The 59,902-nt window shown below is 48.5% G+C and overlaps 1 protein-coding gene across 1 annotated transcript; it reads right to left on the bottom strand.

Annotated features, from left to right (window-relative positions):
- Positions 1-24,628: 24,628 nt before the first annotated feature.
- On the bottom strand, positions 24,629-58,289 carry LOC311526819 (transmembrane protein 47-like). The gene is made up of 3 exons (XM_084640266.1): positions 57,992-58,289; positions 27,181-27,321; positions 24,629-25,405 (listed from the first exon to the last, which is right to left on the bottom strand). The coding sequence occupies exons 1-3, from the start codon at positions 58,185-58,187 to the stop codon at positions 25,224-25,226; spliced, it is 519 nt and encodes a 172-aa protein (XP_084496392.1). The 5' UTR covers positions 58,188-58,289; the 3' UTR covers positions 24,629-25,223.
- Between the last annotated feature and the right edge of the window lie 1,613 nt (positions 58,290-59,902).

The following is a 59,902-nucleotide window of genomic DNA, read 5'->3' as shown; positions in this document are numbered from 1 at the left end:
CGGGGCAACCCCACCCCCCCAGCCCACCAGAGACAGCGCTGCCGGGGCAACCCCCCCCCCGCCCACCAGAGACAGCGCTGCCGGGGCAACCCCCACCCCTCGCCCACCAGAGACAGCGCTGCCGGGGCAACCCCCCCCCAGCCCACCAGAGACAGTGCTGCCGGGGCAACCCCCCCCAGCTAGGGTGATCATATGTCCCGTTTTTATGCAATCTACCTTGTACTTGCTTACAGCCGCATGAGATACAAGGAGCATATCAACATTACAGAAAAATAATTAGTGACTTCTGCCTGCTGCTGACAGGGAAAGCTTGTCCCAATTCTTGTGAACACAGGAGTTAGAGCTCCTGTTCAGATACCTGTTTTATAGCAACCTTCCCACCCCGTGGTCATCACCAGAGTTCAAACCCAAAACCTTCTGCACTAAAGCTTAGAACAGTACCACTTGAGCTAGAAGAGCAACTCCAGTAGCGGCTAGCAATGGTAGGTTATTGTCTTTTGGAGTAGCTACTGGAGAGCAGACATGGTTTAATTTATAAGCATGTTGCACAAGAGACTATGAAGAGACACATTCAGCATTTTCCTACTACTACCAGTGGAATAGTCGTGGTGGAGACTGCATGCTGTGGCCAGTCCACCTTTCCCCATGGCCGTGTATCTGCTGAGGGTCTAAGCAAGTGACAAGAATACTGGCTGGACAGTGACAGAGACAAGCTTGTGAACGTCACCATGCTTTGAGAAAATGAGACAGGGAACTCTGCACACAGCATCCAGCCTTAGAGCAGAACAGATGGAAGTGCCGAGAAGCTGAACCTAAATGTGCCTCAGCACGTCTCATGTGGCAATTTCTCTCTCATACAAAGGGGTTTTCCTCCCACAAGGATGCTGAAGGAGACAGTTTCTCATTTCGAAAGCTCCCTGGGTGCAGTAAGCCACCTGAAGGAGATCTGGCTAGTCAAGGCATTTATCTAACACCAATAATGGTAACCACCTGAGTCAGTAGGCACTGACCCTCATCATATGCCACTGGTGTAAAACCTCGTGGAGCTGGTATATCCTGTCCCAGTGGATAATGTTACAGCACCAGTCACTATAGTATCTAGGCATCAAGCCTTCCTCCCTTACTTCACTCCATACAAGTAGAGTATGTCTCCTCCCCATGACATTTTAAATATGACAATACAGGCTTTTCCCTGATCAGATTGTACAACTCACCCAGATAATCTGGTACCTGCCTCCATCAGGAGCCAATACCTGATGCTTCTTATGTAGGCCATTCTCGTGCAGATTCTCGTGCACCTGGCCAAGCATGCAGTGCAGTATATGGGGTGATGAGAGATTGCTTCCTGATCCCAGCAGGTAATTGCCCTGAAGCTTAGAATCATAGAATATCAGGGTTGGAAGGGATCTCAGGAGGTCATCTAGTCCAACCCCCTGCTCAAAAGCAGGAACCATCCCCAATTAAATCATCCCAGCCAGGGCTTTGTCAAGCCTGACCTTAAAAACTTCTAAGGAAGGAGATTCCACCACCTCCCTAGGCAACGCATTCCAGTGTTTCACCACCCTCCTAGTGAAAAAGTTTTTCCTAATATCCAACCTAAACCGCCCCCACTGCAACTTGAGACCATTACTCCTTGTCCTGTCCTCTTCCACCACTGAGAATAGTCTAGAACCATCCTCTCTGGAACCACCTCTCAGGTAGTTGAAAGCAGCTATCAAATCCCCCCTCATTCTTCTCTTCCGCAGACTAAACAATCCCAGTTCCCTCAGCCTCTCCTCATAAGTCATGTGTTCCAGACCCCTAATCATTTTTGTTGCCCTTCGCTGGACTCTTTCCAATTTATCCATATCCTTCTTGTAGTGTGGGGCCCAAAACTGGACACAGTACTCCAGATGAGGCCTCACCAATGTTGAATAGAGAGTGGATTCTCTCATTATATTAGCTCATGCATCGGTGACTGGTATTATGCATAATGCAAACTCAGTCAAGATCTCTAGTGTAGGTAGATCCATAGGTTGATCTCAGTCTGGCTTCTGTTGAGCAAATTTCCACACCACAATTGGCCCTCTTGTTAACCATCCCAACAGCCAAGCTAAGGACTGCATAGGCCATGGAGACTGACTGCCTCATCCCTAGAGGGGACTCCTCCAAGGTAGCCCTAAACCCAGCCCTAAATCACAGCCTATGTTGTTCTGTGCAATAAGGGTGCCAGTGTCCGGGGCTATCATTCTAGCACCTTCTATCAGCTAGAAACCAACACAGTAAAAAACCTGACCCATTGTAAATAGCCCCCCCTCCCTTTCCTTTTCCCTGTTAGCTTTAATGTAATTGGTGCATTCATTTTTTAGCATAGCTGGTGCGCTGGCCATTGGAAACCTTTAAACAATCTTTGGATGCCCACAGAAAACAAGTGGGCTGCAGTGAGCAACATGGGGGCTTGTTCTATTCACAGGGTCTGTGAGCTCAGCTTCACCCAGACAGTTTATGATGTAATCAGGGGCCTCCTATTCTATGGCTCTTCCATTGTGCTATTCTCCCTGCACTTCTAAGAGCAGGGCCGGGCCCACCATATGCGGCCTGCCAGCTACCTGAGCTCTGTTTCCTTTCAGCCAGGGGGTGGCTAACAGCCCCCACCTCAATGAAACCAGGATAGTCAGACTTAAGGTGGGGTGGGGGCGTGATTTGTGCTGCTGAGTCCCAACAGAGTAACACAATCGGTCTCTGGCCAGATGAGTGAACAATCCAGGGAGAGAAAGAGAGCAAAAGGATCAGCTGACCGTGCACAAAAGTCCAGGTTCAGACAGGCTGGGACAGGGAGCTGTGTTTTGCTTCTGATTGGTGGAGTGGTTGATGAGTCCTGAATACCAGTCCAAGACCCCAAATTGCATGCTTACCTCTGAGAAAGTGACAGCATCATGTCAGGAGCTCCTTGCAGAGCCTTGAGGGTTGAGGGGAAGTGGGAACCTCACCATGCATACCACTGGTCACAGCTACAGAGTGAGTTTTCCAGCAGAGGGGTCTCTCTTCATCAGGGCTGTACAGTGTCACCCAGCCCTCAGCTGTTTATATATGGCTTGGATTTATCTGGGACCTTTCATCCCGAAGGGGCCCAAAACACTTCACAAATGAGACAGCTCATCAAGATCTAATAGGTGGCCACCTTTTGGTTAAGACACTGGACTGGAAGTCAGAAGACTTCTGTTCAATTCCTGCCTCTGCCAGAGACTGTGTGTGACCTGGGGCAAGTCACTGTATCCATGTCTCCGCTCTCCATCTGTAAGATACCGCCTCACTTGTCATATCTCTTTAGATCAGGGGTCTCAGACTCAATTTACCTTAGGGCCAAAACCACTCCTCAAATCCTCCCAGAGGGCCAATAATGTCACTGAAGGTGGTGTTCAGAAAATAAAACATTTATATTGTATTTTTTATTTATAATTTCTTAGAAATAATAAAACTGTCATACAACTTGTATACAATTCTTCACCTGCCAGAGTTTTTAGTGTTTGCCAGACACCTGGCAACACTTCAGTTCTGTCAGTTTGTTGATGTTTGGCCTCAGTGACTGAGCAGTTGAAAACTTCAAGATTGCAGCAAGGTGTGCATCAGATAGTTGTGTTCGGTATTTTGACTTGTTTATATTCATTGTGGAAAAAAGTTTCTCACAAATGTAAGTACTGCCAAACAAGGACATGATTTTTCTGAAGGTTTTCAAAGATTTGGGAAAGATGGTGGTAGCTGTCTGAAGAACCCTGTGATATCCTCGGTTCCTCTGAATTTAGTCTTTAAAGATGTTTGCACTGCATATCAATGAGTTCCATTTGTAAATCTCATGGTGCTGTTTCCACACCAACAGAAAATGGATTAGCAAACATATCGAAGCTTTCTTTGTGCTTTCTGAAATCTGCAAACCGCTGATCAAATTCTTGCAAAAGCAAGTCAAGCTTAGTAGTGTATTCAGAACCAATTAACTGTATTTCAGAGCCGAGCTCTTCCACAAGTGACTTCCATGCTGGGAAATGAGTGAGATTCTCCTGAGAAATCTGATTTTTCCACAATTTTAATTTAGTTGTGAATGCTCTCACATTATTCTACACTGCTGTCACCAGCTGGCCTGGACCTTGCAGCTTCAAGTTTAGGATATTCAGCTCTTGTGTTACGTCAACAAGGAAAGCAAGATCTGTCATCCATTTGTGATCTTCAGATTGTGGTACAGGCATTTTAATTTCTCCCATGAATCTTTTCACCTCTGTTTTCAATTCAAAGAATCTCTTTAAAGTAGAACCCCTGTTTAGCCAGCGCATGTCAGTGAAGTAGAGTGAGTCACCATAATTAGATTCAGTTTTCTCCAAGAAAGCACGAAACTGTCTGTGCTGCAAGCCCCTTGAGTGAATGTAATTCACACATTTCACAACAACTGATGTGACATTGTCATATTTCAAAGATTTACTGGACAGTGCTTGTTGGTGAGTGATGCATTTTACCACTATTGATTGCTCAGCGTTTTGCTTGGCCATCTTTCTTTGTACTAGCGCTACCAATCTGTTTTTTTGACCAATCATTGGTGGGGCCCCGTCAGTGGTTAAGCCTGCTAACAAGTGCCATGGCAGTCCATGTTGTTCCAGTGCTTCCGTGAGGCAGTGAAAAATTTCACTGGCTGTTGTTCTACCACGTATTGTTGACCAGTTGAGCAGTTCTTCAGTTACTGCAAAGTTTTCATCAATGCCTCTCACAAATATGGCAAGCTGCGCATTGTCAACCAAATCGGTGCTCCCATCAATTGCGATTGAATATGCGTGGAAAGCTGTGCTTTTCTTGACCAGCTGCCCATCGATATCTTTAGAAAGCTCAAGAATATGCTCTGCGACTGTATTTGGAGATAGGCTGATATTGCTGAAAACATCTCTCCTATCGGAATATATGATCTCACTGGCTTTAATAAAGCGTTGTTTAATAAATGCACCATCCATAAATGGCTTCCCACACTTAGCAATCATTTTACTCATGACCTAACTTGCCAAAACTGCTGACTCTGACTCTTTTATCGCTTTCTGAAAAAGCTGCTGCTGCTTCGCTAATTCTTTTTTCAATTGTAAGACCATCTTCTCTCTCTCTCCTCCCTCATATTTATCATATTGCTGTGCATGTTTCGTTGTGTAATGTCATTTGATACTGTAGTCTTTTAAAACAGCAACTTTGTCTTTGCAGATCAAGCATGAGGCAGGCTGTTTGTACCCAATGACAAAATAATCAACAGTTCACTTATCTTGGAGTTGGCGGTGTTCGTCGTCAATTTTCCTTTTTTAGGTCGAGACGTCTCTCTGTAAGGCTGTTTACAAGCAACCCATGTGTGTGAGTGTGTGTGTGAGAGAGAGAGAGATGGGTTATTATCCCTGCACAATGGGTTATTATTATCCCTGTGTGACAGCTGGGGAACTGAGGCCTTGCACAAGGTCACACAGGACATCACTGGCAGAGGCAGCACCAAGAATAGAAACCTGGTCTCTCAGGGACCACCAAGCACCTTCACCAACACCATCCTACCACGAGGCAGTTCCTGCTCCACTTTCCCACACTCCACACTCTGCTGACGGCAGGACCTTGCTGGGCTGGGCCTCCCTGGGCGCAAAAGCGGCTGAGGAGGAGGCACAGTCATGGTCTGTCCACAGGGGGTGCAGGGGGTGAGGAGCATGGCTACTACCCTAAAGAGATGGGGCAGTGGGTGGTTCTAACCCTCCCTGTGTGTCTGGGATTATGCTCCCATCAGGTTCAGTGCCTCCTGGTGCTCCTGCTGGTGCTCGTCCTACACAATCTACCAACATTACATGGGACAATGGGTAAAAAACTAAATAAAGGGCCCCATTTCATTATACAGACCTGCAATGCCACCAGCTAGAAAGAACCTCTTTGCTTTTTTCTTATCTTATCTGCAGGCACCAGGCACATTGCCTTCATGCAGGCTCCATTCCCCAGACCTCCCATTGGTCATGGAGTCAGCGCTTGGGGAGGGGGCACGGAGGCAGCATGCCCCCTCACGCTGTCATTGGAGCCTCACGAGTCACGCCACCTCCCAGCCTGTTTCCCACCCTTTTCCCTCTCTCCCGTGGCCTCATGCCACCCCAGCTGACTCTGCCCGGTGACTAGTGACACTACCTCCATGTTTCAGAGTAGCAGCCATGTTAGTCTGTATTCGCGAAAAGAAAAGTACTTGTGGCACCTTAGAGACTATTAATCTGTCCCTGTTTGCTGTAGAGATTGTTGATCATGTGGTTCCGCAGTTTCTTTGACAGCGTGTGCCACAAGTACTCCTTTTCTTTTTGCGACTACCTCCATGGCGGACTCTGTCTGGCCACTAGTGATGGTATCTCTGTCCCTCTCCCACAGCCAATGGGAGCTGAGGAGGGTGGCGCCTGCAGCAGACAGAGATGACAGTGTGGCTGCATGGGTCTCTCCTCCGCAGCTCCACCAGCAACAGCAGGGACAGGAACCACTTGCAGGGAGCCGAGTTTACCCGAGGTGAATGTTCCCAGGCCACAGACCTCAAAAGTTTTATGAATGACACATTGCCGAGAGTCCCAGGAGCAGCAGGATGGAGCAACGTTGTGGGGAGGAGCATGTGAATATCTCTGCCTGCTCCACTCCGCCCCACTACTTGGCCGGGAGCCACGAGGGCCGAATGAAAGAACTTTTTAAACAATTTCCGTGGGCCACAGTGGGGAGGTTCTCGGGCCGCAGATGGCCCGTGGGCTGGGACTTTGAGACCCCTGACCTATATAGAGTAGAACAGAACCCCAAGCATTCAAAAATCATGATTGGTTTAAAAATAATAAATATGAGGTTCTTTTTATTGGTCTTTCGGTGTCATTGTGACGCACTCTATGTGACTTTGTGAAGGTATGCTGATGAGTGTGAATGTGATGTGGCTGGAATATGCTTCATGCAGGGGGTCTCTTCTGGGGTATCATTGTGGAGCTTGTAGTCTACTGAGCGTGGTCATCCTATTTGTGTGGATGTATCACACTTGTATCTGGGACTGGAGATATGGAGTGTGGCTCTGAGGGCTATTGTAATTATGCAAGGTGTGGGCCATTGGTGGTGGTTTGGAAACTTGATGGCTCCCATCGACCAGGACAAGTGACTGTGGATGGCTCTGTTTGCAGACAGGCCTTCCTGTGAGTCAGGCTGGGAGGAATGAAGGCTTGGGGTCTCACAGGACATGTGGTCATGTCGCCTGAACTGGACTCCATCTTTAACCTGGTGTTTTTCCATTGAGAAGGAGGGGTGGGAACCTAGAGGGACAAAGGATTCCCGTCTTGTGCAAAAGATATATAAGTGGGTGGAACGGACCAAGGGGGAGCCATCATGAGGAATCCCCTAGCTACCACCTGAGCTGGAACAAGGGCTGTACCAGGGGAAAGGATTGTGCCCAGACTAGGAAGGTGTCCAGTCTGGGAAAGAAACTTATTGAAACATCTCTAAGGGTGAGACTAAATCTGTATTCAGTTTTTATTACTGTACTAAACTTAGACTTGCGTGTTTTATTTTGTTTTGCTCGGTAATTCACTTTGTTCTGTCTGTTACTACTTGGAACCGCTTAAATCCTACTTTCTGTATTTAATAAAATCACTTTTTACTTATTAATTAACCCAGAGTATGTATTAATATGGGTGGGGGGCAAACAGCTATGCATATCTCTCTATCAGTGCTATAGAGGGCGAACAATTTATGAGTTTACCCTGTATAAGCTTTATACAGGGTAAAACAGATTTATTTAGGGTTTGGACCCCATTGGGAGTTGGGCATCTGAGTGTTAAAAACAGGCACGCTTCTGTAAGCTGCTTTCAGTTAAGCCTACAGCTGTTAGGGGACATGGTGCTGACCTGGGTCTGGGTTTGCAGCAGGCTAGCGGGTCTGGCTCAAACCAGGCAGGACACTGAAGTCCTAAGCTGACTGGGCAGGAGAGCAGGAGCAGAAGTAGTCTTGGCACATCACTTGGCAGCTCCCAGGGGTTTCTGTGATCCAACCCGTCACAGTCATATCCACTAGAGTTCACATCTTCAAGCTTTTCTCCACAATGATGAGGGCTAGGAACATTTTTAAGTGCAAGCTGAGATTCTCACATAATTACCTGAATCCAGGACCTGGGACTTTGAGCATCAAATATCACAAAACACACAGAAAAAATCACAAGAGTTGGCAGCAAGGCAAAGAGGTCCTGCCTTCAAGTATTTGTTTTGTATTTGCATCGACCAGTTGTATCTCTTCACTCTGCTTGTGTCTCTGGCGGAAGATTGGGAGTCAAAGGACAAAATTCTCAGATAGAGCTTACAGAGCCAAGGGAAAACCTTGAAATGAAGGGGAATTCATTTCCTTATCAAGCTGTTTTTATGGCTGCAAACTCCATAAATCATCATTTGTGCAGCCAGTAATTCACAGGGAACACACACTGGGAGAACACCAGGGTTTCATTGGACAAATGTAAACCTCAGTCTCCCAGGAGGGATAGTCTTCATCTTGATAAGAGTCTGCTAAAATGTATCTTAGAGACAAAAGCCTTGCCGTGCTTAAGGTTTTGAGATATGTGATGCTGTAGAATGCTTTGAAAACAGGATATCCAAAGACTATAGTATCAGCTTTATAAATGTGATATGTAGCTTTAGTGGCCCACTAGGGATTGTAGTCCTGCCACATTGGATGAGCTATAGGGTGTGACATTATCTGACTAAAATATGACCACATAGATCATTGTTACTACCACTGTTATATAATTGCAACAAATCTTGTACAAAATGAGGCATGTAAGATGTCTATGGAAAGGTTATGATTCACTGAATATGATTATGCTATTTGTATGCATGTATCATTTTTGTACTTCAAGTTATGAGTATTGGCTCTATATCTGGATTTCAAATGCTTGCTCATGGGGTAACACCCACAAAGTATTTCGCAAATTAAATGGCTCATCAAGGAACACTTAACTCACAATGGACCAAGGGAGATGCCTATCTACAGATAATGGATTTTCCTGCTATTCATGCATGGATATGTGATTTGCTCATGTGACTCCAAACTCCATCTCTCACCCATAATTTTCCTCTAGCTGTGCTGAGGGCTTTGTATGAAACAATAGGTTTCCCTCCACATGACAGAAGCTATAAAAGGACCTGGAAACATCTCCATTTTGCCTCTTTCTTGCTCAAGCCTCAGGACTATGGACTTATACTGGAATATATTGTATGTATTTCATAGAATCATATAATAGAATATCAGGGTTGGAAGGGACCTCAGGAAGTCATCTAGTCTAACTCCCTGCTCAAAGCAGAACCAATCCCCAACTAAATCATCCCAGCCAGGGCTTTGTCAAGCCTGACCTTAAAAACTTCTAAGGAAGGAGATTCCACCACCTCCCTAGGTAACCCGTTCCAGTGCTTCACCACCCTCCTAGTGAAATAGTTTTTCCTAATAGCCAACCTAGACCTCTCCCACTGCAACTGGAGACCATTGTTCCTTGTTCTGTCATCTGCCACCACTGAGAACAGCCTAGCTCCATTCTCTTTGGAACCCCCCTTCAGGTAGTTGAAGGCTGCTGTCTAATCCCCCCTCACTCTTCTCTTCTGCAGATTAAAAAAGCCCAGTTCCCTCAGCCTCTCCTCATAAGTCATGTGCCCCAGACCCCTGATCATTTTTGTTGCCCTCCACTGGACTGTCTCCATTTTGTCCACATCCTTTGGGGGGCCCAAAACTGGACACAGTACTCCAGATGAGGCCTCACCAGTGCCGAATAGAGGGGAATATTCACTTCCCTCGATCTGCTGGCAATGCTCCTAATAATTCAGCCCAATATGCCGTTAGCCTTCTTGGCAACAAGGGCACACTGCTGACTCATATCCAGCTTCTCGTCCACTGTAATCCCCAGGTCCTTTTCTACAGAACTGCTGCTTAGCCAGTCGGTCCCCAGCCTGTAGCAGTAAAATGGGATTCTTCTATCCTAAGTGCAGGACTCTGCACTTGTCCTTGTTGAACCTCATCAAATTTCTTTTGGCCCAACCCTCCAATTTGTCTAGTTCACTCTGGATCCTATCTCACCCCAGCTTAGTGTCATCTGCGAACTTGCTGAGGGTGCAATCCATCCCATCATCAAGATCATTAATGAAGATGTTGAATGAAACTGGCCCCAGGACTGACCCCTGGGGCACTCTGCTTGACACCAGCTGCCAACTAGACATTGAGCCGTTGATCACTACCCATTGAGCCTGACAAACTAGCCAGACTTGATAGTCCTTTCGTCCGATCCATATTTCTTTAACTTGCTTGCAAGAATACTGTGGGAGACCATATCAAAAGCTTTGCTAAAGTCAAGGAATATCACGTCCACTGCCTTCCACATATTCACAGAGCCAGTTATCTCATCATAGAGGGCAATCAGGTTGGTCAAGCATGACTTGCCCTTGGTGAATCCTGATCACCTTCCTCTCCTCCAAGTGCTTCAAGATGGATTCCTTGAGGACCTGCTCCATGATTTTTCCAAGGACAGTGGTGAGGCTGACCGGCCTGTAGTTCCCTGGGTTCTTCTTCTTCCCCTTTTTAAAGATGGGCACTATATTTACCTTTTTCCAATCGTCTGGGACCTCCCCTGATCTCCACAAGTTTTCAAAGATAATGGCCAATGGCTCTGCAGTCACATCAGCCAACTCCCTCAGCATCCTTGGATGCATTGCATCCAGACTCATGGACGTGTTCATGTCCAGTTTTTTTAAATAATCCTTCAGAAATAGCTGTTCTTTCACCACTGAGGGCTGCTCACCTCCTCCCCATACTGTGTTGTCCAGGACAGCAGTCTGGGAGCTGACCTTGTCTGTGAAGACTGAGGCAAAAAAACCATTGAGTACTTCAGCTTTTTCCACATCATCTGTCACTAGGTTGCCTCCCCCATTCATTAAGGGTCCCACACTTTCCCTGACCTTCTTCTTGTTGCTAACATACCTGTAATATACCTTTAGATTTTAGATACTAAAGGATTGGAAACAGTGTGATTATTGAGTAAGATCTGAGTTATATATTGACCTGGGTCTGTGGCTGATCTTTTGGGATCAGAAGAACTTTTCTTTTGATGAAATTGGTTGTAAAGAACCACTCATCTTAAAGTCTAGTGTTTTTGGTGGTGATACAAGGGCTGGAATACCTAAGGAAATTGCTATTGTGATTTCTTGTTAGCCAGTGTGGTGAAACAGATGTTTACTTTTGTTGCTGGTTTGGCATATCTTAAGGGCGAATAACCGCCAGTTTGGGGGTGTATCTGACCTATTTCTCAGCAGTTTGTCCTGAATTTGGTATTCTCAGTTGTGACCCACAAACGCACAGTGACATAGGGTTTCCTACATGAACTAACAACCCAAATCATCAAAGGGACTCAATGGAAGTTAGGTAGCTAAATACCTTTGAGGATCCAGGTCTAAAGTCACTGGGGGATAATTAAAGTATATCCCTACAGGTAACAAGTTCCACCCCCTGGAGAAATACCAGATCTTTGGTTTGATCTTTTTCAACACAGCTAAGAATACAAAGGATTTGAGACTGCATAAAGTAACCATCTTGTATAAGGACACTCACACTCAGTACATGATGAGACTGTGACCAAGAGGGACAGGTCCTGCACAAATGGACTGACGTACTTTAGTTCTTTCAGGGTCTCCACATGGAGGATGGGTGGCTGCCTGGTAAAATAAACCTGCCTAAAGGCTATTTATTATTTTATGGATGTAATTGTTTTTTCTCTGTAATACTTTTGTTCTAAATAAATAGTACACATCCGATGAAGTGAGCTGTAGCCCACGAAAGCTCATGCTCAAATAAATTGGTTAGTCTCTAAGGTGCCACAAGTACTCCTTTTCTTTTTACTTTACTTTAGGAAGTCTGGCTGGTCATTGGATAACCCTGTCGTTGTCCCTGGGAGAACAAGATGGCAGGTGCTCAACTGACCTGCTGAGAGTATCACAGTGGACTGCAAGAGGCTGCAGCCTCAATTCCTTGTCTGGAGGGAGAAGATTGAAGGAGGCAGTGACCATGAGTTGGTTGAGTTCAGGATCCTGACGCAGGGAAGAAAGGTAAGCAGCAGGATACGGACCCTGGACTTCAGGAAAGCAGACTTCGACTCCCTCAGGGAACGGATGGGTAGGATCCCCTGGGGGACTAACATGAAGGGGAAAGGAGTCCAGGAGAGCTGGCTGTATTTCAAGGAATCCCTGTTGAGGTTACAGGGACAAACCATCCCGATGTGTCGAAAGAATAGTAAACATGGCAGGCGACCAGCTTGGCTTAACGGTGAAATCCTAGCGGATCTTAAACATAAAAAAGAAGCTTACAAGAAGTGGAAGGTTGGACATATGACCAGGGAAGAGTATAAAAATATTGCTCGGGCATGTAGGAATGATATCAGGAGGGCCAAATCGCACCTGGAGCTGCAGCTAGCAAGAGATGTTAAGAGTAACAAGAAGGGTTTCTTCAGGTATGTTGGCAACAAGAAGAAAGCCAAGGAAAGTGTGGGCCCCTTACTGAATGAGGGAGGCAACCTAGTGACAGAGGATGTGGAAAAAGCTAATGTACTCGATGCTTTTTTTGCCTCTGTCTTCACGAACAAGGTCAGCTCCCAGACTGCTGCACTGGGCATCACAGCATGGGGAGTAGATGGCCAGCCCTCTGTGGAGAAAGAGGTGATTAAGGACTATTTAGAAAAGCTGGACGTGCACAAATCCATGGGGCCGGACGAGTTGCATCCGAGAGTGCTGAAGGAATTGGCGGCTGTGATTGCAGAGCCATTGGCCATTATCTTTGAAAACTCGTGGCGAACCGGGGAAGTCCCGGATGACTGGAAAAAGGCTAATGTAGTGCCAATCTTTAAAAAAGGGAAGAAGGAGGATCCTGGGAACTACAGGCCAGTCAGCCTCACTTCAGTCCCTGGAAAAATCATGGAGCAGGTCCTCAAAGAATCAATCCTGAAGCACTTGCATGAGAGGAAAGTGATCAGGAACAGTCAGCATGGATTCACCAAGGGAAGGTCATGCCTGACTAATCTAATCGCCTTTTATGATGAGATTACTGGTTCTGTGGATGAAGGGAAAGCAGTGGATGTATTGTTTCTTGACTTTAGCAAAGCTTTTGACACGGTCTCCCACAGTATTCTTGTCAGCAAGTTAAGGAAGTATGGGCTGGATGAATGCACTACAAGGTGGGTAGAAAGCTGGCTAGATTGTCGGGCTCAACAGGTAGTGATCAATGGCTCCATATCTAGTTGGCAGCCGGTATCAAGTGGAGTACCCCAAGGGTCGGTCCTGGGGCCAGTTTTGTTCAATATCTTCATAAATGATCTGGAGGATGGTGTGGATTGCACTCTCAGCAAATTTGCGGATGATACTAAACTGGGAGGAGTGGTAGATACGCTGGAGGGGAGGGATAGGATACAGAAAGACCTAGACAAATTGGAGGATTGGGCCAAAAGAAATCTGATGAGGTTCAATAAGGATAAGTGCAGGGTCCTGCACTTAGGACGGAAGAACCCAATGCACAGCTACAGACTAGGGACCGAATGGCTAGGCAGCAGTTCTGCAGAAAAGGACCTAGGGGTGACAGTGGACGAGAAGCTGGATATGAGTCAGCAGTGTGCCCTTGTTGCCAAGAAGGCCAATGGCATTTTGGGATGTATAAGTAGGGGCATAGCGAGCAGATCGAGGGACGTGATCTTTCCCCTCTATTCGACATTGGTGAGGCCTCATCTGGAGTACTGTGTCCAGTTTTGGGCCCCACACTACAAGAAGGATGTGGATAAATTGGAGAGAGTCCAGCGAAGGGCAACAAAAATGATTAGGGGACTGGAACACATGAGTTATGAGGAGAGGCTGAGGGAGCTGGGATTGTTTAGCCTGCAGAAGAGGAGAATGAGGGGGGATTTGATAGCTGCTTTCAACTACCTGAAAGGGGGTTCCAAAGAGGATGGCTCTAGACTGTTCTCAATGGTAGCAGATGACAGAACGAGGAGTAATGGTCTCAAGTTGCAGTGGGGGAGGTTTAGATTGGATATTAGGAAAAACTTTTTCACTAAGAGGGTGGTGAAACACTGGAATGCGTTACCTAGGGAGGTGGTAGAATCTCCTTCCTTAGAGGTTTTTAAGGTCAGGCTTGACAAAGCCCTGGCTGGGATGATTTAACTGGGAATTGGTCCTGCTTTGAGCAGGGGGTTGGACTAGATGACCTTCTGGGGTCCCTTCCAACCCTGATATTCTATGATTCTATGATTCTACTGGTTCTGTGGATGAAGGGAAAGCAGTGGATGTGTTGTTTCTTGACTTTAGCAAAGCTTTTGACACAGTCTCCCACAGTATTCTTGTCAGTAAGTTAAAGAAGTATGGGCTGGATGAATGCACTATAAGGTGGGTAGAAAGTTGGCTAGATTGTCGGGCTCAGTGGGTAGTGAGCAATGGCTCCATGTCTAGTTGGCAGCCGGTGTCAAGTGGAGTGCCCTAGGGGTTGGTCCTGGGGCTGGTTTTGTTCAATATCTTCATAAATGATCTGGAGGATGGTGTGGATTGCACCCTCAGCAAATTTGCAGATGATACTAAACTAGGAGGAGTGGTAGATACGCTGGAGGGCAGGGATAGGATACAGAGGGACCTAGACAAATTGGAGGATTGGGCCAAAAGAAATCTGATGAGGTTCAATAAGGATAAGTGCAGGGTCCTGCACTTAGGACGGAAGAACCCAATGCACTGCTACAGACTAGGGACCGAATGGCTAGGCAGCAGTTCTGCGGAAAAGGACCTAGGGGTGACAGTGGACGAGAAGCTGGATATGAGTCAGCAGTGTGCCCTTGTTGCCAAGAAGGCCAATGGCATTTTGGGATGTATAAGTAGGGGCATAGCGAGCAGATCGAGGGACGTGATCATCCCCCTCTATTCGACATTGGTGAGGCCTCATCTGGAGTACTGTGTCCAGTTTTGGGCCCCACACTACAAGAAGGATGTGGATAAATTGGAAAGAGTCCAGCGAATGGCAACAAAAATGATTAGGGGTCTAGAACACATGATTTATGAGGAGAGGCTGAGGGAACTGGGATTGTTTAGTCTGCGGAAGAGAAGAATGAGGGGGGATTTGATAGCTGCTTTCAACTACCTGAGAGGTGGTTCCAGAGAGGATGGTTCTAGACTATTCTCAGTGGTGGAAGAGGACAGGACAAGGAGTAATGGTCTCAAGTTGCAGTGGGGGAGGTTTAGGTTGGATATTAGGAAAAACTTTTTCACTAGGAGGGTGGTGAAACACTGGAATGCGTTGCCTAGGGAGGTGGTGGAATCTCCTTCCTTAGAAGTTTTTAAGGTCAGGCTTGACAAAGCCCTGGCTGGGATGATTTAATTGGGGATTGGTCCTGCTCTGAGGAGGGGGTTGGACTAGATGACTTCCTGAGGTCCCTTCCAACCCTGAGATTCTATGATTCTATGATTCTATGAAGGATCCCACTCCAAGAAAAGTGACAGTTGCAGGCCTGAGACCTAAGTGGAGTGCCTACAAGGAGGCCAGGAAGAGGTCAGAGCTACAGTTCTCAGCAGCTGTGACAAGTATTCCCCAAAGTCTACTTTTAAGCTCCCTCTCCTCCACAAAAACCTCCAAATTATTCAAGACAAATGGAGGAATGGGAATGGGCAACAGGGGATAGATCACTTGATGATTCCCTATTCTGTTCATTCCCTCTGGGGCACCTGGCTCTGGCCACTGTCAGAAGACAGGACACTGGGCTAGATGGACCTTTGGTCTGACCCAATGTGGCCGCTCTGATGTTCTTATGAGGAGAAATATTAATTTAGGGTAGATTAGACAACATGGTTGAGATTGTGGACTAAGACAAAATAAAAGTGTCATTCACTTTTGGAAAACTCTTTACCGTCACGGCCGAGGAATTTCACATTTGGTTCATTCAAAAGTCTTTTATGAGATCTGTTGCACAGGATTATTTTTGAGGAGTCAGGATGCTGACTTTTGGCATTAATTTCCTTAGGCATTGGAACTGATGTAAGCTTCATCAGCTGCTAGCAAGCTTTAAGGCACTCACAAGAACATGTGGCAGAATTTAGGAAATTCATTAAAGTGATCCAGGTGCAAAGGCTAAGCTTTACAATGGTGTCTCATTCCAGTCAGAATGCAGGGAAACTTCCATGTTCTATTGATTTTTCCAGCCCAGCTTCTGAGTTACGCACATGTTCTTGCTCTCTTTCCTTCCCCCTACCTTTTTTAGTGCACTTCTAAATGGCACTGGAATTATTTCACTGGTGAGAGTGGGCAAGCTAAACAGTCAGGCCTTGAAAAATTCTCCCTGCAGGTAGTTCACATGAGCCAATACATCCTAGAATCATGCCTTGGCACAGGTTACAAGATCTGCTAGCCCCAAAGTTTAGGTTTCTTAGATTTGTAGACCCAGATTTGGGGTGTGACTGGTGCAGAGTGTAGGTCCTGGGGTTGGTGGTGCAAAGGTGGCTTAAAGCTCACCTTTGCACTCTTCTAACTCTGCTACAGCATCTGTGCTGGCCACTCTTTCCTAGGTTCTTATGTGCCTACCCCCACTCAGTAATATCCAAGCAATAATGCAACCCTTAGGTTGCTCCAGCTTGCAGCAACTGTAAACAGTTCCAAGGGGCTAAAAAAACAACTGAGGACTGATGTGGAATACAGGGATCCTGGCCCTGCCACCTTACCTTCAACCACATTCCCTTTTCCCTGCCACACTGGCATCTGGGGCAGGAAAAAGTAGCTGGAGAACTCCCACTGTTGGCTGTACACTACAAAAGGAGCATCCCATACAGGTGATCCTCCTCGGGCCAAAGCAGGCCACCTGCCTAGCACAAATCAGCCATACAGTGGGGAACTTGGCTTATTAAATTCTCCAGCAGATCTGATACCCCTTCAAGCTCTGCTAGATCCACAGCTCCAGCTGGGAACATTCAGGTATTAGATAGAATCTTACAGAGTGTTGTATATAAGAATTAGAAACCACTTTGTTCACCTGGTGTTAAGGGCTAAGATTGTAAGTAACTTGAAGAGAAAATAAAATGTTCTCAATGTAGCTGTTGTTGTGAAGAGCCAGTTTCACTATTTTACAGTTTCTGAAACTTATGTTCCACTTGTCCCTCCCCCACGCTGTCAGGCCTTGTGCAGAGAGGGATTCAGGTGGTGAGCAGGTTGAATTAGAACTACCTCTTTTGTGATGAGCCACACAGATAGTCTCTGGCTCCTCCGTGCTGCATTTAAGCCAGCGTCTCCCTTAGTTTTTGTTTGGCAACTTCAGCTTTAAAGAGCAGAGCTTTGCAATTCACACCAGATTACATGTCACTTCCTTAGCACTAGTGAAATGCAGTTCCATTAGGCAAGATGTATGTTAATACTGTCCCAGTTAACAGCTATTACTACTCAGTCAGACTAACTCAATGAATGATCTGGAGTCATCCCAATAAAGCAGCTATTCCAGTTCACTGCGTCCCAGTAAAGCAAAGTACATTTGGATATTTTTCGTTAATTAGCACCTTTTATTCCACAGCATTTTACATGTTCTGTAAGTAAGTGTCAATACTGAGGGGAAAACAACTGCATTTTATTTATTTATTTTAAACATTAGAAAGACAGTTAAATGGGAAGCAGTAAGTGGGGAGATTATTTTACCTTGGTGAGACCACTACTTGAATACTGCATACAGTTTTGGTGTCCACATTTTAAGGAGTGTGTTGAAAAATCAGGGAGGATGCAAGAAAGAACCACAAAATTTAATTGAGGGCTGGAAAAAATGCCTTACAGTGAGACACGGAGGAACAAAATCTGTTAAATTTATCGAACAGATCAAGAGGTGACCTGATTACAGTGTCTAAGTACCTTCCTAGGGAGAAAATACACAGTATTATAGGGCTCGTTAATCTAGCTGAGAAAGGCATAATAAGAACCAATAGCTGGAAACTGAAGCCAGACAAATTCAAGTTAGAAATAAAGGCACACATTAATGGTGAAGGTTAATTGGCACCAACTACAAAGGGAGGTGGTGGATTCTTCATTTTGGCTGAAGACTTTGAATGAAGACTGGGGCCCAAATCCTCAAAGATATGGATGTTCCTGACTTCCACTGATTTCCATGGAGCCCTCCCTCACCGTTCCACAGCACCAAGTCCTTTTCTAAGCGTTGATTTCAATGGAAGTTAGGGGCCTAAATACCTTTGAAGAGCTGGGTTTGGATGCCTGTCTTTAAGATGCTTTAGCCATACAAGTTATTGGGGCTCCATACAGAGGTAACTAGGTGAAATGTAACTGCATGATATACCAGAGCTCAGACTAGATAATCTAATGGTCCCTTCCGGCTTTAAACCCTATGCATCTATAAATCTAAAGTGCAGGTTAAGTGATAAAAATGCAACTGTGGAAAGTGCATGTGATGTTTCACTCCATATTCTTTATGAAAATATGCTTATGATATGAATATGACATAACTGAGATATACTTTATGCAAGATGGGTCTTGTAAGGTATAATTGGGAAGGTTATGATTTACTGAATGTGTTTATCCAATTTGTATGCATGTATCATTTCTGTATCTAAAGTTAGAAATATGGACTTTGTAACAGTTACACCTGGGTGTGTACTGGGAAGACACCCACCAGACAACAGGCCATCAAATTTGTTGAGCCATCAGGAAGGAACAACAAAACCATGAAGATACTAATCTCTCTCCCTCCTGGGAGGCATCCAGAGACCTAACTGTGACACTACTAGATCAGGTAGTCTTGTCACCTGATACTAAACATTATCTGGGACTTCTTGTAACTTTCCACTGGAAGGGAAGGGGGGGTCAAGTTTGGGAAACAAAGAATTCCCACCTTATGTAAATCCTATTTAAGGGTGGGGAGGAAGACAAATGGGACTCCTCCCCTCCATGGCCTGTCTGCCCAAGAAGAGAGACCGCTAAAGCCACCTGAAGGAAAGGCAAAGGGCGGGTGTCCAGACAGAGACAGGGGTCCATTCTGAAAAGAAATATAATTGGAACTCTGAACCACAGAAACTTTGCAACCTGCATAAAATAACATTTAGGGTGAGAATTTACATTTTGTAACCTGTTTCTTAAGTATACTGAGCTTAGCTTGGGTATTTTGCTTTATTTGGTCAGTGATCTGCTTTGTTCTGTCTGTTATCTCTTATCTTCACTTAAAATTCACCTTTTGGTAGTTAATAAACTTATTTCTTGTTTATAATATAACCCAGTTTATATAATTCCTAACTGGGGTGTGGGGGGGGGGGCTAGGGGGAGTTGTGCATATCTCCCTCCACATTGAGGGAAGGGGTGAATTTCATAAAACCTTTGGGTTTGTACCTCATAAAGGGAGTGGGCATCAAGGTGTTGGGGCAATCCTCTAAGGCTGAATCTTTCCAGAGAGGATCTCTGTATCTCTGTGCAGTTGGGTGTGGCCCTGCCTGTATGGGAAGAGGCTTGTGAGCCTAGCCCAGCAAGGCCAGGTAAAGGGGACCCAGACTGGCAGAATAGGCTGAATCAGTGGCACCCCAGCACATCAGGTGACACCGCAAAGGGCCCAAACCCATCACAGTGGCGTAGTTGAGCAGGATAGTGTGCACAGGTTTTTGCCCTGAAACACTGGTGGTGATTTTGAGTAAGTTTTAAATGTGGTGACTGGGTAACAGACAAAGTGGTTACTGGTTTGTTATTTTCTGTTTGCTTATTTCGGGCAAGAGAAGTAGGGACAGGAAAAATAGAAAAATGAGTGAAAGTGAATCTACCAAAATGTTGGAGCTCTGCAGATTTCAGGCAGCGGAAAATGAGAAAGAACATAAAAGATGTATGGAATTATTGGGAGCAGAAAATTCTGGGCAAGAAGCAGAAAATGCCAGGGAGAAAGCAGCCCACGAGAGAGCAATGGAGATCCAGAAACAAGCCCTGGAATTGAAAGACAAATAAATTGAGGCCCAGAAGCAAGCCATGGAACTGAGGCAACTCGAGGCTGAGAGGGAAAGGGAAGCTCAGAAGCATGAACTGGTTGTAATGGAGTGGAGGAGACAGAACCCCACACCAGGGGGCTCCATCTCTCCAAAAATCCATAAGTGGGAGCAGTTGTGTCCACCATATAGCGAATCTGGTGACATTGCTGCATATTTCATAACCTTTGAGAGACTGTGTATGCTCTATGTGATTCCTGAGGATCAAAAGATAACTACTTTGGTTGCAAAGTTGACTGAGAGAGCTCTGGGCATATTCAATAAGATGCCACTTGGTGATGCTTCCAATTATGGTAAATTTAAGGACTTGGTTTTGAAACAGTTTCAGATTACACCTGAAATTTAAAGAGTAAAACTCAGAAGCCTTAAGAGAGGGGCTGGATTAAGTAATGTGGTTTATGTGAACCAAATGAGAGATTTACTGGATAAGTGGGTGAGGGGGAAAGATATTACAAGCGTTGAAGGAATGTGTGATTTGATTGCTCAGGAAAAGTTTCTGAATATGTCTAGTGATGATGTAAAACAGTGTTTATGGGATAAAAAGGTGGAATCGGTCGATGAACTTGCAGTTTTTACAGATAAATATGAGCAATCCCAAGCACCCCGTAGGAATAAATCACAGGCAGAGGAGTTAAATTTTGGTGGGAAACGAGGTCCCTGTTTTACCCCTGGGAAGAAGGAGGGTGGATGGGAGGCTTGGCATTCACCTCCCCAGGTTCACTCCTCCAGTCCTTGTCCCAAATCTCCTTTAATATTGTCACTACTGCTTACAGCGTAATAATGCTCAAGCTTGTAGCACAGTAGGGGTGGACTGGTGTGCTTTGCTTGCGAATAATGCAGCCATCTCAAAATCATACTAATGAAACCAGCGGTAGGAACAACGGAGGAGGGGCCTGGCTGGCCAAGACCCCAGAACGATGGTTCGGCAGCCACTCCGTCTATGTCGACACTCCATGGCACCAAGACTCAGAGATCAGCTCAGCTGACTTAGGCTGGTGGGGCTAAAAACAACAGTGTAGACATTTGGGCTCAGGCTGGAGACCAGGCTCTGAGACCCCCTCCAGTCAGGGGCCTCAGAGCCTGAGCTCCCCCACAACTTGGACTATCTAGGCTGCAATTTTATAGCCCTACAGCCTGATCCTTAGTTGCTGACCCATGCCACCCATGTGACTTTTATTGCAGTGTCGACATACCCTTACTCCCTTCAGCCACCTTGGTCAAATAGCCCTCCTCCCCCCCCACCCCAGGAAGCACCTTCACAGCCTGCGACTGCGGACATCTGGCAAGCTAATTGCCTTCAGAGAAACACCTTAAGAATGGGAAGCAATGACTTTGGGATGGGAGGTTAAGGGAATAGCCAAGTGCTTAGAAAACAACGTGGTGCTGGAGGGGTTAGTGGAGACTGATTTTATAACTAATTTTGCTAAATGTTGTGGGGAAAAGAAGAAGCCAAGAGAAATATAAAAATTAAGAATTTTTTTAAAGAGGAAAATACCTCTAACAAGCTGTGCAATCTCTCTCTGATCATTTTGATAGAATGCTGCATCCCATTCTTCCAACTTCATCTGTCTTTATATTATAAGCTCCGCAGGGGGGACCATTTCTTTCTATGATGCAGACCTCTGGATGCTACCATTATAGCAACACACAAACAATATCATATATCTTATATGTAGTAATTGCACTCTCAGGCTCCTGTATTCACCACCTTTGTTTGGATCTCAACTGGTGACTTACGCTGATTGTACAGAGCAGGTTCTGTCCATAACCACACGGTGGCACTGTTGCTTTGTTTCAACCTGGACTGTGTCAGATAACCTCTCAAACCTTTTAATTTTGTATGTTTAGGTTAAGCTAGAGGATCCACAAGAGTGATGATTAATTAACGCGTTGAGCATGAGGTCTGAGAAGACACCATGTGAGTGGACTGGCGTGCATTATGGGGACCTCCTGATTTTATATATCTATGGTTTCTGTAGATCGGAGTGGAGAATCTTTTCTTCTATCAGGGGTCACTGACATACACAAAAAATCAGGTGCAGGCCACACACCGTGGGGGCACAGGGGCTCAGGGCTTCCCCCTGCAGTGGGGCAAACTGGCACTCGCGGCTCCAGCCCTACGGGGGGGGGGAGGGGTGGAAGTGTGGAGACTCAAGGCTTCCCCTAGGCTCCGGGGTGGGACCAGAAATGAGGGGTTCAGGGTGCGGGCTCTGGGTGGGGCCGGGGGTTGGAGTTTGAGAGGGGGTGAGGGCTGCGGCTGGAGGTGCAGGCTCTGGGGTTGGGCTGGGGATGAGGGATTTGGAGTGCAGGAGGGGGTTCCAACCTGGGGCAGGGAGTTCAGGGTCCAGGCTCTGGCCAGGTGGTGCTTACCTCAGGTGGCTCCCGGTCAGCGGCACAGCAGGGCTTGGCTCAGTGCTGCTCCTGGACGTGACCAGCATGTCCAGCCCCTAGGCGGAGGGGCCAGGGAGCTCTGTGCAGTGCGTGGTGCCCGTGCCCGCAGGTGCCACTCCCACAGCTCCCATTGGCCATGGTATCAGTGTCATAGTGGCCCACATTTTCCACAGAAGATTCTGAAATTGCTCATGAAAGTGAATAAATATTAATTCCATATTTGTATATTCAGGTACTCCTGAGGGAATTCTGCACCAAAAATTAAAAATTATGTGACAATAAATTAAACATTATGTGCACAATATTTTAAAATTCTGCAAAATTCTGCTAATTTTATTTGTCAATAAATAAATGTGGCTCCAGTATGGCAGTGGGGAGTACAGGCCACTGGCTGCATTGAGATGGGAGATCATCCTGAAGCCCCCACTTCCCCTGGTATAAGGACTCTGCAGTGAGACTGCACCTGACCCTGACAATGCAAGGGCTGGGCCTGTCCCAGAAACACGCTGGGGCCCTGTCTCTCTTGCCAGGAGCACTTGATGTGGGTGAGCAGGTCCAGCCCAGCAGGATCCAAGCATGGAGGGGCTTAGTGTGGGGGGATCCAGGTGTGGGGTGAGAGGTTCCTGTATGGGGCATTCTGGATGGGGGTGACTCAGTGGGAGATCTGAATGCACAGAGGCTTGCTGGGGCGGGGTTCCAGGTGCAGGGGCAATGGGACTCGGCAGGGGATCCTGGTGAAGGTGGTTGGCACTCAGCAAAGGGGTCTGGGTGTGGGGAGATGGGGCTTGGTGTGGGGGGCTGAGTGTGGGGGGCTCAGTGGGGAAGTCCAGATGCTGGAGGAGTGGAGCTTGATGGGATGGGGGTCCAGGTGCAGCTGGTTGGGGATCAGTGGGGTGAGAGTCCAAGGGGGCTCCTCAGAGGGGTCCAAGTGTAGGGGGGTAGGAATTGTCAGGGTGAGGGGCCAATGGGCCTGCTTAATGGGAGAGCCCCAGCTGCTGCCAAGGGGATGCTGCATGCTGGGCTCCCACTTTCCCCCTGCGATTCCCCTATCCCCTTTTCTTCTCCATCCCCCTCCCTTCACTCCCACATTCCCCTCCCCCACCCTGTTCCACCGCCCCTTCCTTCCATACTGTCTCTTTCCTCCACTCCCACTCATCCCCCTTCCCTCATTTCCCCCCACCCTCCCTTACCCAGCCCCACTGCGGTCACTCATTGTTGCACAGAAAATAGGAAGGCTTCCAGCACACAGGAGAGGAGCATAACTAGCACTAGGACCCAGCTGCAGTGTCAGCAGAGCCCAGGCATAGCCTCCTTCAGCTGGGCAGCTCTGCGCTTGCAGAATGAGGAGGGCAGTGGCAGGTAACCCCATGTGCCGCCCCCATGCCTCGCCTCTGTTTGGGGGGGCAATCCCCACCCCCAAAAAAGTGCACCCATGGACATCCCCTGCCCCTTGCACAGTTTCTGGGCTGTTTTCTGCAGGCATTCTGCTCGGGGGGGGGGGCATTTTCTGCAAGCACACAGTCCAGCAGAATCCCCCCAGGAGTACACCAGGTAATTTGGCCTATTTCAGAGGCCAAATGAAAAAGTGGTGGTACTAAGCCATAGGAAAATTTTCCGAGATTTGGCCTGTATGTGAACCAAACACATTTCAGAAGAAACATTCCAACTAAGTTGTCAGTACAAATTCATGGAATACAGTCATTTATAAACATGATCTACTGTGCAAGCTGTAATGCTGCAAAAGCTTAGCTGGATACCTATCTCAGTTGTAGTTGTGGGCACCTTGACAACTCAACCTAGGTAAGACAATGTATGTAAATAAATTTATTTTTACCTAATAAAAACCCATTCACCCAATAGTAAGACAATTATTGCTTACAGTATTTTTTGACAGTACATGTTGCCATTAAGCCAGATCCTAAGTTTTTCCTCCCTCTTGCCTTGGTTTGTTGGTTTGTTTGTTTGTGTTTTTTTGGGGGGAAGCATTTTTATTATTGACATAGGCTGGAAGGAATTCAGGCACAGAAAGGCTCATACTATTTCAGGAATGTTTGCTTTGCAGCACTCCCTCTGTTTCATCTGCTGTGCATGTTAGCTCCACAGGGCTTAAACTGCAGTGCCTGCCTATTTATATCCCAGACCTTTACAGCTCTGACCTCTCTTCATATGCTCTAGTGGCTATGTCATCTGAGCCATTAAAGACAAAGAAATGTATATGCAAGTTATTTCTCTAATTTATTCTTCTCTGCATCAGAAGACATTCTGCACTGTGCAGCCACCGAAAGGCAAGATGCAGCAGTCAAACTCTGCACAGTTATCTTCTCTAGGAGCTAGTGGTCACTCCTAAGTCACATGGAATAGACAAGTCTTTAAAAAACCCAGGCTCTGAATGATTTCTTACAGCACCATGTGTCAAAATTGTATCAGAATAAAAGCATGCTTCACCTCTTAACTAATACAAGTCACTCTCTACAATTCAGAGAAAACTGTCCTGTATAAAAAGGGAAGGGAAAAAACCATGAGATGACTGAGAGAATAGCGGGCTATTTTGATGAGCTATAATCCATTTCTCTCTCCACGTTCCCCCTATCACCTTAATGAGCATCCAGTTCCAGATCTTCACACCCACCTCTTTCATTAAGGCTTGTTGATTTCTTGCAAAACTTGTGTTTCAGTGTCTTAGAACAGGTACTCTAAAAACCCCAGTGGACCCAACAACCCTCCTCCCTTCCCTGCCCATCATGTTCTGGTCCAGTCAATCTAATGATAGTCCAGTGATCTGCTGTGGCTGGCCAGCTCCTCTGCCCAACCCTAGTAGTAGGCATCCTCGTAAAGGTCTGTGCGTAGGCAGTACAGGATGGCTGCACCCAGCATGAAGATAACGGATCCCCAGCCCAGGCCGTACCCCCAGTTGAACTCATGGTAGCTCTTGAGCATACTGCTGTCGATGAATTTGATTGGATAGAGAATCAAGGCACACACTTGGAGAACCACTGGAAATGGGGAAAAGATATCTGGTTAAAGTCTAGAAGAGGAAAGAAGTAATGCAGCAAGTTCATGCAGCAGCTGCTAGTGGCTTTATTGGTCTTGGTCACACAGATCTCCCAACCTCCTTCCCATCCAGCTTGTCTCTTGGGCAAAGTACAATCGCCCTCTTTCCCTCAGGTGTGCCTGGCCCAGTGTAAATGGTACCAATGCTGTGAACTTCTTCACCACAGTGCCGTCAGCCTGATAGGATGCCAGCAGCGTAAGCATTCTCCAAGCTCAGCAGCTATCACTGCTTGCTCTAGCTCACTTGTCAACTCCCTCACAAGAGTGTCCTGCTCGTGATAGCCCAGCATCACCACACTTCTGCCTCAAGCCCTTTATCTCAGAGCCTTGGTGCTGGAACTCTGCACCAGCACTTTTCCCTGTCTTACTCAGTAAAGCCACAAATAGTGCCGGATTCTTTCTCAAGCAATCTTCCTCCACCTCACTTTCCATATGGGATGAAATTTAACATTAGTACCATATTAAGGCACTTGCAAGATCTAGAGCAGAAGTGTGCCATGTAGAGTTTAGACCATCTCTATTTAGATGAGAGTGTAACTCAGGGCATTTTTTGGTATTGGAAAGTCTTGGTTGGGTTTTTGGCCATGCAACAGCAGAACAAGGAGGGGTTGATTCTAAATGCTATTTTATGCACGTTCCCAGCCCAGATTTTGGAGAAGGAGAACAGGTGGGCTAAACACAGTAATATTGTGCCATTAACGCAGTTCAAGGCAGTGTCAAACCCCTTTAAAAAGGAGCCATAAGAAGAGGTAAGGACTTCATAATGGACTTCTACCTTAAGTGAATTAAAATGCAAAAGATTTTAAAATTCTAATTTCCTCTGCTCTCTGATGTTTTCTTTTTGCACATCAGTCACTGGAAGGTGTGAACCTGAACAGGCCAGCTTTGCATTATAGTCCTTTCCTAATCATTTTACAGCAGAAGCACAACCCTGCTGCTGTGTTCGGGTTCACAGCACTACAGGGAATTTAAATCTCAGTTTCCACAGAACATTTTAGAAAAAGAGATCATTTTTATTCATGCACAATGAAAACTGGGGCCCTAAACTAAACTGCCGCTTCCCCCTGCCACTGCTCAAACAGTAACATTCTGCTTTTCAGTCCATGTCAGATTTATTTTGCCTTATGTAGACAAGATTCATGAATCTTGTAGCCACATCCCTAACAAAATGGTACTCCAGTGTTCTTCAGTGAAACCCAACACACTACAGCTTATCACAGCCACACTGCAGTTTCTGGAGAGCCTGCTAGATAACAAGAGTGCATGGTAAGGAATTTAAACCAGGTTCTTTGCATCTTATGGGGACATGCTATGGCTAGCTGTTGGCAGCTGGATAAAGTGTGAATGCACCCTGGTGAGGCCCCTACTGGTGAGATGGAGGCTAAGGGCTGCACCTAAGGGGGGCAGACTAATGCCGCTGATCTTTAATGCAGAGTTGCAGCCCAGAAAGGCTGCAGGCCCCAAGAGTTCCAGAGTTCCCATCTTGAGCCAGAGGGCCACACCTCTGCATTAAAGATGAAGCAGGTTTGGATCACATTTCACAATTCTGCAGATCTTATTTAGTCTGTAGCCTCCAGTTTTTGGAGCAATCTGATGGCCAAATCCTGCTCTGCCCTAGAATTTCAATGGAGTTCTAGGAGACTCAAGTCAGGAGAGACTTTATCCTTTAAAGTAGCCAAATTTGTATTCTCTTTCTAGAGCAGTGACTTATAGGTACCTGCAACCAAGAGGAGAACAGCAACAACTCTGTAGTACCGCCTGGGAGTGTCTAGGCAGAAGGAAACCAGGGAGGCGAGGAACGACAGGAAGGTGATAGTGGCTGCCGTCAGGATTAACACCAGCGTAGCCACTTGCCAGTCTAGAAGAGGAAAGGGCACAATTGGGGAAGAACCCCTCGTTAATGAGGAAACAGCCTCAGACTCTCAGCAACAATAAAACATCCCCCACACTAACCCCATCCTGAAGTCTGGATTTTCCCATAATCTTCAAAAATCCTAATGCCCAGCCACTGGTTTCACAGTACTTACAATCTACCAAGCATAGCACACATATTATAGATTAGAGAGCATTAACATTTCAGAAATACAATTCATGGTGGGGGAGGTTTGGTGATGGTGACCATTTCTGAGCCTGGAAATCTGACACAAAGTGAAACTGAAGGAGATCATAGAATGCTCTGCAGAAAAGCAACAGAAGAAGCCTTCCAGGAAAAGTAGGGGGTAACTACAGACAAGGAGGGACTAAGAAATTATGAGAAAGTTAGAAAATAGGGACACAACTAGGAAAAGGAAAGATTTAAGAAGCCCCTTGATGCCTCATATCTTGGATTTCCAAAGGGAACAGAAACTACATTTTATGGGTTCGTTGTGGGTTCACCATTTTATGGTAGCACCAAAATGATCAACGGAGAGTTAAATGCAGTTCTTCTTCTGATGCCTGAAAGAGTCACACAAGAATTGTAGTGCCTCTCAAAGAGGCCATGGACCAAATTAATGGCTGACACAAGCAGGTACAGCAATTCCAGCTACTTCAAAAGAATGGCCCTCTGACCCCAGCCTGAGTCTAGATCTGACCTCTGTGTCTAGCAGTTTCATCCTGAGCACCTGGTCTGAGTCACATTTTATGTACCTTTAGTAATCAAGAGATGAAGAGTTAAAAACCCTTCAATCTAGTGCATGTGATTTCTCCCCATAAAGGAACTGTATGAGGATAATTAAAAAAAAATCTTGCCTTTTTCAAACTAGTTACAAACCACTGGGGTTAGAGCTTCCCAATTGTACTGAAGAAAGAAAATATAACTTTAGAGACACTGATATCTCAAAAAGAAAAGGAGTACTTGTGGCACCTTAGAGACTAACCAATTTATTAGAGCATAAGCTTTCGTGAGCTACAGCTCACTTCATCAGATGCATATCGTGGAAACTGCAGCAGACTTTATATATACACAGAGAATATGAACCAATACCTCCTCCCACCCCACTGTCCTGCTGGTAATAGCTTATCTAAAGTGATCATCAGGTGGGCCATTTCCAGCACAAATCCAGGTTTTCTCACCCTCCACCCCCCCCACACAAATTCACTCTCCTGCTGGTGATAGCCCATCCAAAGTGACAACTCTTTACACAATGTGCATGACAATCAAGTTGGGCTATTTCCTGCACAAATCCAGGTTTTCTCACATCCCCCCACCTCCATACACACACAAACTCACTCTCCTGCTGGTAATAGCTCATCCAAACTGACCACTCTTCAAGTTTAAATCCAAGTTAAACCAGAACATCGGGGGGGGGGGGTAGGAAAAAACAAGAGGAAACAGGCTACCTTGCATAATGACTTAGCCACTCCAAGTCTCTATTTAAGCCTAAATTAATAGTATCCAATTTGCAAATGAATTCCAATTCAGCAGTTTCTCGCTGGAGTCTGGATTTGAAGTTTTTTTGTTTTAAGATAGCGACCTTCATGTCTGTGATTGCGTGACCAGAGAGATTGAAGTGTTCTCCGACTGGTTTATGAATGTTATAATTCTTGACATCTGATTTGTGTCCATTTATTCTTTTACGTAGAGACTGTCCAGTTTGACCAATGTACATGGCAGAGGGGCATTGCTGGCACATGATGGCATATATCACATTGGTGGATGTGCAGGTGAACGAGCCTCTGATAGTGTGGCTGATGTTATTAGGCCCTGTGATGGTGTCCCCTGAATAGATATGTGGGCACAATTGGCAACGGGCTTTGTTGCAAGGATAAGTTCCTGGGTTAGTGGTTCTGTTGTGTGATATGTGGTTGTTGGTGAGTATTTGCTTCAGGTTGCGGGGCTGTCTGTAGGCAAGGACTGGCCTGTCTCCCAAGATTTGTGAGAGTGTTGGGTCATCCTTTAGGATAGGTTGTAGATCCTTAATAATGCATTGGAGGGGTTTTAGTTGGGGGCTGAAGGTGACGGCTAGTGGCGTTCTGTTATTTTCTTTGTTAGGCCTGTCCTGTAGTAGGTAACTTCTGGGAACTCTTCTGGCTCTATCAATCTGTTTCTTTACTTCTGTAGGTGGGTATTGTAGTTGTAAGAAAGCTTGACAGAGATCTTGTAGGTGTTTGTCTCTGTCTGAGGGGTTGGAGCAAATGCGGTTGTATCGCAGAGCTTGGCTGTAGACGATGGATCGTGTGGTGTGGTCAGGGTGAAAGCTGGAGGCATGCAGGTAGGAATAGCGGTCAGTAGGTTTCCGGTATAGAGTGGTGTTTATGTGACCATTGTTTATTAGCACTGTAGTGTCCAGGAAGTGGATCTCTTGTGTGGACTGGACCAGGCTGAGGTTGGTGGTGGGATGGAAATTGTTGAAATCATGGTGGAATTCCTCAAGGGCTTCTTTTCCATGGGTCAAGGAATATCTCAAGGTCAGCCATTAGTATCACTCTGGTTCCACCATGTCTTGCCTGACAGTCAGGAAACTAGGGAGTTTGCCTTCTTTTTAAAAATGCTCCTAGATCAGGTCTCAAACACACCAGAGCACATCTGGTACTTTTAGGTGAAACATAAATTTAAACTCCCACCCTGGCCCTTCTGTTCACTGCAGTGCTGGCTTTACTGCAGAGGAAGGGGCTGCAAAAGGGTCCCTAACTCTCTCTGGAGAATGACTATCTTTGCTATGTTCGGTTTCTTGTTCTTTCAGGTGGTGTGTTTGTTTTGTTTTGGGGTTTTTTTTTTCAGTTTAATAGCAAAGTCTATTGTTCAGATCAAAAATATATATATATATACACAGAGAATGTAAAATTAATCCAGGCCCCCTCAAAGTTTGGCATCAGGGGATGCTGCCCATCTTTCCCTAGCCATGTCCCATTTCCTCCCTCTCCCTTCTCAGAGCAAAGGATAGAACCCAGGACTCCTGACTCCCATCTCCCCTTCTCTAACCACTAGACCCCACTCCCTTCTCAGAGGTGGTGTTCAATCCAAGTGGCCAGATGACAGCAGAGTACTGGGGACTGATGAGTTTCTCTTCCGTCTCCCTGACGAGAAAAGGACTTTGGACCACATTCTTATCTCAGAGGGGGTGATCTTGAGACATCCTGGCAACATGCAGTCATCTGTATGCAATCCAGCAGCTCTTGTGGGTGTATATTGCCACAGATCAATGTACGCAGATCCCACCAACACCGGTAGGAATTTTGTGCAGATACGAGCCCTGCACTTCAGAACTTACTGTTTGTTTTCTAGCCAGAGGATAATGAAGGGATTTCTCTCACAATGTGGACCACAGGAATAAGTTTCTTTGCAACTGTTAATATTCTGAATGCATACCTCTCATTTTCAGGTTTGGGACAGTCAGTATCTTGCATGTCTTAATAGGTCAGGCTAGCCCTAACTTAGTCAGTTACACTCAGCATGCCTTGCCAGTCCGCTCCATTTGGGCAGGAGACAAGTTTGGGTGGAGCTGTTCTCACTAAAACATCCAGCTCCTCTCCTGGTGTCAAGATCGTGTGCATTAGAAGTTTACAAAACCCAGAAGTTAATTGCTTTGCATGTTCTAAACATGTTTTACTGCACCAATTCCACATCGCAGGGTGTTACTTTGCAACATTACAGTGATGACATCACTGAATCCTACTGCAAGGGCTGGTGAATTTAGTCTTGTTTCTGTGCTAGAAACAGGGACCTTACTCAGAAGGAAATGGGATCCTGCAACAAGACAGGTTGAAGCTTGTAGAGCAGGGATTAACCAAAAATAAATACTTTCAGAACTATGTTGGCAGATACATTCTATCCCTCTCAGAACAGGGCGACCTCATGGTATGAGGCAGCCAGAAGGAAGACTCCATTAGTCAGCCTTTGCTAGAGATCTTCCACCCTCATAGGACTCAAGCAGGGTTTGCAAGTCATAGAATATCAGGGTTGGAACAGACCTCAGGAGGTCATCTAGTCCAACCCCCTGCTCAAAGCAGGACCAATCCCCAATTTTTGCCCCAGATCCCTAAATGGCCCCCTCAAGGATTGAACTCACAACCCTGGGTTTAGCAGGCCAATGCTCAAACCACTGCATCCATGCAGTGTGGACGTGCAACCATGCCCACTATATTCCTAACTAAGAACAGTAGGACAATGGAACAGATGCCTAGGGAGGTTGTGGAAGCTCCTTCACTGGAGGTTTTCAAAAAGAGGCTGGATACCCATCTGTCTTGGATGGTTTAGACTGGGGCGGACAAACTTTTTGGCCCAAGGGCCACATCTGGGTGGGGAAATTGCAGGCAGGGCCATGAATGTTGGGCTGGGGCAGGGGGTGGGGGTGCAGGAGAGAGTGAGGGGTGTGCGAGGGGGGGTGGTGTGCAGGAAGAGGCTCAGCACAAGGGGGCTCACAGAAGGGGGTTGGGGTGCAGGAGGGAGTGTGGAGTGAGGGAGGGGGCTCAGGGCAGGGGGTTGGGGTGTAGAAGGGGTGTGAGGTGCAGCAGGGGGCTCAGGGTAGGGGGTTGGGGTGCAGCGTGCAGCAGAGGCTAAGAGGGATTTGGGGTGCAGGAAGGTGTGGCAGGGGGTTGGGATGCAGGAGGGGGTGCGGAGTGCAGGAGGGGGCCCAGGGCAGGGGTGGAGGAGGGGGGTGGGGTGCAGCAGGGGGCTTAGAGCAGGGGGTTGGGTTGCAGGGTGCCGCAGGGGGTTAGGGTGCAGGCAGGCTGTGGCAGGGGGCTCAGGGCAGGAAGTTGAGGTGCGGGGTGCAGGCGGGATTCGGGGTGTGGGCTCCAGCCTGGTGCCGCTTACCTGGAGCAGCTCCAGGGTGGCAACAGCATGCACTGGGGCCAGGGCAGGCTCCCTGCCTGCCCTGGCCCTGGGCCACTCCGGGAAGCGGCCAGCACCACGTCCCTGCGGCCCCTGGGGGAGGGAGAGCAGAGGACTCCGAACGCTGCCCTTGCCTGTGGGTACCTACCCCAAAGCTCCCATTGGCCGCAGTTCCCCATTCACGGTCAATGGGAGCTTCGGGGAAGGTACCCACAAGCAAGGGCAGAGTGTGGAGCCCTCTGCCCCCTCTCCCCCAGGGGCCGCAGGGACATGGTGCTGGCTGCTTCTGGGAGCGGTGCGGGGCCCATGGTGCCACGGGGTGGCTGTCCCATGGGCCGGATCCAAAGCCCTGAGGGGCCGGATCCGGCCCGTAGTTTGCCCACCCCTGGTTTAGACACAACAAATCCTGGGCAAGGAGTTGGACTAGATGAACCTTCTGGTCCTGTCTAAACCAGCCATATTAAGCTCTTCACCCTGAATTGGTTGCATGTGCAGGGATAGAAGAGAGCTTGTTTCTCCAGGGCCAAGAAACAAACCCAGTCACAACAGGGCATTTCAACACAGCTATGTCTATCTCGAGACCCTGGAGGGCTAATCACTGCTGCTCTGCACCTTGCCTTAGGTACACCAGTGCAGAGTGGGTGTGAAACTGACCTTAAAACTCTGCCTAATCAGAATGTGGTTTCTTCTTTCACTCAGCGCCAGTGTACCTAACACAGGGTGCAAGGCAGCAGTGAATCAGGCACTGTCTTTTACAAGACTGGGACAACAATCCTGAAAGGAAAAGGATGGAGGTTGATGGCAAAAGCTGCCCAAGGAGAGGTGTGGGGAGAGTAAATCCTGTGCTGGGAGTTCGTTCTAAGCCAGGCTGCAGCCTGTGTGAAACACAAACAAATGAAGCATCTGGAAATGTTGGGCTTTTCACTCATCTTTTATTGCCACAACAAAGGGTTTTCCTGAACTCCTATTAATCAGCAATTACTAGCAGGGCCATGTCCCAAACTCCCTCAGCCCCATGTCAGCATAAGCCAGATGGAGCTGCAAGGACAGAGGAGCCTGGGGGAGGAAAAGGGCTCCTTGCATTACTTGGGGAAGAAACAGCCTGGTTTTGGAGAACAGTGCTGCAAAAAATAATTGATTTAATTGGGGATTGGTCCTGCTTTTGAGCAGGGGGTTGGACTAGATGACCTCCTGAGGTCCCTTCCAACCCTGATATTCTATGATTCTATGAAAAGCAGGGGGAGGGGAAGAGCCCAATGGCTGATTGTTTACGTAAGCAGGACTCTGCCATAGCTCCACAAAAGCTTGTCTGGCCCTTTACCCACCTCCTTCCACAAGAGAATGTTTGCTATTGACCTGCCCTGGTACAGCGCAAGGTCCCTTCTTCCCTTCTTCCCTCCGGCTCTTGTCCTGGCATTTTCCAAGGGGAAGGGGAGCAGAGGGGGCTCTCCTCCAGCTCAAAATATTGAGCCTCTAAGCCCTGGTCTACACTAGGACTTTAGCAGCCTTAAATCCACACAATGAAGCCCTTTATTTCGACTTAAAGGGCTCTTAAAATCGATTTCCTTACTCCACCCCTGACAAGTGGATTAGCGCTTAAATCGCTAATTTGCCGGCTCGAATTTGGGGTACTGTGGACACAATTCGATGGTATTGGCCTCCGGGAGCTATCCCAGAGTGCTCCATTATGACCGCTCTGGACAGCACTCTCAACTCAGATGCACTGGCCAGGTAGACAGGAAAAGAACCGCGAACTTTTGAATCTCATTTCCTGTTTGGCCAGCGTGGCAAGCTGCAGGTGACCATGCAGAGCTCATCAGCACAGGTGACCATGATGGAGTCCCAGAATCGCAAAAGAGCTCCAGCATGGACCGAACGGGAGGTACGGGATCTGATCGCTGTTTGGGGAGAGGAATCCGTGCTATCAGAACTCCGTTCCAGTTTTCGAAATGCCAAAACTTTTGTGAAAATCTCCCAGGGCATGAAGGACAGAGGCCATAACAGGGACCCGAAGCAGTGCCGTGTGAAACTGAAGGAGCTGAGGCAAGCCTACCAGAAAACCAGAGAGGCGAACAGCCGCTCTGGGTCAGAGCCCCAAACATGCCGCTTCTATGATGAGCTGCATGCCATTTTAGGGGATTCAGCCACCACTACCCCAGCCGTGTTGTTTGACTCCTTCAATGGAGATGGAGGCAATACGGAAGCAGGTTTTGGGGACGAAGAAGATGATGAGGAGGAGGAGGTTGTAGATAGCTCACAGCAAGCAAGCGGAGAAACCGGTTTTCCCGACAGCCAGGAACTGTTTCTCACCCTAGACCTGGAGCCAGTACCCCCCGAACCCACCCAAGGCTGCCTCCTGGACCCAGCAGGCGGAGAAGGGACCTCTGGTGAGTGTACCTTTTAAAATACTATACATGGTTTAAAAGCAAGCATGTGAAAGGATTACTTTGCCCTGGCATTTGCGGTTCTCCTAGATGTAGTCCTAAAGCCTTTGCAAAAGGTTTCTGGGGAGGGCAGCCTTATTGCGTCCTTCATGGTAGGACACTTTATCACTGCAGGCCAGTAACATGTACTCGGGAATCATTGTAGAACAAAGCATTGCAGTGTATGTTTGCTGGCATTCAAACAACATCCGTTCTTTATCTCTCTGTGTTATCCTCAGGAGAGTGAGATATAATTCATGGTCACCTGGTTGAAATAGAGTGCTTTTCTTCAGGGGACACTCAGAGGAGCCCATTCCTGCTGGGCTGTTTGCCTGTGGCTAAACAGAAATGTTCCCCGCTGTTAGCCACAGGGAGGGGGGAAGGTTGAGGGGGTAGTCACGCGGTGGGAGGAGGCAAAATGCGACCTTGTAACGAAAGCACATGTGCTATGTATGTAATGTTAACAGCAAGGTTTACCCTGAAAGAGTGTAGCCACTGTTTTATAAAATGTGTCTTTTTAAATACCGCTGTCCCTTTTTTTTTCCTCCACCAGCTGCATGTGTTTCAATGATCACAGGATCTTCTCCTTCCCAGAGGCTAGTGAAGCTTAGAAAGAAAAAAAAAACGCACTCGCGATGAAATGTTCTCCGAGCTCATGCTGTCCTCCCACACTGACAGAGCACAGACAAATGCGTGGAGGCAAATAATGTCAGAGTGCAGGAAAGCACAAAATGACCGGGAGGAGAGGTGGCGGGCTGAAGAGAGTAAGTGGTGGGCTGAAGACAGGGCTGAAGCTCAAATGTGGCGGTAGCGTGATGAGAGGAGGCAGGATTCAATGCTGAGGCTGCTGCAGGACCAAACCAGTATGCTCCAGTGTATGGTTGAGCTGCAGCAAAGGCAGCTGGAGCACAGACTGCCACTGCTGCCCCTCTGTAACCAACCGCCCTCCTCCCCAAGTTCCATAGCCTCCACACCCAGACGCCCAAGAACGCGGTGGGGGGGCCTCCGGCCAACCAGCCACTCCACCCCAGAGGATTGCCCAAAAAAAAGAAGGCTGTCATTCAATAAATTTTAAAGTTGTAAACTTTTAAAGTGCTGTGCTTAAAGTGCTGTGTGGCATTTTCCTTCCCTCCTCCACCACCCCTCCTGGGCTACCTTGGTAGTCATCCCCCTATTTGTGTGATGAATGAATAAAGAATGCATGAATGTGAAGCAACAATGACTTTATTGCCTCTGCAAGCGGTGATTGAAGGGAGGAGGGGCGGGTGGTTAGCTTACAGGGAAGTAGAGTGAACCAAGGGGCAGGGGGTTTCATCAAGGAGAAACAAACAGAACTTTCACACCGTAGCCTGGTCAGTCATGAAACTGGTTTTCAAAGCTTCTCTGATGCGTACCGCGCCCTCCTGTGCTCTTCTAACCGCCCTGGTGTCTGGCTGCGCGTAACCAGCAGCCAGGCGATTTGCCTCAACCTCCCACCCCGCCATAAACGTCTCCCCCTTACTCTCACAGATATTGTGGAGCACACAGCAAACAGTAATAACAGTGGGAATATTGGTTTCACTGAGGTCTAAGCGAGTCAGTAAACTGCGCCAGCGCACCTTTAAACGTCCAAATGCACATTCTACCACCATTCTGCACTTGCTCAGCCTGTAGTTGAACAGCTCCTGACTACTGTCCAGGCTGCCTGTATACGGCTTCATGAGCCATGGCATTAAGGGGTAGGCTGGGTCCCCAAGGATACATATAGGCATTTCAACATCCCCAACAGTTATTTTCTGGTCTGGAAATAAAGTCCCTTCCTGCAGCTTTTGAAACAGACCAGAGTTCCTGAAGATGCGAGCATCATGCACCTTTCCCGGCCATCCCACGTTGATGTTGGTGAAACGTCCCTTGTGATCCACCAGAGCTTGCAGCACTATCGAAAAGTACCCCTTGCGGTTTATGTACTCGGCGGCTTGGTGCTCCGGTGCCAAGATAGGGATATGGGTTCCGTCTATGGCCCCACCACAGTTAGGGAATCCCATTGCAGCAAAGCCATCCACTATGACCTGCACATTTCCCAGGGTCACTACCCTTGATATCAGCAGATCTTTGATTGCGTGGGCTACTTGCATCACAGCAGCCCCCACAGTAGATTTGCCCACTCCAAATTGATTCCCAACTGACCGGTAGCTGTCTGGCGTTGCAAGCTTCCACAGGGCTATCGCCACTCGCTTCTCAACTGTGAGGGCTGCTCTCATCTTGGTATTCATGCGCTTCAGGGCAGGGGAAAGCAAGTCACAAAGTTCCATGAAAGTGCCCTTACGCATGCGAAAGTTTCGCAGCTACTGGGAATCGTCCCAGACCTGCAACACTATGCGGTCCCACCAGTCTGTGCTTGTTTCCCGAGCCCAGAATCGGCGTTCCACAGCATGAACCTGCCCCATTAGCACCATGATGCATGCATTGGCAGGGCCCATGCTTTCAGAGAAATCTGTGTCCATGTCCTGATCACTCACGTGACCGCGCTGACGTCGCCTCCTCGCCCGGTATCGCTTTGCCAGGTTCTGGTGCTGCATATACTGCTGGATAATGCGTGTGGTGTTTAATGTGCTCCTAATTGCCAAAGTGAGCTGAGCGGCCTCCATGCTTGCCTTGGTATGGCGTCCGCACAGAAAAAAGGCGCGGAACGATTGTCTGCCGTTGCTCTGATGGAGGAAGGGGCGACTGACGACACGGCTTACAGGGTTGGCTTCAGGGAGCTAAAATCAACAAAGGGAGTGCCTGTACATCAAGGAGTATTTCAGGCAGGACTGCACGGAGGGTTCCAATAAGAAATGGTGCACCTAAGTTATCGTTCTTATTGGAACAAGGAGGTTAGCCTGGCTTCCGATTGATACATGGCTAGATTTACCTCGCTGCACCATCTCTGTGAGTGACTGCAGTGTGATCTAGAGGAATGAGTCCCCTAGACAGGGGAGGAGGCAAATGAGTACAAAACAAATCTGGTCTATTTCTTGTTCTGACCCACTCCATCTATCTTTTACATCTTTGGCTGGCAGCAGACGGTGCAGAAGGACTGCATGCCATCCACATCTCATGGCTGCTCGGCAGAAGATGGTACAGTATGACTGCTAGCAGTCCATATCGCCTGCCCGCTCACCATAAGACGGTTCAATAGGACTGACTGCAGGACTAAAGAGAATGACCTGGTCAAGTCACTCCAAATTTAGTCCCTGCACCCATGTCTGCCCAGGCGCTCCCAGCCGACGTGGCCAGGAGCACCTCGGACATGACGATGACGGCTACCAGTCGTACTGTACCGTCTGCTGCCACAAGGCAAGGGGTTGCTGCTACTGTGTAGCAATGCCGTACCGCATCTGCCAGCACCCAGGAGACATAGGGTGACGGTTACCTGAGTGGGCTCCATGCTTGCCGTGGTATGGCGTCTGCACCGTAACTCAGGAAAAAAGGCGCGAAATGATTGTCTGCCCTTGCTTTCACGGAGGGAGGGAGGGAACAGGGGCCTGACCATATGTACCCAGAACCACCCGCGACTATGTTTTAGCCCCATCAGGCATTGGGATCTCAACCCAGAATTCCAATGGGTAGCGGAGACTGCGGGATAGCTACCCACAGTGCAACGCTCCGAAAGTCGACTCTAGCATCGGTACTGTGGAAGCGCTCCGCCGAGTTAATGCACTTAATGCACTTAGAGCATTTTCTGTGGGGACACACACACTCGAATATATAAAACCGATTTCTAAAAAACCGACTTCTATAAATTCGACCTTATTCCGTAGTGTAGACATACCCTAAAGCTCAGTTTAAAGTTCAGCCCTTGAACAGTTAGGCCAGGTCTACATTCGAACTTTTCCTGGTACAGTAGTGTCAGGTGTGATTTTTTTTTTTTAAAAATAGTGTTTCTATATTGGCAAAAGCCCTAGTGTAGATGCAGTTATTCCAGCATGAGTTCATTTGCAGGTATAGCTCATTTTGTTTCCCACAATTCTACCATCCTCATCTGACTCATTGCTGTCCCAGTCTTACCCCTCCTCCAGCTCTGCTACTGCACCTCAGTCCCAAAGCACAGCACCCCTTGCTGTTAATGGCTGACCTGGGACACCCATTAGCATGGCTGGGAACGGCTAAACATTGTGATTCTGTGGTGTGGCAGGAGATGGTGATGACCAAATCACTTTTGACCTCTGGCCACCAAAGATGTCCAGATAGGCTAATGCCCAGCCTACCCTACTGTCCTGCCACAGGCCCCAAGAACCTGCTTTTTATGAGGATCCTTTTAAAGTGCCTTGCAATAAACTGGCTGCAGGAAGGCAGCACACACTGCAGCCCGGTGAACTGGAAGTCCTGTGGGACACATGGTTAGTCCTGTACCCTTGGCAACTGACTAAATGAACTCTCAGTAGTGATTCTAACGTCCTTTGTAAAGCAAGCTGTGGGGCAGGTGAACTACAGTCACCACACAGAACAGACCTACGAACACACACCTCCCTTGCTGTACCTACTGAACACATACTTCTTTGACAATTAGAAGCTGGGCAGCCATTTAGATTTGTCTTCACTCCAGTTAACCTGGGCTCTTACCTGAGCATTGCCCTGAACCCCTCTCCAGTCCGCACACATAAACCTTGGGCATAAGTTTGGTGATGCTTTCAACCCAGGCTAGCTGGCTCATCTGGGGCTAATGCCTAAATAAGGCTTTCATTCAGGCTGGTGAACCAGGATATTTACAGGGAGGATGCAGGTGGAGCCACTCATGGGCTTATAGACCTCCTGGTTCTCCCCATGTGCTGAAAAGGACAGACAAGCTCTCCTACAATTCACTCCAGGAATCAGAGCAGCTCAGCTTAATGCAGCACACAGAACCCTGGGACGCAGCCTCAAAAGTCCTAGCAACACATGAGGAGGGCACCAGTGAGGACACTAATTCTAGCATGGCTTTACAGGGTGGCTGCTCATACCTGAGCTAGGCTAAACTGGATATTCAGACCCAGGTGCCTAGCACTTGAGTTAAATCTGCAGTGAAGACATATCCATAGAAGTCAAAGTACGAGACCAGTGTCTCATGCCAGAGATGAGTACGGACTAGGCACAGCTGCAACTGAGTTGGCAGGGTGGAACGAACTCCCCTGCTGCATAGGACCTACTGTGTCTCAGGTAAAGGAATGGCAAAAAGGGGTAGCCTCTCAAAGAGTCTGACACCCCTAGGCCTCCTTGTGGGATGGCAGTTCAGTCATCCCATGCCAGGCCAGGTTCACTGGTCTGGAAGAGAGCAGCAACAAAAACAAATCTGAGGGATTCACCACAGACCGAGATGGAGGGAGGCCAACAGACCGAAGGGGACTCTGCAAAGTCTCTGCCACACAGACCAGCTGGAAAGAGGGAAACCAGAGGCCCTATGGGATGTCGCCAGGGAAACCAATCTGGGTTCCCAGAGGGGCCTATTGAGCCAGTTCTGTCATGAATATCAGGGACCCCAAAGAGACTGGTGGAATAGGAGATCCAGAATGGATGCAGCAATTTTGGCTCCATTTAATGAGGCCCAGATGTGAGATGGGGTGGGCAGCTGTACAATAAATGTCATGCGCAAGGAAAACAGTCAGTCCTGTCAGGGATGGAGGAGAGGAGTTCCTTGGAAGACGGCTACACAAAGCTCTGGAAGTACACTGTCAAGGAGGCAATGCAGATGTGCTGTGCGTGGGACGTGCAGCAGGGAGAACAGGAGTCGTTTGATGTAGATTGCCTTTCACCAGAGATGTCGAGACACTTTGCAGAGAAGGTTAGTATCTCAATTGTGGGTGAATTGAGACTGAGGGGGACACTATTTACTGCAGGCCACACAGGTCAGTAGCAGAGCTGGGAACATAACCAGATGTCTCGGTCCCTATCCACTAGCCCCACCTGTCTTAAAGCATATGCAATATTGCAAGGGTGGCCAAACTGCGACTTTTACTGTAAAAGTGCAGCTCGTGGAGCTCCCCACGACACACCACACCCTCCACCTAGTAGACTGAGAGGAAAGAAGTTTGAGGCATCTACCCTGCTGCAGGGCTTCTGCAAGAGACAACTAGTGCCTGCTGAGTGGGAGCACAATTTAAAGGTTCCCCTCCCCCCAACAGCTTGAGTCACACATCCCAGGCATGCCCCTCCTTACCCTCAGCAACCCCTCCCTGCAGCTCCCAGGTGTTCACTCCCTGGGAAGAGGCAGTGGCAAAAGGCTGAGAGCTGCAGGGACGGGCTGCTGCTTTTGCTCCACGGCTCTACCTACAGCTCCTAGCTGTTTGCGCTGGCTCTCCCCACGGCCACAGCTCCCAGCTTGCCAGCTCCAGCAGCTGCCATGCAGGGAGGGGGCTCTGCAGCACCATGTAACCAAGCCGGGCCAGCAAACCCTGGCAAAAAAAAAAATCTATGTGGGACAAGTGACTCCATGTGCCCCGCCCACATCACCTATGGCTTCTGCCCAGTGGGGAAGAGGGGGGCTCAGGCCTCCAACCTGGTGGGGCATGCTAGTGTAACCCTTCTGCCTGTCAGAGTTGGCAGCAACAAGGGCCGAGTTCAGTATTTAGGGGTTCCTTTCCAATAACACAATGCAAAACCGGCTCGAGCCCCCACCCAGTGACCTGGGACAAATATATACCACCCCCGCTGGGCGCCTCCAAGAGGCAATACTTCCCCTCTTGCAAGCACATAGTCTGAGTGTAGCAAAAAAGCCTTTTAATAACAGAGAGAAACAATGTGGCATTATGTTGGGGAAACACAACCCATGAGCAAAAAAACCCACCCCAAGCAAATGGGGTGTGTGCTTTCCCTTGGGTTCTTGAGTCCAGCAACCAAAATCACCCAAAGTCCCAAAAGTCTCTGTCCCTGGTCAGGGCATCCCCAGAGTTCAAAAGTTTATCTGCAGAGTTTTACCTCCCAACCTGGGTGGAGATGCGGGGGGCGGTGTTAAGGGGCACCTTACATGGTCCAAAGCTGATAGCCCCACCTCTCCATGGGGCTCCGCTCTGCCAGCCGCCCCATGAGCTGATCTAGGCAGCTGACAAACTGCTCTGCTCCACCAGCCGCTCTGCTCACCGTCCCGCAAACTGCTCTGCTCGCCGTCCCACAAACTGCTCCACCATATATCTTCAGGCTCCCCCACTACTTAACTCGACACTCAGTGATTTCAGCTCTTCGTAAGTTCAGCTCTTTTGTGATTTCAGCTTGTAGTAGAGGAGCCTCAGTGCTGGTGCACCATTAGCCCAAAGTGAATTCAGCTCAGCAGCCTGTAACTAGACTCCTAATGGAATCAAAATTAGCTCTGATATTCCACAGTGGAAAGAGAAAGAAATGCAATTAGCATATAAAGCCTTCACCAGAGGACCTATACCACCAAGTATTAATACCTATCCCCAACCTCTCTCAATTCACAGTTTTGGAACCCATGTCCCTTGCCTAGCGAGTGCTTCTTAGTTGAGGGCGAGTCCCTCCATCATAACAAAAGGCCAAGTACAGTTCCACTGTCCTTGATTCCCATAATTAGGGTAACAACAATTTATTCTTCCTGCCCCCATAACAGAGACACTGGGGATCCCACAGCAGCCAAAGTGACCATTTGGGCAGCTATGGCCTCATTCTAGGTGGGGTGGGTGTGCCTATGCAAATGAGATTGGCCCCTGAAGTTCTTTTCCACAACTTGCCACACCTCACCACCAGATGTCAGGGTGGAGCTCATCCTGACTCTGCTTACACTAGCATGGCTCGGAGCTTCAGCAAGAGCAGGGCTGAAGTCCCGAGTCCTGGCAGGCACGCCCCAGCAGCTATCAAACATCTGAAGACTGTTGTATGTGGCTCAGAAGGTCTGTAAGTTTGGCCATCTCTGTAACATTGTATAGAAGAAACTCATTCCGAGTGTAAGACCTGCTGGAGGCAGGGGTAGGAGTGGGTTTTAGCTGGAGTGAGAGCTGTGTGAGGGGAGAAGATTTCAGTGTGAGCACATCTGGGGGTATAGCAGAGAAGAACTATGGGGGTCACTGCAGGAGTGAAGCTGGAAGGAAACAGCTCAGCAATGTGTAAGGGGACTGTTGCCCCCTTACTAACATTCAGTGGGGGTGTTTTAGTTGCTAGCTCCCAGTACTAAAAAGGGGGAAGGGTCAATGGGGAATCAGGACCCTGAGACTGACAGCCCCCAGGAACAATGGGGAGAGGCCAATGTTCTAGGTCAGCCTGAATGACAGGGCGAGCAGGCTAATCAGGGAGTCAGGGAGCCAGGGAGGTCCCGCCCTCCATGACAGCTGGATTTGCTTGGGTCAGACAGAGTGGGGCCAAGCTAAGGAGAAAGCAGGGGCTCAAGCTGAGCTGGGGAGCAGAACTGTGCCAGATTCAGAGAGACCAGAAAAGCAGCCCAGAGAGAGCAGACCCTGTCCTGGGAGGAGAGCTGCAGCAACCAGAGCCAGAGGGCCAGAAAAGCAGCCCAGGAAGCCGGTCAGTGCTGGGAGCAGAGTGACAGAAGCAGCCTGCAGAGCAGACCTGTGCTGGGAGCAGAGCTGCAGCAACCAGAGGCAGAGGGGCCAAAGAAGCAGCCCAGGGAGCTGGAGGCAGAGCAGCAGCCGTGCTGAGACAGAGTGGTGGAGCTGGGGCTGCAGGAGTCCGGAGCTGGGTGTGGTGAGCAGCTGGGAGAGAGCGAGGGGGACCCTGGGCAGCGGGCCCAGCACAGGGAGACGCCTCAGCCAAGAGGCTCTGCAGGCCAGGCTTGGATCGTAACCCCGACAGGGCGGGGTGACACTGGGAAGAAGGGTCCTACCACTTAGAGCCTGAGAGCGTGTGGCCACCACCAGAGCAAGTGTCCAACCCACAGCATCCCTGCAGCACAGCCAGGGCCTGAGAAAAAGGCCTGGGACTTACAAGGAACAGACTGTGAACTGCCCTGACATTCCAGAGACACTGTTTGTGATGTTCCCTGCCACAGAGCGGGTCGATGTGTTTCCTCTAACCTTTCCCATTTTTCCTTATTCTTTTTAAAATTAATTGTTGATTAAATAACTTGCATTTGCTTTAACTTGTATATAATGGTCAGTGGGTCAGAGAAGTGCCCAGTGCAGAGAGAGCACCCCGGAGTAGGGACACCCTAGCCCCTGTCCTAGGTGACCACAGCAGGGTTGGGGGTCAAGCCCCCCAGGAATCCTGGGCCCAGCCTTGTTGGGGTTATGAGGACTCTGCCAGACAGGAGAGTGGAAGGGGAGTCCTCAAGGGCAGGGAAGCCACTGGGTAAAGGAAGTGGGAGCGAGGACTCAGATCCTTTCACTAGCCCACTTGACTGGGGTAGTGCAGAAGCTAGGAAAGTTCCCCACAATAGCGGGACTATTCCCCCACTTACAAATGCAGGAGTGGAGTCTGTATGCTGGGGGTTGTAGTTCCATCAATAAAACTTGGGGCGGGGGTGTCACCCTGTGTGCCTGGGGTAGCCCTCACTGAAAATGCCAAGGTCAGGGCAGGATGCAAAAAGGAGAGCAGATTCTCCCAAAACTGATGGTTAATACTGAAGTTAGACTCATCCCCCAGTCACAAACTGCTCCTGATCCCCCACACTGGTTATCAAGAAGCTAAAAAAAGAAATCACACAGCCCCCTTATTGAATTCCAGTTCTCTGGCTCCCAATCAGCACCTAGGTCCAATACAGTAAGAAGTTGTTTAAAAACTCTGCTCACTATATGACATGTTCTTCTGAACCCCCAAGGGCCAGCCACATTGCCAGGTTAATATTAGGTTGGATCTTAGCCAAAATACTATGCTGCAAGCCAGTCCATTAGTGTCTAAAACGAAAGGTTTATAATAAAGAAAAAAGAAAGAACAAGAAGAGAGTTGTTAAATGGTAAAGTAATTAAATACATACAGAGACTTCAAAGTCCATATATCAGGTTCTTAGCAGTACTGGTGAGTTTGCTGGCTTGAAAGTCCTTCTGGAACACATCCACAGCTTGGATGGGTCATTCAGTTCTTTTTTAGAGCTTCATTTATAGAAAGGTTACTCCAGAGGTAAGAATCATAGGAACTGGAATAGACCTCAAGAGGTCATCTAATCCAGTCCCCTGCACTCATGGCAGGACTAAGTATTATCTAGACCAGGGGTGGGCAAACTTTTTGGCCCAAGGGCCACACCGGGGCTGCGAAACTGTATGGAGGGCTGGGTGGGGGAAGGCTGTGCCTCCGCAAATAGCCTGTCCCCTATCTGCCCCCTCCCACGTCCCTGCCGCCCCCCTTACTGCCCCCCTCAGAAACTCTGACCCATCCAACCCCCCTGCTCCCTGTCCCCTGACCCCCCCTTCCCCCACCGAACCTCCGCCTCATCCAACCACTCCCTGTCCCCTGACTGCCAACCGGGACCCGAGTAACAAGAAGGGTTTCTTCAGGTATGTTGGCAACAAGAAGAAAGCCAAGGAATGTGTGGGCCCCTTACTGAATGAGGGAGGCAACCTAGTGACAGAGGATGTGGAAAAAGCTAATGTACTCAATGCTTTTTTTGCCTCTGTTTTCACTAACAAGGTCAGCTCCCAGACTGCTGCGCTGGGCATCACAAAATGGGGAAGAGATGGCCAGCCCTCTGTGGAGATAGAGGCGGTTAGGGACTATTTAGAAAAGCTGGACGTGCACAAGTCCATGGGGCCGGACGAGTTGCATCCGAGAGTGCTGAAGGAATTGGCGGCTGTGATTGCAGAGCCACTGGCCATTATCTTTGAAAACTCGTGGCGAACCGGGGAAGTCCCGGATGACTGGAAAAAGGCTAATGTAGTGCCAATCTTTAAAAAAGGGAAGAAGGAAGATCCTGGGAACTACAGGCCAGTCAGCCTCACCTCAGTCCCTGGAAAAATCATGGAGCAGGTCCTCAAAGAATCAATCCTGAAGCACTTGCATGAGAGGAAAGTGATCAGGAACAGCCAGCATGGATTCACCAAGGGAAGGTCATGCCTGACTAATCTAATCGCCTTTTATGATGAGATTACTGGTTCTGTGGATGAAGGGAAAGCAGTGGATGTATTGTTTCTTGACTTTAGCAAAGCTTTTGACACGGTCTCCCATAGTATTCTTGTCAGCAAGTTAAGGAAGTATGGGCTGGATGAATGCACTATAAGGTGGGTAGAAAGCTGGCTAAATTGTCGGGCTCAACGGGTAGTGATCAATGGCTCCATGTCTAGTTGGCAGCCGGTATCAAGTGGAGTGCCCCAAGGGTCGGTCCTGGGGCCGGTTTTGTTCAATATCTTCATAAATGATCTGGAGGATGGTGTGGATTGCACTCTCAGCAAATTTGCGGATGATACTAAACTGGGAGGAGTGGTAGATACGCTGGAGGGGAGGGATAGGATACAGAAGGACCTAGACCAATTGGAAGATTGGGCCAAAAGGAATCTGATGAGGTTCAATAAGGATAAGTGCAGGGTCCTGCACTTAGGACGGAAGAACCCAATGCACAGCTACAGACTAGGGACCGAATGGCTAGGCAGCAGTTCTGCAGAAAAGGACCTAGGGGTGACAGTGGACGAGAAGCTGGATATGAGTCAGCAGTGTGCCCTTGTTGCCAAGAAGGCCAATGGCATTTTGGGATGTATAAGTAGGGGCATAGCGAGCAGATCGAGGGACGTGATCGTTCCCCTCTATTCGACATTGGTGAGGCCTCATCTGGAGTACTGTGTCCAGTTTTGGGCCCCACACTTCAAGAAGGATGTGGATAAATTGGAGAGAGTCCAGCGAAGGGCAACAAAAATGATTAGGGGACTGGAACACATGAGTTATGAGGAGAGGCTGAGGGAGCTGGGATTGTTTAGCCTGCAGAAGAGAAGAATGAGGGGGGATTTGATAGCTGCTTTCAACTACCTGAAAGGGGGTTCCAAAGAGGATGGCTCTAGACTGTTCTCAATGGTAGCAGATGACAGAACGAGGAGTAATGGTCTCAAGTTGCAGTGGGGGAGGTTTAGATTGGATATTAGGAAAAACTTTTTCACTAAGAGGGTGGTGAAACACTGGAATGCGTTACCTAGGGAGGTGGTAGAATCTCCTTCCTTAGAGGTTTTTAAGGTCAGGCTTGACAAAGCCCTGGCTGGGATGATTTAACTGGGAATTGGTCCTGCTTCGAGCAGGGGGTTGGACTAGATGACCTTCTGGGGTCCCTTCCAACCCTGATATTCTATGATTCTATGATTCTATGACCCCCTGCCTCTTATCCAACCCCCTCACCATGCCACTCAGAGCGGCAGAAGCTCGCAGCCCCGCTGCCTGGCCAGAGCCAGCCACGCCGCCACGCTGCCCGGCAGGAGCGGCGGGCCAGAGCGTTGGCAGCGTGGTAAGCTGAGGCTGCGGGGGAAGGAGGACAACAGGGGAGGGGCCGGGGACTAGCCTCCCCGGCCAGGAGCTCAGGGGCCAGGGAGGACAGTCCCACGGGCTAGATGTGGCCCACAGGCCATAGTTTCCCCACCTCTGCTCTATGCCATTATCTAAATCATTGATGAAAATATTGAATAGAACCGGACCCAGCTCCATGTCCTTCCAGCATGACTGTGACCCACTGATAACTACTCTCTGGGAACAGTTTTCCAACCAGTTTTGCACACACCTTACAGTAGCTCCATCTAGGTTGCATTTCCCTAGTTTGTTTATGAGAAGGTCATGCGAGACAGTATCAAAAGCTTTACTAAAGTCAAGATATAAGAAGCAGGAATGAAGACAAAATGAAGAAGATGCAGCTGTCTTTTATACCTTTTGCCATGTCCTTTGTCTTCTGGGGCATCTTGCATTGGCCACTGTCGGAAAACAGGATACTGGGCTAGACGGACCTTTGTTCTTACCTAGTATAGCCGTTCTTAGGTTCCTATGTCCCAAACACAAGCTTCACAGCACATGGCATGGAAAAGCCTCAGCCCTGGTCTACACTAGGACTTTAGGTCGAATTTAGCAGCGTTAAATCGATGTAAACCTGCACCCGTCCACACAATGAAGCCCTTTATTTCGACTTAAAGGGCTCTTAAAATCGATTTCCTTACTCCACCCCTGACAAGTGGATTAGCGCTTAAATCGCTAATTTGCCGGCTCGAATTTGGGGTACTGTGGACACAATTCGATGGTATTGGCCTCCGGGAGCTATCCCAGAGTGCTCCATTATGACCGCTCTGGACAGCACTCTCAACTCAGATGCACTGGCCAGGTAGACAGGAAAAGAACCGCGAACTTTTGAATCTCATTTCCTGTTTGGCCAGCGTGGCAAGCTGCAGGTGACCATGCAGAGCTCATCAGCACAGGTGACCATGATGGAGTCCCAGAATCGCAAAAGAGCTCCAGCATGGACCAAACGGGAGGTACGGGATCTGATCGCTGTTTGGGGAGAGGAATCCGTGCTATCAGAACTCCGTTCCAGTTTTCGAAATGCCAAAACCTTTGTGAAAATCTCCCAGGGCATGAAGGACAGAGGCCATAACAGGGACCCGAAGCAGTGCCGCGTGAAACTGAAGGAGCTGAGGCAAGCCTACCAGAAAACCAGAGAGGCGAACAGCCGCTCTGGGTCAGAGCCCCAAACATGCCGCTTCTATGATGAGCTGCATGCCATTTTAGGGGATTCAGCCACCACTACCCCAGCCGTGTTGTTTGACTCCTTCAATGGAGATGGAGGCAATACGGAAGCAGGTTTTGGGGACGAAGAAGATGATGATGATGAGGAGGTTGTAGATAGCTCACAGCAAGCAAGCGGAGAAACCGGTTTTCCCGACAGCCAGGAACTGTTTCTCACCCTAGACCTGGAGCCAGTACCCCCCGAACCCACCCAAGGCTGCCTCCTGGACCCAGCAGGCGGAGAAGGGACCTCTGGTGAGTGTACCTTTTAAAATACTATATATGGTTTAAAAGCAAGCATGTGAAAGGATTACTTTGCCCTGGCATTTGCGGTTCTCCTAGATGTAGTCCTAAAGCCTTTGCAAAAGGTTTCTGGGGAGGGCAGCCTTATTGCGTCCTTCATGGTAGGACACTTTACCACTCCAGGCCAGTAACACGTACTCAGGAATCATTGTAGAACAAAGCATTGCAGTGTATGTTTGCTGGCATTCAAACAACATCCGTTCTTTATCTCTCTGTGTTATCCTCAGGAGAGTGAGATATAATTCATGGTCACCTGGTTGAAATAGAGTGCTTTTCTTCAGGGGACACTCAGAGGAGCCCATTCCTGCTGGGCTGTTTGCCTGTGGCTAAACAGAAATGTTCCCCGCTGTTAGCCACAGGGAGGGGGGAAGGTTGAGGGGGTAGTCACGCGGTGGGAGGAGGCAAAATGCGACCTTGTAACGAAAGCACATGTGCTATGTATGTAATGTTAACAGCAAGGTTTACCCTGAAAGAGTGTAGCCACTGTTTTATAAAATGTGTCTTTTTAAATACCGCTGTCCCTTTTTTTTTCCTCCACCAGCTGCATGTGTTTCAATGATCACAGGATCTTCTCCTTCCCAGAGGCTAGTGAAGCTTAGAAAGAAAAAAAAACGCACTCACGATGAAATGTTCTCCGAGCTCATGCTGTCCTCCCACACTGACAGAGCACAGACGAATGCGTGGAGGCAAATAATGTCAGAGTGCAGGAAAGCACAAAATGACCGGGAGGAGAGGTGGCGGGCTGAAGAGAGTAAGTGGCGGGCTGAAGAGAGGGCTGAAGCTCAAATGTGGCGGCTGCGTGATGAGAGGAGGCAGGATTCAATGCTGAGGCTGCTGCAGGACCAAACCAGTATGCTCCAGTGTATGGTTGAGCTGCAGCAAAGGCAGCTGGAGCACAGACTGCCACTGCTGCCCCTCTGTAACCAACCGCCCTCCTCCCCAAGTTCCATAGCCTCCACACCCAGACGCCCAAGAACGCGGTGGGGGGGCGTCCGGCCAACCAGCCACTCCACCCCAGAGGATTGCCCAAAAAAAAGAAGGCTGCCATTCAATAAATTTTAAAGTTGTAAACTTTTAAAGTGCTGTGCTTAAAGTGCTGTGTGGCATTTTCCTTCCCTCCTCCACCAACCCTCCTGGGCTACCTTGGTAGTCATCCCCCTATTTGTGTGATGAATGAATAAAGAATGCATGAATGTGAAGCAACAATGACTTTATTGCCGCTCTGCAAGCGGTGATTGAAGGGAGGAGGGGCGGGTGGTTAGCTTACAGGGAAGTAGAGTGAACCAAGGGGCGGGGGGTTTCATCAAGGAGAAACAAACAGAACTTTCACACTATAGCCTGGCCAGTCATGAAACTGGTTTTCAAAGCTTCTCTGATGCGTACCGCGCCCTCCTGTGCTCTTCTAACCACCCTGGTGTCTGGCTGCGCGTAACCAGCAGCCAGGCGATTTGCCTCAACCTCCCACCCCGCCATAAACGTCTCCCCCTTACTCTCACAGATATTGTGGAGCACACAGCAAGCAGTAATAACAGTGGGAATATTGGTTTCGCTGAGGTCTAAGCGAGTCAGTAAACTGCGCCAGCGCGCCTTTAAACGTCCAAATGCACATTCTACCACCATTCTGCACTTGCTCAGCCTGTAGTTGAACAGCTCCTGACTACTGTCCAGGCTGCCTGTATACGGCTTCATGAGCCATGGCATTAAGGGGTAGGCTGGGTCCCCAAGGATACATATAGGCATTTCAACATCCCCAACAGTTATTTTCTGGTCTGGAAATAAAGTCCCTTCCTGCAGCTTTTGAAACAGACCAGAGTTCCTGAAGATGCGAGCATCATGCACCTTTCCCGGCCATCCCACGTTGATGTTGGTGAAACGTCCCTTGTGATCCACAGAGCTTGCAGCACTATCGAAAAGTACCCCTTGCGGTTTATGTACTCGGCGGCTTGGTGCTCTGGTGCCAAGATAGGGATATGGGTTCCGTCTATGGCCCCACCACAGTTAGGGAATCCCATTGCAGCAAAGCCATCCACTATGACCTGCACATTTCCCAGGGTCACTACCCTTGATATCAGCAGATCTTTGATTGCGTGGGCTACTTGCATCACAGCAGCCCCCACAGTAGATTTGCCCACTCCAAATTGATTCCCAACTGACCGGTAGCTGTCTGGCGTTGCAAGCTTCCACAGGGCTATCGCCACTCGCTTCTCAACTGTGAGGGCTGCTCTCATCTTGGTATTCATGCGCCTCAGGGCAGGGGAAAGCAAGTCACAAAGTTCCATGAAAGTGCCCTTACGCATGCGAAAGTTTCGCAGCCACTGGGAATCGTCCCAGACCTGCAACACGATGCGGTCCCACCAGTCTGTGCTTGTTTCCTGAGCCCAGAATCAGCGTTCCACAGCATGAACCTGCCCCATTAGCACCATGATGCATGCATTGGCAGGGCCCATGCTTTCAGAGAAATCTGTATCGATGTCCTGATCACTCACGTGACCACGCTGACGTCGCCTCCTCGCCCGGTATCGCTTTGCCAGGTTCTGGTGCTGCATATACTGCTGGATAATCCGTGTGGTGTTTAATGTGCTCCTAATTGCCAAAGTGAGCTGAGCGGCCTCCATGCTTGCCTTGGTATGGCGTCCGCACAGAAAAAAGGCGCGGAACGATTGTCTGCTGTTGCTCTGACGGAGGGAGGGGCGACTGACGACACGGCTTACAGGGTTGGCTTCAGGGAGCTAAAATCAACAAAGGGGGTGTCTTTACATCAAGGAGTATTTCAGGCAGGACTGCACGGAGGGTTCCAATAAGAAACGGTGCACCTAAGTTATTGTCCTTATTGGAACAAGAAGGTTAGCCTGGCCTCTGATTGATACATGACTAGATTTACCTCGCTGCACCTTCTCTGTGAGTGACTGCAGTGTGACCTAGAAGAATGAGTCCCCTAGACAGGGGAGGGGGGGAAGTAAATGAGTACAAAACAAATCTGGTCTATTTCTTGTTTTGATCCACTCCATCTATCTTTTACATCTTTGGCTGGCAGCAGACGGTGCAGAAGGACTGCATGCCATCCACATCTCATGGCTGCTCGGCAGAAGATGGTACAGTATGACTGCTAGCAGTCCGTATCGCCTGCCCGCTCACCATAAGACGGTTCAATAGGACTGACTGCAGGACTAAAGAGAATGACCTGGTCAAGTCACTCCAAATTTAGTCCCTGCGCCCATGTCTGCCCAGGCGCTCCCAGCCGACGTGGCCAGGAGCACCTCGGACATGACGATGACGGCTACCAGTCGTACTGTACCGTCTGCTGCCACAAGGCAAGGGGTTGCTGCTATTGTGTAGCAATGCCGTACCGCGTCTGCCAGCACCCAGGAGATATAGGGTGACTGTTACCTGAGCGGGCTCCATGCTTGCCGTGGTATGGCGTCTGCACAGGTAACTCAGGAAAAAAGGCGCGAAATGATTGTCTGCCCTTGCTTTCACGGAGGGAGGGAGGGAATGGGGGCCTGACGATATGTACCCAGAACCACCCGCGACAATGTTTTAGCCCCATCAGGCATTGGGATCTCAACCCAGAATTCCAATGGGCAGTGGAGACTGCGGGAACTGTGGGATAGCTACCCACAGTGCAACGCTCCGGAAGTCGACTCTAGCCTCGGTACTGTGGAAGCGCTCCGCCGAGTTAATGCACTTAATGCACTTAGAGCATTTTCTGTGGGGACACACACACTCGAATATATAAAACCGATTTCTAAAAATCAGACTTCTATAAATTCGACCTTATTCCGTAGTGTAGACATACTCTTAGAGTTCTGTCCACAGGCAGGCCCCTACATGTCTTGCTGACTCATCAGGTGTAGTCCCTGGCTTTTTTCAATGGGTTCACTGTATAGCCAAAGTCCCTTAATGAGCCATCAAAAGCAGGCTAGGCAGTGCTGATGCCAAGCTGTCTGGGGGTGTCACCCAGAACCACAGCACCAGTTTTGAAATACAGATATACCATACATATCTATAACTCACAATACAAAGGTGATACAAACATATAAACAAGATAATCATACTAGGCAAATCATAATATTTTCAAAGATACCTTAGATGACATATCTGGCCAGATTCCTTGCAATTTTATAATACTGGTATCAACAATATCATAAAGTGTCTCCGAGATTCCATACAGCATCACAGGGGGGCTGTTCACAGACCTGCAGGAGTAGGGCAATATCATGATCTCAGGCACCTCTGACATTTGCAGCAGTCTGATAGTTTGGCCAGAAGGACAGCCAACTGCTTCTCTGCTATTGTTTAAGAATCCGTCTAAGACAACTTACTTCTGCTTTGAATCTGACATCCTGCACATTCTCAGCTTGTGTTTCACAAAGGGAGAGGTCCAAAGAATGTTTGGCACGGGATCCAGCTTTATTGGCCAATGGACCAAACTGTCCCATCTCCAGAGCAGCCAAGTCAATTAAGGGAGCAGTGAGTCAGCCACCAGCTGAAATCTACTCCCAATGTACCACCCTGGTACAACCAACCCTAACAGTTCCACCTTTACGAGAGTCGGCTGCAGTTTTCAGCTGTCCATAACTCCCAGATAAAAGCCAGTACTGTGCATTTCTCTAATGGCTTGAAAGATCCCAAAGCACTTTACAAGCGATAAGAATAAAGGATTGCTTCACCCCAAACTGAAATGCAACCACCTCAGGTGGAGAAGCTGAGTGACATTACTTTGTTTAGGACAGGAAGTGAACTATAGCCAATTAAATTCCCTCTGCAGTTTTTCAGCAGACAGTGCAGTTACCCAAACTGGAATTTGTCCAGAACACTGGGGTTCATTCCCCTGCTCTTGCAAGAAGTGTGATGGGAACTTTAATAGCCACAAAGTGCTTCAGCATCTCAGCTTCAAATCTCACCCAGAAAGCGATCTCCCAGGAGCTGAGCAGCCATTGGAGCACCTGTTCTGAACCAATTCAGAGGGAAGTCTATCTTCTAGAAAGTACCAACTCCTACCCCAGCTCTAAAGCCTTTATAGGAGGGCCTGTTTGAAATTCAGGAGACTTTACTACATGATGTTGAAAAACTGGAGGTGATGCAGAGAAGAGCCACAAAAGTGAACATGGCTTACAGTGAAGGACTGAGCTCCCTCTGTTCATGTTATGATTATGAAGGATGAAATTGAGATTGACTTGATTATAGCCTAAGTACCTTCAGGAGGAGAAGACTCTGGGTCCTACTGGCTCTGTCATCTCCCGGAGAAAGACAGAACAAGAACCCATGGCTGGAAGCTGACACCAGACAAATTAAAATGAAGGCACAAGTTTTTAACAGTGAAGGTAATTAACTTTGGGAACAACCTCCCAAGGGAACTGGTGGATGCTCCATGTCTTGGAGTTTTCAAATCCAGACTGATGTGTTTGGCTAAAGCATCTTCCAGAAAGCCAAATTAATAAGCTCAATAAAAGGGTAACTGGTGGAGTGTAATGGTCTGTGTTATACAGGTCAGACTAGATCTAATGCTCTCATCTGGCTTTAAGCTCTACAGTGCTCCAGACATGAAAGTCAGGCAAGTCCATGAAAAGAGAACGAGCCTTAATGCAGTGAAACTTCTTGTGGGTTGAATTCAGACTCTTAACAATACAGAACAAATAAGTGGAGAGCAAGGGCTGTGAATATGGGCCAGCTAGTGCTGCCCAGACAATTCAGATGGCTGAGCACTAGTTTCCATGGCTGAATGAAGTACCAGTGGGCAGCCCCAGAGAAGTTACTCAATTCCCAGGCTCTGACATGGTCTGGAGTCAGCCCCATAAGGTTCCCTGTTCACATCCACTGCTGTCCTGTCTGGGAGGAGCAGCAGCTGCCCAGTTGCTTTGTGGGACACTGAGGCAGACAGTCAACTGAAGGCCTCGGTATAAATCACAGGGGTAAGTTCAGAAGAGAGGAGGTAGCATAATGAATGGTGCACATCTGCTTTCCCCTCCCTTTGACAGTACAGCCTCCTTCCTTGAACAGAAACAAATGGACACACTTTCCTCCAACCCCCTTCCCCATTTTTCCTGGTTGAGTTGCTGCTAACAAAGAGCAAAAGAAAAGAGGTTACAGTGTGAGCTCCCCTTCTGCCTCCCCCTTTCATTGCCTCAGTGCCACAACTCCTGTCCTATTGTTTCCCCTCTCCAAGAAAACAGACCCCAGGGTGGGGAGCTCAGAAGCTTCCTCCTCCCCTGTCATTCTCCCTCCCTTATACAGCCCAGCTGTTCGTGGTAGATAGCAAAACTAGAACTTCACTATGTAGCTGTATATACATCTAAACAGCTGATCATCTTCACCCAAGACCATAAAGGAAGGAAAAGTTAAGGCAATAGCCAGAATAGCCTGGCTTGATCTCCACAAGAAGGGGGAAAGAGATCATACACAACCACCTAGACTGGAGCTGATATTCCCCTCTGTGGACAGATTACAGGACTATGAACTCTCCTGAATTCTGTGCTTGTTCAGAGGTAAAGATGCCTTCTTAGACTTTAAGGCCAGCGAGGACCATTATAATCTGACCTCCTGCCCTACACAGGCCAGGGAATTTCATGCAGTGATTTCTGCACTAAGCCCAGTGATTTCTACACCCTGTAAAGCTGTGCTGAAGTGAGTCATGCTAGTCACTCACTCAGCAGTTCTACAGCCATCTTCCCCCTTTCACCCACTCCCTGCCATTTGAAGCAGGAGAGCAGCAACAGGAACAGCAGGGAGTTCCCAAGGCAACCTGCAATGGAGCTTTGGGGATGCAGCCAATCTTCTCTGGATACAGCAAGAGAAAGCCAGTCTCCAAACCCCTGGAGCTCTGACTGTGACCCCAACCCTGCTCAGGAGACTTATTTTAAGCCAGGCTGGTTGGCCCAGCAGAGCCAAGTTCTGATGGAGAGGATCTGGGAGACAAAGAAGCTGAGACAGAATGCATTAGTACACATTAGTACATATATTGAGACCTCAGCTATGCTTCCTGCCTGCCTGCACCATCACTCACAACTTGACCTGGTTTATGCTTACTTCATTTGCAGGAGGCTGGAGCCCCTGAGAATCAGGGTAGTGAGCAGAGGAAACCCAGATGAAACATTTTTAGCAGATGGACAATGATCCCTGCATGTCATTTGAAAGCCAGTTTGATTTCCTCCCCCAGAGGTAACAGCTCCATAAAATATTCAACTAGGGACCTCAAGATAACCAAGACCTATCATGGCTGTAAACAGAGAGGTGTGCAGACACCAGAGAATAGAGTTTGCCACCACCACATCTCTGTTATCCTGTCTTGCTTTGGGATGAGATGGGTCATGCTGTGAACATCTGTTCACACCTACAATATATGAATTCCTATATTGAAAGATCAGTGTGGTCCATTTAATCTGTCTGGTCATGCCCAATGCCAGATTCTTCAGAAGAAGGCATCATACACCTGCTGTCCCATAAGGGTCATTTCTTCCTGACTCCATCTGATCAGCTTCTGCCCTGAAGCATGAGGAGTGAGAGCCCTTGTCATTTTATCCCACCTAGTGTCACTGTAGTGACTTCTATTCTTTGTCAGATAAACATGCAGGGCTTGACACTCCACTGCTAGACTGGATGTTCAAGATGAACGTAAAATGCCAGCAAATCAGAATTTTCCACTCTGTGTTTTACATCCACATTGCACAGGTCTCAGTGACAACAGAAGGTGAAAGGCCGGTGGAGAACCAGGCCTGCAATCTGTTTAAAGGGACATTTTCAATGTCATGAAATTTACAAGACAGACTAATGATCTCTGTAACCAAAAGATTTGCAAAATACTTCTTTATTGTTACTTTGTGTTTTCGGTTTCTTCAGAGGAAACAGCAAGGAAACAGATTCCCCTGTTTGTGTAGGTTTTACACAGCTACAATGCAGCCTCCTGAATGGACCATCCATTCCACTCAACACTGATATGGAAAATGCTGGGTTATACTTTCTCTCCTGGGGCACTGTCTCAGTGCCAAGTTATAGGATGGGCTGGGCCAGGAGCTCAATAAACCTCTGCTGATACTAGTCAGTAACATTTCTCTTGTGAGCCAAGGGCAGACCTTTCTGGCCTGGAGTTACCAGTGCAACCTCCTTGTAAAGAACAGGTGCTGTTCTCCCCTCCATTGGATGCCCTACAATAGGTGCAGTTGTGTATGGAGTCGCTGGCCAGCACAGCTTCAGGAGTTTTCCATGATGAAGCTCCCACCAAGATCTATGCCCTGCTGTGTGGGGGAGTCCCATCAGAGAGGGCACTGCACTCTTGAGATGCATTATTTCATTGCCCAAAACCTTGACAGCCAATAAGTAGATTCCAGGTGCTTCGACTTCAACTTATTCAGGCCAAGAAGCCACCCTCAAATTGGATTCAGGCACCTCACTTTCTCATTTAACCAGTGGAGCCCAAAGCACTTTATTAAAGCAGGTCATCCCCATTTTACAGATGGGGAAACTGAGGCACCAAACAGTAAGCGACTTGCCTAAGGTTACCCAGCAGGCCAGTGGCAGAGCTGGGAACAGAACCTAGGTCTCCCAGGTCCCAGTGCTCCATCCATTAGGCCACACTCCCTTTTACAACTTTTAAGTTGAGGTGAGGGAGGTTTGATCTTCTCATGAATTACTCTGCTCCCACCCTGGAGCCTCCCATCCCTTAGTTACTCCCTTCCTCTAACACTGGCCTATCCGCCAAGAACTCCATCATCTCCTCAGGCACCACATGATCACCAAAGGCAACCCACTTTACATCATCCCCTTCTCCCAGCTACCACCACAGTCTCCTTCCATGCTTCTTCTCCCTGTCAGGTGACTCATGCATGCCCCGCTCTCCCCCTGTGCAGGACCCAAGGCGCAAGGACAATCTCTGGGCCCCCTTCATGCCTCCACACTCCAGGATTCATGATGCTGCCATCAGTTCGGAGTGACGATACCCAGAGGGCTCCCGAGAGCAGGGCGTTTACACGGTTCCAGCTCCGGGTGACGTAGCCCACAAGAATACAGCCCACCAGCAACTGTTAGACTGACGAAGCTCATGTTCGCTCTGGCTGGCGCCACAGGAGGCTGGCGCAGCGTCTTACAGACACTCTGTCAGTGCCACTTAAGCCCATTTACACAACTGCTGCGAATCTCTGAATCCAGCTCCCCCTCCACCCCGATCTCTTTGGGCCAGTCTCAAAGCGAGAGCCAGGCTGGTGTATTCTGGGGACGGACCTCCTGTCCCGTCCCGTCCCCTTCCCGGGGGCTGTAGCGCCTAGAGGTGGCCGCAGCAGCCAGCCCCGCCGCCCTCAGCCCCACTATAACCATTGCAAACTGGGGCCAGGCTCACCCCGCGGGCAGCTCTCCCGCCAGCGCACAGCCAGGCAGGAAGGTGCAGGCGGCCGGGGAGCGCCCCCTGTCCCAAGCGGCGCTGCCCCCGGACATGCCCCCCGCCCCAGCTAGCGCCGAACCGGGGCAGCCGGCCGGCCCGGCTCTACCTGTCCTCAGGGTGCTGAGGCAGTGCCACACGTCCGGGGCCCGTTTACATGCCTCCCACAGCGACAGCGAGCCGCGCTCCGAAGTGACCCAGGCGGGGCTCAACAGAGCCACCACGTCCAGCGCCAGGGCGACCAGCAGGCAGAGGAGGGCGATGAGCTTGAAGGGCCGGAGGACGCGAACCTCGCCCGTGGCCATGCTGCCCCCCAGGGATCGGGGTCCGTGCTGCGCCCCGGCCCCGCACCAGGGACCCGCCGGGAGCTGGGCAGTCCCGAAGCGCACAGCCCAGCCCCGCGCTCCGCCGCTATTGAGGCATGCCAGGGCCCTCGGGGTCCTAGAGCCGCCCGCACCCAGCCCGCCCCTTCTCCTGGGGCCTCCTCCTCCCCGAAGCTGCTATTGCCACCCTGTCCCCCACCCGCGTTGTCTCGTTCCATGTACCCCCCCACAACACACACACACCTACCTGTTGTGTCGCCTCCTACACTTAGATTAGAATCTCTCTGGGCAGTGCTGAATTTGTGGCAGGGCTTGCCAGGCTGAGCCCCAGCACCCCTGGGCTTGTCATTTCAGAGCCCCGGCCAGGGATCTCCCTACACCCCACCTAGGGGTGTACACGCCCCCCCCCGAATTTCCCCAACACCCCCCTAAGTGTTGTGAACTAGTTACATGCAGTGTTGCCAATTTAGTGATTGTTTGGAAATTTGAATTGAAATTGAAACATTAATACACACTTTAAAAGCATATAAAATATATTATAAAATATGTGTACCTGAAAATGTATAATAGATTTTAAAAGTATGAACATAGACTAGCTTCCTTATACAGCTGTTTTTTATGACAATGTCAGTGCATTCATTTCAGTGATGTTGGCTAACCTAATAATTTCAAATTATGATTTATAAGCAAAGTCTAAATGAGCTCTCCCTGACAACTTGTGATGAGCTGGAGGCTGGGGTGGGGGGGTGGAAGGCTTCAGGACCAGATTGTATTTACATTCACACCTAATCTACCTAGGTATCCAGCAAACAGAGCTGTGTTGCCCAAGTGATAGATTTTGGCTGGGGTTGGGTTACAAATCACTTGAATGTGTGTGTGTGTGTGTGTGTGCGCCTGCATGATGGGGGGGCAGAAATGAAATGTTGTTATTCTTAGTGTCTGAGTAAAGGGCAGTAGAATTGTACTTAGCCTCTGCTAATTGAGGGCATCAAGAGAGAGGGTGGGGACAGGTGTTTTGCTTGATGGTCTGCCTGAGTCACAAGTACTATTTGACCCGCCCCTCTCCACTGTTTAAAGACAGAGCTGATTAGGTTCCATAGAGAGTCTTTTGTTTTGTTAAAAAGAAAAGGAGTACTTGTAGCACCTTAGAGACTAACCAATTTATTTGAGCATAAGCTTTCGTGAGCTACAGCTCACTTCATCGGATGCATACTGTGGAAAGTGTAGAAGATCTTTTTATACACACAAAGCATGAAAAAATACCTCCCCCCACCCCACTCTCCTGCTGGTAATAGCTTATCTAAAGTGACCACTCTCCTTACAATGTGTATGATAATCAAGTTGGGCCATTTCCAGCACAAATCCAGGGTTTAACAAGAATGTGGGGGGGGGGTAGGAAAAAACAAGGGGAAATAGGTTACCTTGCATAATGACTTAGCCACTCCCAGTCTCTATTCAAGCCTAAATTAATTGTATCCAATTTGCAAATGAATTCCAATTCAACAGTCTCTCCCTGGAGTCTGGATTTGAAGTTTTTTTGTTGTAATATCGCAACTTTCATGTCTGTAATCGTGTGACCAGAGAGATTGAAGTGTTCTCCGACTGGTTTATGAATGTTATAATTCTTGACATCTGATTTGTGTCCATTTATTCTTTTACGTAGAGACTGTCCAGTTTGACCAAAGTACATGGCAGAG

The sequence above is a fragment of the Lepidochelys olivacea genome (assembly GCF_965140295.1).
Source record: "Lepidochelys olivacea isolate rLepOli2 genome assembly, chromosome: 9".
Lineage (NCBI taxonomy): Eukaryota > Metazoa > Chordata > Testudines > Cheloniidae > Lepidochelys > Lepidochelys olivacea.
This window is presented reverse-complemented; position numbering and strand designations above follow the sequence as displayed.

What these genes read in the sequence shown, in the direction of transcription:
- LOC311526819 (XM_084640266.1), bottom strand. Translation starts at nt 58,187, where the DNA reads ATGGCCACGGGCGAGGTTCGCGTCCTCCGGCCCTTCAAGCTCATCGCC. An exon ending in CCTCAGCACCCTGAGGACAG is followed by an intron (nt 27,322 to 57,991) that starts GTAGAGCCGGGC and finishes TTCCTCTTCTAG; the next exon opens with ACTGGCAAGTGGCTACGCTG. An exon ending in TGTTCTCCTCTTGGTTGCAG is followed by an intron (nt 25,406 to 27,180) that starts GTACCTATAAGT and finishes CCCCATTTCCAG; the next exon opens with TGGTTCTCCAAGTGTGTGCC.